Below are 60948 nucleotides of genomic sequence, written 5' to 3' on the forward strand. Positions count from 1 at the left end.
TGGCTTGCCTTCTTCCTAATCCTCTATTACTATAACTTAGACCTTAAATTAATACTAAAGACTGATGCTTTTAACGAACTTGTGGCGGGAATCCTACTATAGCTATACCCAAACGGCAAATAGTACCCTATTACCTTCTTCTTAAAAATAATAATCCTAGTTAAGTATAACTGCAAAGTATATAGTAAGAAAATGCTAGCTATTATCTAATTATTATCCTTGTAGCGCGTAGAGCTAAAATGCACGAATTTTTAAATTAAGGTATATATAAATTATAAAGCCCTAGAGTACTTTATAAAGTAAGTTACTAGTTAATAAGCATAGTAGGCTAAAATACTCTCCTAATTCTGCTTTATAATAATATATTATTCTAGTAAATAAAACTTTAAGGCTAATACTTTAACCTAAAGGGAGCAGGATATAAAACCCTAAGATGAACTAAAGGCTAAGTATTAGATATATACCCTCCTCTGTTCTAAATAGCTAGACCTATAGATCTATAAAGAGATAGACTTCTAGGAAAATAAGCTAGCATTAATAGATAAAGCCTTAGATAAACTAATAGAACCTATTAACTATATTTTAATAGTAAACTATATAGTTATACAGAGCTTTAAGGGTAGTAAATTTAATATTTATTAATAAAGTATATATAAAATATAAAGTATTTAAAATTATTAAAATTATAAAATTATACTTTATATAATAATAATTTATTACTTAACGTCCGATTTGGATCCCTATTAGGCCCATACGGACTACTCCTTATATATATATAGGGAGAAAACTCTATTTAAGAAAACCCCATAATCCATCTCCCCGCCTTTTAGGACTTGCCTATAAGGCGCTTATAGGGCGCCTATAAGTCACCTATAGTGCTCCTATTACCTTACTTTTTAACCTCCTTAGGAACCACTGCTGCCGTAATAAGCCTACGGACGCGCTAGTATCGCACACCTTACTCTACTACTGTAGAGTNATTAGGGGGCGCCNATTGCTCNCNCCCCCNNCCCTTTATTACTATTTCCCTTATAACCCAGAACTAGTTTAGTATATTTTAGCTAATAAGCCACTAGGTAACCGCCTTAAGGCCTTTTTATATTAAGAGCAGTATATTATAGTTCTCTGTACCAGCTACTAAGAGCATTACTTCTTAGTTGGTACGTAAGGGGCATAATAATATTACGTATTTTAGTGTCTGTCTTAACTAGCCATATTTGCATCTTAGGCTACCTACTAGGATACCTACCTAGTAGAGCCAGTCTTTTAGTCCTATTATTCCTGTTCTTAAGAGTGTTACTATTATATTTTCTACCTTCGTTAGGCCTTCTTAGAGCCCTAAAGTGTTTACTCCCTATAGTATTAACCATGCTATAGCTTAGGTTCCTCTTACCTTAGTCAGCCTCTATACCTTTAACTCCTATATACCTCTTTAGCGTTAGTCTAACCAGTATTATATTACGGTAGATAGTTTCTTAGCGTTCTTTTATACTCTACTTTGGCTCCTTTCTCTCTTTTGCTATTATCTTTACTAGCCTCTTATACGTCTCCCTTCCTTCTCTATATGGGCTTGGGCCCTAAAGTAGCACTATTCTTCTTCTGCTTTCTTTACTTGTTTCTCTAATATATCTTCCCTACTTTAGGGTTATTAGTTTATTCTCCTATAGGGCGCCCTAGGGTCCCTTTATAGTTTATTTAGGCGTGTCTTAATATACTTTATAATATTAGAGTTGCGTTTATTTTACGCCCTTTATATTGTAGCGGCTTTAATATATAGTTATAGGGGGGGGAATATTAGCTTCCTTCTTAAGCAGTGCTGTGGCCGTTTGCTTATATGCGCCTGTTATACTCCAAAGGCAGGCTATTTAGACCTTTTAGAGTAGTTTAAAAAGCGACTTAGGGGGGCCTTTCTTAGATTCTCTAATGGCCTAAATACTGGACCTATACGTTATGGTTGGCCGGACAACTGCTATATATAGTAGGCGTAACCTCTAGAAGTATAGACCCTATATAAAATTAACAATCCTGGATAATATAGTATACTATACTTGGCCCTTATGGGCCGCTTACGCCGTATATACGCTCTACTAAAGCTTACTGTCTACCTATACTCCTAATACCCTTAGGCCTTAAACTAGTTAACCCCTAAAGCCTTAAATGTAAATTATATGCTAGAGATCTACAGATTAGTTACGTTTTCTTATAAAATAGATTAGCTGGTATTTCTCTGGTAAAAATTGGACTCTATATTGTCTTGCCTATTCTATATAGGTATTATAAGCTTTCTCTAGTATTCTACAATTCTCTGTAGCTATTAGCCCGTATATAATTAGGTTTATATTATTAATAAAGCCTATCCCCTAGGTTGCCCCTTCCTTAAAGGAGTTAAGCAGGTTACTTATAAAGAAAAGGAAGAGTATAGGCGAGAGGGGTAATCTTTATGGTATTCCTGTTATAACTGCAATAGGGGGGCTCTAGTATCCGCTAAAGACTAGTAATGTTTCTTTCTAACCTATAAACCCTTAAATAAATTATATAATCTATTTTAGGAAGCCTTTTACCCTAAGGATATATAGGAGACGCTTATAAGGTATATTGTTATAGGCGCCACTAATATCTAGGCTAAGCATTAATACTACAAAGTCCCTTCGCATCGCCTATGCAGATTTGATGGTGGTAGCGAGTAGCGTAAGTGCTAATAGTGTTAAGCGGTTCTTTCTTGCCCCATTTAGCTCTGTGGTAGTAGGGCGTGTTCCTTAGCCGTATCTGCTATATGGTCCGCTATTACCTTTTCTAAGATCTTACTAAGGGTGTTTTTTAAGGCAATAGGGCGGTAGTTTCCTAGGATTAAGTAATCTGCTTTGCCTTCTTTTTATAGGATAACTATTGTTATAGATCTTCTAAGTCGCGGGTAGTAGCCTATAATAAAGTATGCTTTAGCTATATCTGCGAGCTAGGGTGCTATAAGTGGTCCATAGGTCTTTAGGGCCGTATTTAGAATCCTATCTAGTCCTAGTGCTATATTGTTTAAAAGGCGGCTAATAGTTCTGGCCATTTCCTCTGTTATTATATCGCTGTTAACCCGTAGGTAAGTTATTGGTGTTTTACCCGTAATGTTACTAAGGTCTACTAGAGCCGGTTAGGGGAAGAACCTTTTTATAAGGATCTTTACCTTCTTATCGTTATTATTAGTGGCCTATGATTCCCCTGCTCTTCGTAGGGGTAGTAGGTATAAGTCTTCTACTAGTCGCCCTGCTTTTTTCTTTACCTATTTTACTATAGCCTACAGGCCCTTGTTATAGGGGAGGCTTAGGTTAAAAGTATACTTATTTATAAATCGTCTCCAGTTATTCCTTGCTTCTTTTTTTAGGGTATTCTTTAACCGGTTTCTTATATCTTTATATTGTCTCTTATCTTTAGGGTTATAGCTACTTAAGTATTTCCTTCTTGCTTGTTGTTGGCTAGCTATAAAAACCGCGCATTATATAGACTATACGTGTCGCGTATAGGGGCCCGGTCTTAAGACCGGGCAGTGCTCTTCTAACCCGTTTTTAATTGCTACCTAGATCCTTTCTAGTCTTTAGTTAATTTCCTTAGGGGTAGCTAATAAGCCTTGCTCGTTTAGTATTGGGTGGATTTCTTCTAGGTCTTAGAGTTATTATTTAACTATATTAAGGAAGCTGTCTGCCTTAAGCATCCTTATTACGTATCTTTTGCTATTTAGTTACGCCTTAATATCTAAATCTAGCTGTATTTAGATGGGGATATGGTCTAAAGTAAGTACCTATTCTTCTTTAGGGTTGCACCTTTTAAGTCTCTAGTATAGGCCTTTATCTATAAATGTAAGGTTAATTATACTTCTAGCGGATCCTTATTGCTATATAATTGCTCTAGGGGGGTGGCCAGCTTAAGGCCCTAGGTGTTTATAGCTTTTAGTAGGTACTCTACCTATTATCTAGCAGTAATATAGATACCCCCCTACCGCGGGTAGTAGAGGTTTATGTCTTCTAATAGGATAGACTCTATACCTTTGGTTTTAAGTAAGCTTATTATTAATATAATATTCTCTGTTTATAGGACCCCTTTAACCCTAGGGTTATATATATTAATAATTTATACCGGTCCTCTATATGTCTAGATTGTTATAACTATAATATCTAGATTAACTGCCTACTATAACTATAAGGATAGGCTAATAGTCTTGCTAATTATAAAGCATACGCGTATAGCTGCTTTTAGTTTATATAGGAGCTAGAATCCTTAGGGGCAGTATATTAATTATATGTAGGTATTATAGTACGGCTCTTATATAGTAAGGATATAGTATTTCTCTAAGTCTAGGCTGTCTAGTAAGGGCCTTATAAGATGGTGGTTTATATTGCTATAGTTATACTATATAATAGATAGGTGACGGACCCCTAGCGAGGGTCCTTCGCCTCTCTGTTATTCCTCGCTTCTTTTATTTCTACTTTCTCTAGAATATTTAGAACTTCTATCTCTTATATCTATACCCTAGTTACTACTTATTTTATATAGAGCTTTCTATTCCTATATCTTATATTCCTACTAGCGCTTTTATATCTAAATCTATTATTATCTCCGGTTCTTCCCCTATTCTTACTAGTTAGCTATACGCCCTTTAGGAGTCGGCTATAAATGTTATATTTGCCGCGTTAAGTCTAATTCTTAATTATCCTGGTCTTAAGCTTACTGTAGCTGTCCATAAGGGTCTTCCTATAGGGCGTCCTCTCCCTTGTGTCCCCTATAACCCTTATATCCCTATACGGTCTAGTAATATCGCGCGGCATTACTTTTAGCCCGTTAAGGCTTGGGATAGCTGGCCTAGCCCCCTAGTATTAAAGGTAGGAAACGCTAGAAAGGTACCTGCGCCCCCCTAGCTTATTGCTTATTATTTCCATTTATATAACCTCGCGTGTAATTATTCCTATAGCTGTTAAGCCCTTACCTTCCGTCTCCTGTATTTAATGTAGTCTTCTCTCTCTTACGCCTTATATGTGCTTCGGTGGCAGTTTACATATTTTATTTAGTCTTAATTTAAGCAGTGTCTTATATTATAGGGGCCTATATAATAGCCACAGCACACCTATACTACGCATATAGATTAGGTATGTCCCTATTATATATAGCAATAGCATTGTTTTAGGCGTAGTCTATAGTTATAGAGCCTTATATTATATATAAGGCCGTTTATAATTATTCCTTTTTAGATAAAGAGTTTTTGCATTCCTAGTATATATATACTAATAATAAGGGAGCCATGCGTTCGTCCGGCGTCTCCCTAGCGAGTCTTTAGCAACCCTTTTATCCTCTTATTATTCTTATTATTTGCTTAGTTTATATTTTCCTATTAAAGCTATTAGATTTAGGTGATCTTAAATCCTAGTATAAGGCGTTCCGTTTATCTTACTATCTTCTATATAATTGCTATATTATCCGCCTAGCGTCCCTTTTCTACCCTAAGGCTTATAGGGACCGCTAGGACTTTAACTAGGTAATCCTTATAGAGTACTTTTATGCCAATACGTTCTCCTAGCCTATCCCCTACCCTTATGGCTTATTCCTTTACCTATTAGTTCTTTAGGGTAACTCTAATATCTCTACTCCTAAGGTATTAGACCATAATAGCGTTATAAACCTCTTTATAGATTTCTATAAGGACTTCTGTTTCTAATTATCCCCTAAGCCCCTCTACTTTTTCTATATTTGGTTATATTATAATTATATACCCAGTTATTATCTTAAGGGGGTTAAGTTCCCTATGCTATAGAAGCGCAGCTACGGTGGCCTAGGTGCGGTTCGCCGGTAAGGGGGGGTTTTATTTATTTTTAATTTTACTTAGCTGTTAAAGGATTTAATTAAGGGTTTACTAGAAGGGCGCCTAAGGTTTACTAAACTGGCGGAGCCATTCTACTAGCTACGTTAAATCGTTATAGCTAATAGTTACTTCCCTATAATTCTAGGTACTAAACGCGTCTAGTAGGCTTTATATTTTGTCAGATGCCTTCTTAATAAGGGTATTTCCGCTTTATGGTATGGCATTCGCCCATCTTTATTGTGGAGGGCCATTGCTAGGCGTAGTTCTGGCGGTCGCGCGCGAGTGCGAACCACCGTCGTTCGACGTGTGCCTCCCCTACGATGCATGCATCTTAGGGGGATTCTCTGGGTGTTTTACAGGGTTCTTTTGGTTGGTTTTAGTCTTTTTGGGCCGGGTGCAGCAAGAGCTCCTCCTAAGTTGTATGCCTTAATTTCTTAAAGGTTTATACTTTATATATGCTTACTAATATTAATAAAATATAAAAATTATAAAAATGATACTTTTATACTTTTATATATACTTACTAATATTAATAAAGTATATAACGTACTTTATAGGTAAGCGGCCCACACAGGTAAGCAGCCCACCTCAAAAATTAGAAAAATCACACCTTAATATCTCAACAACCACTTTATAATAAATTCTAATACTTTAGATTTAGATTTTTATATATACTTTACAGCTTTTATTAAAGTTGCATCGTAAATAGGTAAGTAGTTTTTAAGATATTATAACTTAGGGGCCAAAATAGGGCTAAATTACTATATCTTAAAAACTACTAACCTATTTACGATGCAACTTTAATAACAGCTGTAGAGTATATATAAAAGTCTAAACCCAAATTTTTAGAATTTATTATTAAGTGGTTGTTGAGATATTAAGGTGTGGTTTTTCCAATTTTTAGTGAGGTTTTAAGGTGGGCCGCTTACCCATATGGGCCGCTTACCTATGGAGTACGTTATAAAATATTAAATTTATAAAAATTATACTTTTATATATGCTTAGTAATTATATAGTTAGTACTTAGTAGCTAAATGCTAGTAAATTTTTTCCAGACGTAAGGGGTCGACGTATTTCTATACATCTTCTATTCGGGCTTAGAGCCTAATAAGGTCAATCTATTTATTCTAATTAGCTTGGCTTAATAATATCACCGTTATAGTAACAGCTTAGGTAGGTGGTTAAAAAGTTATATTAAAAGGTGCTTATAGAAAGGTTGAAAGATTTAGTAATAGGTAGTAATTTAATAAGGGGTATAATTAATTAAATTAATTAGTTAAATAGGGGTAATACGACAAGTAACCTAGGCTTATAACTATTAATTAGTAGTCTATATACCAATTATAAGAAAAGAATAATAACTCTATATATTAAATATGGCTCTAAAAGCCTCTATATATATAGAAAAGGTATAGAAAATAAGAATAAGATAGAGGTAGGGGGGTGGCAATAGAAATAAGAGGTAGGTAACTAAGTTAAGATAGGGTAGTATTACGGAAGTGGGCACGAGCTGGAATACAATGTACTAAACGGGGTAGTAATTAAAGAAGGCTATGTACGCGTAACTATACGTGGTTAATATAAAGATATTTAAATGCAAAATAAAATAGAATAGGTTAGGTATGGGTATAAATAGGGGTTATAGGGGAACGTGTGTAGGTGTCTCGGGACGAACGTCAAAACGCGCAGAGACGTAAGAACGTGTAAGTCCCGTAATAGGTAGGTAACCAAGTCAATGACCAAGTTAATAACTAAGTCAATAGAGATAGCTAAGTCGATAACAAGATAACCTGATTTAGGTCAATAGATTTTCTATACGAGGCATAGAAAATCCTAATTAGTTAGTAGAAGTTAGGGTCGGCAGAATATAGCAGAAGTATAGCAGAATTTAGCAGGTAACGCGCCCTAGCACCATTATAAAATCTTTATAAATTTTAGACCTAAACTTAACCAACTTCTTATATCTAACCTTTTATATAATAGAGCTATAATATCGCTATAATGTAAAGGCGAGAGAGAAGATAAAGAGCTTATACCTTATAGTATCTTAGAGATAATTAGACTTAGAGAAGTATGTAAGTTTTAGCAGTTTGGCCAAATTATAACAGAACTAGACTAAAACCGACTAACTATCTATGTCCAACTTCTTATAAAATAAAGCTATAATATTACTATAACGTAAAGGCAATAGAGAAGATAAAGAGCTTTTAGCTTATAGTATTTTAGAGATATTTAGACATAGAGAAATATATAAGGTATAGTAGTAAGGCAAGATTGCGACCAATAAAATGCGACTAATAAAATATAACAAAATATAACCGACCGCCTATTTCTAATATTTTATATAATATAGCTACGACGTTATTGTTTAATATAATGTATAGAGAAGCTAAAGAGCTTATACCTTGTAGTATTTTTATAATAACTAGACGTTATAAAAGAGTTAAGATACGGCAGTAAAAAATGTGATTTTTAGTGTATTTTGACGCTCTGTTACTACTAAAACTGCAACTATAAGCTCTTAGACCCTCGGGGAGAAATTCCTCTTAGTGCGATCTAATTGGTCTAGAGTTTGCAGGACTCTATAGGACTAGGGTAAGGTAATCTAATTGGCTTAGGAGTTTACAAGCATAGCGCTAAAGGGCTAGCGCGTAATTTCTCCCCGGGTTGTTAGGGTTACGTTCGGCTCACCGACTTAGCGACTTAGCGAGCGCTTAGCCGAGCAGTTAATACCAACGATTTCTTGCACTTTTTGTATATATAAGCCTCTTAAGCCTATCTAGAGGCTCTATACCGTATATAACTTAGTATTAAAGCCTCTAGTTAATGCGATTACTCGGCGGCAGGGGTGCTGGCGCCTTATTAACACTTAAATATTGCGGTAAACAGTAGCGACGTGGCTAGGAAGTCTGTATATAGAATATCTAGTGGTATAGTTAATTAAAAAGCTTTAATATTATCGCCCTCTATTTAACCATTAAATCCTCTATAAAATATCGTCTTTATACCGCCTAAAAAACATTATACGTCTTTGGCTCCGAAGCCTTTAAAGCCTTAAAAAGCACCTAAAGCCTAAGAGTCTTATTCGCAATCCTTTTAAGCGACGCAGTATATATATATTAGCTTAGCGGCAGTAGTTATACAGCCTCTAGAGGCTTTAGTGGCTCCAGTAGCTATATAGCAGGTAGTGCTAAGTAAGGAGGCCTAACTAAGTAGCCGGATAGAGAATATCAAGGAGAAAGAATTAGGAGCCGTTTTTAAGGCCCGTGGTAAGACTGCTAGGGTAAGGTAGATAAGGTAGATAAAACTAAACTACTAGAGCTATTAGCTAAAGAAGTTATAAAAATAGGCCTTCCTACTATTCCTACTACTTAGGAGCCTATAGCCGCCGTTTCTAAATTAGATTTTAAAGTTATTAGCCTTCTAAATAAGTTAATATTTGCCGCTTAGCGCGCTAGTAAGCCTATTAACGGCTTTAGTACGGACATTAAATCTAATAATTTTCCTAATTAAAATGAGGACACTAAGCGCTCTACTTACTATATAGTGGTAGATTAGGTTAGTATAGTATCTAGTAAATATAAATCTAGATAGAACCTACTAATTTAAGTATTTCTATTATTCTTTAGTGTTAGTATATTTAAGAAGCTCGTAATTAATATAAACTTCTATATAGCTTCTTAAAACGCTAGCGGATATTACTAGTTAGGACAACACGCTAGTAAACAATTATAGGCGTAAAAGAAGACCTCTGCTAGCGAGTTAATAATTTAGGTAGAACTTATTATATATATAGGCGTCTTTAAAGCTCCTTAAGTACGAGATCTTTAGGCCATAGATCCTAAATATCCTAAATACTTAATTAGCTTATTTATGGGTTAGAAAAGATGGAAGCAACTTAAACGCTTTTTCTATATCTTACTACCTCCACTAAAAGGCATTAAATATTAGGTTTTTAAGAAGATTAAGCCGTTAATAACTCCTTTAGGCGAGGCGTTTAGGAAGTACATTATACCTAGATCTATAGTTAGCTTTAATAAAATAATAGTAAGGTTTACTAGACAATCTATAGCTATAATTAAATTGCCTAGTAAACTAATACCTAAGGGCTTTAAGATAATAAGCCTTTGTTAATATAGATATTACTATAGCTTTATATTTACCTTACCTAGCTACTTTTTTAGACTTCCTTCTTAAATAAATCATTAAGATATTGCCCTCTTAAAGACCTTTAAGTGCGTCCTCTACCTTACCTAACAACTTCCTCTTTAGGCTCATCAGTTTTACCTATTTTTAGATAACTACTTTATAAATATTCCGTTGCTCTAGGTGCTTTAACAGCTCGGAATTACTATAGCTAGCATAGCTTAATTAAACTTAAAGGCCTATCTAAAGGTGCATAAAAGGGCTAATAAAAGGAAGGCAAGGCTACCATTTAACTTTATTATAGAAATAGTCATTAATTCGGTGCTTTTAATTATATAGCAGAACAAGAATTTAGTCCGATTTTTAACGATAGCTCACTTATATAGCAATAAGGATATTAATAAAGTTAATTAGCGTCGGCCGCGAGTATATAATTCCTTCCTTAAGAAGCTGGTGACTAACGTTTAGGGCAATAATTTAATTAAGAAGTTAACGCTTTCTAGGCTCTCTATTAACTATAATAACTAAATAGGCGGCGTTAATATTTACAATCAGCTTCGGAGCTACTATTCTACCTAGATTACTACTATATGCACCTAGATACCCTTATTCTTCTAGGCGCTTAATACGGCTATAATTAACGCCTATATTATTAGTAAGAAGATCTTTTAGACGTTAAGTAAACCCTTCCTTTAAACCTATTACCGCTTCTATATACAACTAGCCTAAAACCTTATTATTATAGGCAGTTAGTAAATAGGTTTAAATAAGCAAGATATTAAGTATCTTCTTTATTTAAGCTTACTAAAGTATAGGTAATATTAACCTAGTATTAAACCTAGTCATAGAAATATTAGAACGAATTAAAGCACTACCTATATTACTACTAAAACCTCACTACCTATAATCTGGCGGTGTAAAACGCGAACTTATCGCTATATTAAAGGCTATATAAAGATAAAGGGCTATAAGGGTTTACTAATGTGCTAGATATATAGATGGAAGCAGGCAAAGAAGCTTATATTAAAGGTAAGACGGACAGTATATAAGTGCAAGGGTTATAGGCTTCCTCTATACTTACAGTACTTTGCTAACTTTTACTTAGTAGATAACAATTAGGTAGCTACTTTTAATCCTCTACTTCCTTACGCCTTTAATATTAAGACTCTAAAGCTAATTAAGCCTTTACCGCAGCGTGTATCTTAGCCTCCTTTAAGCCTTCCTCTACTACCTTTAACCGGGCCTCCATACTAAATAATTGCTAATTAAACCGTTTAATCACCTGCAGTACTTAGTTTACCTTATTTAACGTATATAACACGTCCTCCCTTATAACCTTAAGCTAGTCCTCTACTAGCTTATCCTTATTAATGTTAAAAACGCGTATAAAGTATACAGGTAGTAAGAATTTGGGGGGGGGGGGTTTAGAGGATTTTCCTATATAATTAGCGGGTAGCTAATAGAAAAGGGCTAGGAACATATAGCCATAACATTATATATTACGACTTTCTACCCAGCTTCCTCAAAAATATTTTTTTAATGGCCTTTTTATGGTGGCCTTTCAAGGCATCCCTCCGTTAGATCAATTTTCGTGATTTTGGTGGTAGGGTCCACCAAAACGCCACTAGCTAGCCTAAACGAGGTGTGCTAGCTAAAGCAGGACGGCTAAATACGCCCCAATCAAAAATCGCATTTTGCCACACGAAAGGATACCAAAGCAAGCTAGCACGCAGGGGTTAAACGAGGCAGATGGATTTGAAGAGCAGCAGTCGGAGGTTGAAGGGGTTTTAGTAACTTATAGCCTCTATACGCTCCATGCAGCCTCAAGAAACCAGACCAGCTCTATAGATGACAGAGCAGAATGCGATTCTCTTGCAGGATTTGACATCCTTTGGTGTGTGATAGGAAGGGCTAAGATGATGAATTCCTTTCTTCGTCCGCTTTTCGTTCTTCGACACCTGACCCGCATTTGTAGACGGTCTTGGATATACCATTTCTCTCATGCACGCACTGTGACTACAAAAAGCCGTGGATACCGCAACATGACCCTTCCATCATCCAACCTAGGATACGCTCGAGTGATACGTTCCAAATAAGCTTTCAGATACCCGTCTCTCAGTTTTCTAGACAGCGGATTGATAAAGGGTCGCAATCCCGTTCCCTTGACCCACTCCACAATCGCTTCAGGGTCTTCCAGCACATGATGATAATGCGAATGCCAGATGTTTACACTGGCACAAATTGGCTTAAGTTCGTTGTAAATCCTGTGTGGAGACGCCATGGGATCTAGTGCAGAATTCAAGCCCTTCAGAGTACTGGCCCACGGCCCTTCAGCAGCCGTCTCGCGCATCAAGATGTGCGCAGGCTCGAGAAAGTTGTCAGGGACTTGGAACGCGAAGACGCCGCCTGATGGCTGTGATTGAATCAGACGCGTCATAACTGAAAAGCGCTCAGCGTCCCTCAGCCAGTGAAAAACAGCGTTTGAGAACAAGAGATCAGTTGGCTCATCTGGAATATAGGAGCTCAGATCTCCTTGAATGAACTCAACGTTTGGTAGGGCTACCTTGGCCTTTTCGAGCATATTTGGCGACGAGTCCATGCCTGTAAGGTGGGCCTGTGGATAGTGCTTGACGAGAGCCTCTGTTGAGTTCCCAGGGCCACAACCAAGGTCAATGATACGTTTTGGCGACTGTAGAGGAATTTGGGCTAAGAGATCGCGAACTGCACGTGTTCGCTCGTCGCCAAATTCAAGGTATTGGGTCGCACTCCAGTCTGATGATTGAGAATTCGCCATTTGTGGGTTCGTTGTGTGGAAGGGCACTTTACTGCTACACACTGTAGATACTCGGCTGGGGGCTTGGATTAGATTTCTTAACCTACTTCCGTATACAGAGGTGGGGATGCGTGATACTCGGAGGGGTATCATTGTCTGATTTCTAGCTCTGGTAGACTTGTGGAAGTCTTAGAAACAAGAATGTAAAGTAGAGTTTAGGTCTGTTAGAGCAACCAATGAATTAATGATTGATGTGGACTTTGCTGACGCTGCTGACGCCACTGGTGTTGGTGTTCGCGGCTCGGCTGAACGCCCGCTGAGTATAGATTTTAGCTTAACTAAGTCGCTTAAGAGTTTCGCGTATAAGCAGTATCCGTGGCCTACGTAGCTGCGCCTTGACCACCCACCCGAAGGGTGGGTGGTGGACACCCAAATCGCCAGGACACCTCAATAGCCATAATTGATCAACTTTCTTAATTATTTAATTACTACACAACCACCAATATGAGCGATTATCTATCAAGTAAAAATTAGGTCGCTTGCCTTGCTTAAGCTATCCATAATAGCGAATATTCCTCAATTGCAGAGGCAACGCGTAAGAATCCTTACCTGTACGGTCGCGTTAAGAATCGCGTTACTGGACGAACATCTCGATCAGATCGACTTGCAACGTGTAGGCTACTTAGCGATACCAAAGAAGAAGGCATTATGCTATGGATTACACGACTAAACGATATTAGGCAGCGCCCTAGCATTTCTCTGCTTAAACGATTCGTTAATTGTATTCTTGTCAACCATTATATAGATCCTACTAAACCACCACGTACCTGCGGTACTAAATGGGCTACACGATTCTGCAAGCGCCGAAAGGTTATACTTAGGACTGAGGTACCTAAAGAGGTAAAGAGACAGGCCGCTGAAGATCCTGTTCTTATAGAAGAGTGGTTTAGCGCGTTAGGGAGAGACATTAAGAAGTATGCAGTAGAGTATAAGGATATATATAATATGGACGAATTAGGTGTATAAATAGGATAAGGCAAGAAAGAGAAGGTACTTATTATTTATAATAAGGCCATACAGTGTGAGGCAGGTAAGGCGTTTAGCCGTAAATCTATTACGATTATAGAGATAATTTACGCAGACGGCCACGTTATCCCGCCTCTTATTATCTTTAAAGGCAAGACCTACTAGATACGCTAGTACTCGGAGATAACGATTCCTAATAGCTACACTATTGGTATTAGTAATACAGCGTATATAAACAATAAGATTGCGCTTAAATAGATTAAATACTTTAATCTTTATACGTAAAACCGGATAAAGGGTGTATATAGACTCCTAATTCTTGACGGCCACGGCTCTTATAAGACGCTAGAATTTACGCAATACTGTATTAATTAGAAGATCTTACTAGCCTACTTTCCCTCGCATCTTACGCATAAGATGCAGCCGCTTAATGTGGTCGTGTTTTGGCCATTTAAATACTGGTATAGTAAGGCCGTAAACCAAGCTTACCGTACTAGCGCGTTTAAAATTAATAAAATGGAATTTCTTTACCTTATTCCTGATGTACGAAAGCGTATATTTAAGGAGACAATAATTAAAGCGGTATTTGTAGAGACTGGCCTTTACCTATTTAACCTAAAGAAGGTACTTAATAAACTGCCTCTACTACCTAGGGCTACACTAGAGAAGGACCTATAGTTAATAACTATTAATATTACAACACCAAAAACACTTCGGTAGATAAGCGACCTAGCTTAGTATATTAGACAGAATTTGGAGGAGTAGGAGAATAAGGACCTAAATAAGGCTATACAGAAATATATGTGTGGGGCAGAGATTTAGCTTTAGGCATTTAGATCTCTTAAATGGCAGTTAAAAGAGACTAAGGCTAAGAATGAGCGACGCTAAAAGCAGAAGGCTAATGCTAGAAAGGTTATATAGAAGTTTAGGGTGATTATAGTTGCAGAGGGTCGTTTACTAGCTAAAAAGAGAAAAATAGCTGATGAAAAGAAGGTTATAAAAAAGCGCAAAAAGTATACTAAAATACTAATACCAGAGCCTAAGACTCCTAATGACTCTATAGATAAATGCAGTAAATAGGATAAAGCGCGTAAGCAGCAGGAAGACTTATAATTATTACTATAGTGGTGCTATATAATTAATTTTTTTTAGACCCTAGCGATTGAGGTGTCCACTACCTACCCTTCGGGTGGGTGGTCAAGGCGCAGCTACGTAGGCCACGGATACGGGGCATTAGTTCTTAATTACAATAGCGTTAAGTTCTCTATAGTTAATATAGAATTAGATACCTTCTCCTAGCTTCTTAGTAAGAAGGATAGGAGCGGTTACTAGGGATATGCTAAGACGAATAAACCCTTTATTAAGGTGTTTATTAATATACTTTTTTATAACTAAAAGTTCGTTTTTAGATATTGGATAGGGTCTCTTATAAAGTAACATTTTTCCTTATTTAATGTTAATAGCGTAGTTATTAGGTTAATATAGGAGGAGTGTATCTACGCCCTTTTATAAGTATATGGTAATAAAGTTATAGTACCTCTTAGGGAGGAGCTTACGGAGTTTCTTATTAGTAAGTCCTTTTTTAAGCTTTATAAACTTCTTAAAGTCTAAAGGTAAAAGTCTATAGAGTTCTATAGGGGAGTTATCTTCTAAAAGGTTAACTATGTCTATCCTATTACTATAGAGGACATAGTTTTATTCTTTATTAAGCTTATATAGTTATAATTAAAAAGCTGCAGTAACGGTCTAGCCTTTTCTACCTACTATATAGTAGAAGGCTATAGTACTTATATAGTAGTAGTTGGTTATAGGTGGGATAATAAGGGATTTCTTAGGTTAATGTCCTAGGGAGTAAATAGAGGCGGCTAGGCTATGCCCTAGGTAAGTCTCTCTATAGTATTTAGAGTTAAAGGTTACTTTTTTCTTTTCCTAGTTAATAGCGGAGTTATATTATTTAAGCTAGCTTATTTTAAGGATAATTGGGTAGTTAGTAAGTAATATAATATAGGCCTAGAGCTCTTTTTAGTGCCTATTTATATCTAGGTAGAGTTATACTATATAGGTAATCTTCTATGCGGTATAACTACTATTAGTAAGTTATAGGGCGCGGGCTTTAGTAAGGGGTAAGATAGGTAGGTTATAAGTACACACAAATTAGGTATTTATAAATTTATTAATAGCTCCGTAATTAATTATGGAATAGCTTTTATATTATTTTTTGGTAGTAGTTCCTATTATAGGTAAAACTATCTATTTCCGTTTATTTATTTTTACTAAATTATCTATTAAGCAGGCTAATATATAGATCCCTTTATTATTAGGGCGTCTTAACCTATAACTTAGGGTTAGGACTTAGCGTTTTCCGCTTCCGTATCTAACCCTACTACTATTACTATATCTTTATTTTATATAGTAGCGGTATATAGTAATATGTTTAGTATTTGGGGTATTAAGTTAGACTAAGGTAGTTATAAAAAGAGACCGTAGCTAGGCGCTAATAGCGAATACAAATGCTTTCTGTAGGTAGTTAACCCACTTACTATTATTATTAAGGAGCCCTAAAGCTACATAAGCGGCTTAAAAGGTTAGGTAAATAGTGCTAGCGACAGTACGGAGGTGGTTAAAAGAGGTAGTGCTAGAAATAACAGTAAGTAGCAGCTATAAATAATACCATTTGCTAGTAACGAGGCTGCAGTAATATATACGGCCGATAATAGTATCCTTTAGGTGGACGCGGCGCTACTACTAGCGTGTTTTTGCTATAAAGGTATATCTATAAGGGAAGTCCTAGTAAAGCGTAGCACGACCATCTATATTTTTGGAGTTATACTAAAACTAAGCAGTTAAAGTTAAATGGGCTATTTTAAGGCGCTATTATAGGTCCTCTATAGACTTATCTAGCTAAAAATAAACGGGCTGCTAGCTAGGAAGGTGTACGGCAAGCTGTATTATAGGGGGGTATTCTTTATAAACTAGGAACTTAAATAGCCGCTAGACAGCTTTTATAGGGCCAATATATCTGCCGTAAAGGTACCTATTAATTTTGTTGTTATTGTCTAAGAGCTATACGGTTGTTTAGTCGGTCTTCTTATAAATATACTTATAGATATACTTTACGGCCTATATAGAGGCGCAGACCTTAACGTTAATATAGGCCCTATACTTTATATTAAAATAGGGATTGTACGGTATAATATAGCGGTTGTTAAGGTTTATAGTAGTACTATTACCGCCTAATATACGGACAGGCTATAACTGTAAATTATTGCGGCGGCGATATTAAGGGTAACTATTATTATATATAGCCGTTACGGGGCAAAACGGCTTTGGAAATTGCTTTAAGTAGGTTAGCAGACGGCCTAGAGCACTGGCGACTATATAGGGGGCGTTTAGGTTAACAGTATTATAGGGCCTATAGACTATTATAGTCCGCATAATATTAGTAAGCCGTTTAATAGGGTTATCCTAAGGCTATAGAAGCTCTACGGATACGTAATAGTTAATAACTACAGGATCTATTAACGCATTACGGTCCTCCAGATGTAAAAAGAGAAGAAGGTTAAAATATAATAGGCACTATTTTTAATATTTAATAGTTTAAACGCAGCTAAGGAATCTACTAAAAATCTACTTTTTCTTAAGGTTGTTTAAAAGGTAGATAACCTTTATATAGAAGACACGGGCAACTAAATTAGGGCGGTTAATAGCGGTTTGGTAAGGTAAAAGCTTATAAATAATTTTATCCCACCGTAGATTGGCCATAAAAGTAATAAATAGGCTTAGACGGCTGTAATGGCAGACTATTACTATAGAATCTTGGTAGCACTAGCTAATAAAGTAGGCGCTACTAAGGTAGTTTAAAGGAAGAATAATGCGGCGGCTAATAGAATTAGGGTTAATATCTCTATAGGAGATAATATCTATAATACCGTTATATAGGTCCGTATAGAGATTAGGCTAGTAAAAACGGATTTAGTTAAGCTTATTTTGGTTATATAGGCCCTAGGTATTAATAATATACTACTAAAATAGGCGCTAAAAGGCGAACGGCACCAATTTGGAGCCGTTATAGATGTGAAGATAAAACCAAAAGTAAGCTTATTAGGGAAGGTATTTATACTAGCGGGTACGGGAATCGCTATGGAGCTGTATACCCTAATACTAGCTAGGGTCGCTATAAGAAAAGAGTAATATATAATATAGCGGTATATAGGCGGCGTAAGTTAAGCTAATATAGTAGTAATGCGGGGGCTTACTAGGTAGCCTATAGTTCGCAGGAATAATATTATAGAAGCAAGAATTTTTATACTTATTAGAAATAACAACTGCAACCTTATTAGTTATAGGTAGATTTTTACAGCGCTAATTAGCCCCTACTTTAAAAATCAGCTTTATCTATAGGTTAAGGATAATTTACGATAGAGTAGATATAGTTTACGCCTAGAGCTGTTTAGTAGCGGTTTAGTATAAAGTAATAAAAGGATTGCTAATTTTATATAATATATTAGTAAGACGCTATAAAACGTCCGTATTAAGCTAAGGATTAGTTTATAAATAGATATTAGTAGTATAGGCAGGATTATAAAAGTAAAGCTAATTATATTAAGATATAGCTCTAGCGGGAGCTTTTATGGCCTAGTAAGGTAGTATAGTTTGCTATAAATTTAAAAACAATTAATACTGGCTAAAGTAGCGCTATAGTTAGTAACGGTATAGTTAATAAAGGTAAAAGCTAAAGCTGCGTTATATAAATGGAGCTAGTCCTAAAACGTATAGGTAAAGCATTTTTAGGACTATAGTAGGGTCCGTAAATACTGCGGTAGGGGTGTAAATAAAGGTAGGATAACATCGCCTTACTTATTATTAGCGACTTAGTTAATCGAGATATAAGCACGGCAAAAGGGTCGCGCAAGCCTATATGATTGGATTGTTTATAAACGAGAATCTAAAGCTAGGGAAAGGAAAGGAGAAGAAGAGTAGCGCCGTTTAATGTTTTATAAGATCTTTACGTCACGTAATCGCAATATACGGCAATCTGTGGCAATCTATAGCAACTTACCGGTGCAAAGTTCTGCCAGTGCCGTAATATTACCCCCCCCCCTCTAAAAAAGCCTACCCTTAGGCTTTGTTGCTAAAAGTCTTAGTAAGAGAATCTAACTAATTAGATAACTTCGACCGCCGGTTAAAGTTCCTTAATATTTTAATACCTTACGTAACTAAGAAATTTCTAGGGCGTTTTTGTCCTTATATTCTTCTAGTAGCTTATTATCTTTATTATACTAGCATTCTATCCACTTATCTAGGTACTTTAGCGGTCCGGGTTTATTAGGGTAACGGCTATAGAACTCTTAAAGCTTATAGGGACTACCTATAAAGTTCTATATAGGGTACTAAGTGGGGTCCAGGTTATATCCTTTCCAACTAATATAATACTTTAACATTCCCTTTACAAGTTTATAGGCTAGTATTTCTTTAATTTCCCATTTATTATCGCCATTAACTTAAATTAGTAGGGGAGGTTTATTCTTTTATCTAGGTAGTAGGTTATTTATAACTTTCTATAGCTTATCTAGTAAGAAAATAGGGTGAACTTTAATTAAGTCTAGGAGCTTAACCTTATACAAGTTGCCTACTTTGTTAAGAATCTTATACAGTCCTACTATCTTATAGTTTAGCTTACGGCTAGGCCGTTCTATCTTCTAGTTCTTTATTATAATCTAGACTATATTACCTATAGTAAAGTTAGGCTTGCGCCTATACTTATTTGCCTACTATTTTATTAATTTTTAGGCCTTTTCTAGGTTTATACGGGCCACTTTCCAGGCTTCTTCTAAGCGCTTAGCGTACTACTAGGCTTCCTTATAAAATAGTTTTTCGCGTATAGTCTGGGGCCCCTTTAGTCTTTCCCAGTTAAAGCTTATATAGGGTAGGTAACCCATTTCTAGTTAAATAGGGGCAAATCCAGTAGAGTTATGGGGTAGGGTTGCTTGGGCGTAGTTTATTAAGGGCAATAGTTCGGCCTAGTTATCCTAGAAGTAGTTAATGAAAGGCCAGAACAGGATGGTTTTAGATAAATCTTATCGCGATAAGATGTAATGGATATCCTTATCGCGATAAGTCTTGGCATACCCCAAATAAATTTTCGTCGCCTTTTTCTTCTTTATTATTATATAAAATATAGCTTTAGAAGTGGAATCAGAAGCTCTTAACTCTATTAATACCTCTAAATCAAAAAATATAAGAGGTCGCTCAGCTCTTTTAATATAGGAGCATACCCGTCCACTAGGCAGTAATGAGCTCATATAAAATAAAAAAGCCCGTCTTTTATTCTATTGTAAACACTGTATAGAGTTATACGCTATATAGTTAACTTCCAACTTCCAAAATTACTTGGCGTTAAAGTATAGCATTATAGTTAAGCCTAAAACTAGTTATACGAAAGAAGCAATACGGGATTAATTAAAAGACCTTTACCTTAAAGCGTCATCTTAAAACGAGACAGAAGAGCTAGATTCAGAAGTACTCCGAGCGGTTTTAAATAAGGAAGTTATTAATAAGGCCCTTATTATATTAATTATTATACAAAACTTACTATTTCGGATAGTCGAGTGGCTAGAGTTCTATATTCTTCTATAGTCGATTAATCTTAAAGTAAACGGCCATGTAACTATAGCCTATTTAGCAGTTAGTAAAAAGATCTATAACTTATGGCTATCGCAAAAGAATATCATATGAAAGAGGCTGCAGTCTACACTAATAAGTATTTATCTCTCCGTTGATATCTAGACCTCTCCAAATAATCACCTTTTCCTTACAATTTGCGGCCATTTTATTAATAGCCAGGAAAATCTTATAAACGCTCTTCTTGGCCTTCGTACGGTAGCCTCTTATAGTAGGGACGAGCAATAAAATACTCTTCTTCTAGTGCTTAAGGACTACGGGATTACGTAAAAGCTAGGTGCCGTTATATCCAATAACCATACTATAAATAATAAGCTCTGTTATATAATAAGTAACTAGCTTTTTTAAAAAGAAGGAATTAAATAGAATCCCGTCTACCAACAGATCCGCTATTAGGGTTATATTCTTAACCTTACTATATAGACTTTCCTCTTTAAAAACTTAATTAGTTTTAATAATATTAAGTTGTATAAAGAAGGAAAAGAGCTAGATCCAAAAGAGGAGAAAGAGAAGAGTGATTTATTTTAGAAACTTGGCGCACTTAGAAAGCTTTATAATATTACCATACACACCTACAGCTTAGCTAGTCATATAAGGGAGTTTAAAAGTCTTATAGGGAGAAGAATTCCGCTTAATAATTGTACAAGATGGAATAGCTGGTATTTTATACTCAGCGTAGCAATTTAGAAAAAGTCTGCCCTTAATACGTATACTAAGCGTAACCTTAATACGCTTAAAAAGGACTATCTTAGTCTAAAGGACTAGGAGGCGCTTCGTATAATAAAAATCTTTCTTTAGATATTCCACCAGGCAACCCTAAAATGCCAGGGACACAAAGCAACACTTAAGAATATACTTTTTACAATAGACGTTATAATTAAGCACCTTAATAAATCCTAGGTTAGTTTATCTCCCCTCTTTATTTCCTAGCTAATATATAATAGAAGGAGTATATATCTAATAAGGAGTTCTCTAAACGCATTAAAAATGCTTAGAATACCTTTAATAGGTATTACCATAAAACAGATAACTCGCCCCTTTACGCCGCTGCACTTATTCTTCATTTAGCCCGTTATATAAGATATATTAAGCAGGTTTAGAAGAAGAAGTAGCGTAAGCCTACACTTAATAGCGTTAAAGAGCTTTAGAAAAGATATCGGAATAGAAGTTCTACGCTTAGAAGTATGTTATTATACAAAAAGCTAGCTCTAGCTTAAGACCTTAATGAGTTTAATAAGATTGCCGAGGATCTTAATAGTATAATATTTCGACTAAAAAGTTAGGATAAGTATAAGGACTTTATCTCTAAGACGCTATATAAGATTTTAACAACTACACTTTAGTGGTGGTCTTAAGAACAGCAACGAAAACGCTGGCCACGGCTCTCGCTTATAGCAATTAAAATTCTCTCAATTCTAGCAATAAGTAATAAGCCAAAAAGAGTCTTTTTAGGAGGACGTTATACAGTATTATGGGAGAGAATGCAAATAGATCCTAAAACTCTTAAGAAAACAAAGTGTTTAAAGAATTGGCATTAGAGAAGAACTATAAGAGAAATAGGTAATTTTTCTCTAAGAATATAGCTATTATATAGTTAGGGGGGAAAGGTAGATAGGGACCCTATAATACCTTACGCCTATCTATAATATCCGCAATATCCGCAGTATCCGCAATATCTACGATATCCGTAATATCTGCAATATCTGCGATATCCGCAATATCTATAATATCTGCAATATCCGTAATATCTGTAATATCCGCAATATCTACAGTATCTACTAAATTCTGCTAGAATTGAGTCCTATTCTACCTAGTTAGGGTAAAAAAGCTCCGCATAGGGCACTTTTATCCTTATTAATTGCGATATTTATACATATTCTATTAGATAAAGGATATTTTATACTTGCTTATTTGCATTATCTAAAACTACCCTAGGCCGGAGTCTCTAGTCTAAGTATTAATTTATAATCTCCGTTTAACTATCTATCTAGAGGTAATATACCATAGAAAGCTTTAGCTTAATGCCTAAGATCCGGGTAAACTTATTCTAAAAGGCTAATATAAACTGCGGCCTGTGGTCAGATATAATAGTGTCTAGTAGTTTATAAATTTAGTAAACATAGTGGATATACAGTTGGGCTGCCTCTTTAGTATTAATATTCTTATAATAGGGAATTAAGAATAGGCGCTTACTAAAGCGGTTAACCAGGATTATAACCATATTATATCCGTTACGGTCTGGAGGTAGCTTATAAAAGTTTATAGAGATATATTACTAGGGGCGGTCGGGTATTAGGAGGGGTTTTAATAGTCCTAGGGTCTTATCTCGTGGAATTATAAACTTATAGTAGTTATTGCAGTTTCGTATATAGCGGTTAATATCTATAATTATTCCGGGCTAGTAGTAGCGGTTGCTAATAATCCTATAGGTCTTATTTTTTCTGGGGTAGGCTGTAGAGATCTGGGTATATACTTTGGTAATAAGCTAAGTCTATAAGTTCTGTTCCTTTACTACCACTAGCTATTTACAGTGCTTAAGTAGTCCACTTTTAAGGGACTATAGGCTAGAAATATTCTTTGCCTTTTTGCAGTACTCCTATAGAGAAGGGGCCGTACAGTTTGCCTATAGTAGTTTATTAATAAGGTCCAGTTCTATAGAGTTAATAGGGCATATCTCGGCATCTAAAGAGTCTATATTTAGTTCTGCCCGTATTTAAGAGTTAAGGTGCTCTAGTTATAGTAGCGCTTAAGTCTATAATAAGATCTTTATAGCTGTCTAGTTATTTATATCCTATTTACGCCTTATAAAAGCGTCTGCACAGTTAGTAGCGCCTAGCCTATATATAATTAGGAAGTTAAACTAAGATAAGGTGTCCGCCTAGCGCCCCTATCGGGCTATAAGGGCCTTTATTATTATAAAATATTCTAAGGCCTTATAATCGGAAACTACTTAGATAGACTTGGGGGTGCCTTCTAGTTAGGCTTATTAGTGCTAAAAGCTGGAGATAATAGCTAGTATTTCTTTGTCGTAAATCGGGTAGTTTAGCTTAGCATCTACTATAGTCTTTAAATAGTAAGCAATAGGGTGCTATTCTCCGTTTGTCTGCTTTTAGGAGTAAATGCCAGCTATAATACTATCTAAGGCATCGGTTTTTAGCATTAAGGGCCGTTCTAGGTTAAAGTAGGCGAGTAAGGGAGTAGAGACTAGTTATTTCTTTAGCTCGTTAAAGGCCTACCTATATATAGTGTTAAAGTAAAAGGGCTGGTCCTTATAGGTAAGTAGGCTTAGTGGTTGGGTAATTCTACTATAGTTCTTAATAAAGCGTTAGTAAAAGTTACAGAACCCTAAAAATAACTGCACCCCCTTTACGGTCCTTAGGGGTACCTATTAGTTAATTATAGCCGTCTTTTCTAGGTTTGCCTTAATCCCGTTTATACTAATAATAAACCCTAAGTACTTTATACGCTTAACACTAAATTCTAACTTCTTAATATTGGCTTAGAGGCTAGCTTCCTAAAGCCGTTATAGGACTTTATAGACATACTTTTTATATTCTAGTTCGTTTTTAGAGTAGATTATAATATTATCTAGGTATATTGTATAGAAGTTATTAAGGTAGTTAAATAGTACGTTATTTATATATCGTTAGTATATAGCTAGTCCGTTAGTTAGTCTAAAAGGCAGTACTTTATATTTATACGTTCCGTAATAGGTCTAAAACATAGTAAGGTTTTCTAATTTAGGGTCCATCCTAATTTAGTAAAAAGCCTAGCGGATATTAAGCTTCGTAAAGATCTTAGCTCTACTTATTTAGGCCAAAGTCTTATTAAGTAAAGGCAGTAAGTAGCGGTCTTTAAGGGTTAAATTATTAAGCTTATGGTAGTTAATACAGAAATAAAGTTCTCTATTTGGCTTTTTAGTAAAGAGAATAGGTAAGTTAAAAGGGGCTTAACTAGGCTTAATAAAGCCCTTATCTAGGTTATTAATAAGATACTACTTTATAGCCTATAATTCGGCAGTAGATTACTATTAGAGGGGGCTATAGCTAAGGGTAACCACCTTATCCGGCTTAATTTTAATCTTATAGTTGTATAATTAGTGAGGCGGGAGTATATTAGACGCTGCTTTAGAGAAGGTATTTTTAAATTTCTAGTATTAACGGGGCAGTTTCTATTCTACTAGCTCCTTATCTATAAGCTTACCTTTCTCTTAGGCTAGGGCTTTTTTCTCTTTAATTATTTAATTAATTTCGTATAAGCTAGTTATAAAGGTAACGGTATTAGGCTAAACTAGGTTTTAGTAAAATCCTATAGCGCTAATATAGNAGATATTAACTNGNNGGAGGTNTATAGGTTTCTTTATAGATATTTATTAGGCCGTATTTTACGGTATAAGGTTTATAGTCTTCCTTAGCTTATATTCTATTTTCCATAAGTTATCCATTCGGTTTATTAGTTTGGTATATTATCTAATATCCCTAGCCTTTCTTTATGGCTACGTAGGGCCTAAGTTCTCTATTAGGGACTTAGCTAGGCCACTACCAACTTCCTAAGTCTTTAGTGCGGGTGGTGTAACATAGGTAGTCTGGGGGCGGTATAGTATACAGATCCGTTACAGATTAAGCTATATATCCTTCTTAAAAAGCCTAGTCCTTACGCGTTGCATTAGCCTAGTAAATAGTGTTTATCTACGGCCGTATAAGGTTTTCTATTATAATACTAATCTCTTTTATAAAGGAAGGCGTTAGGGGTATAGTTTTGGGCTAGATAAGCTGCCTATTCTATATATTAAGCTATAAGCCTAAATAGGCTAGCTATTTTCTCCCTAAGATTATATTATAGCTTTTAAGGTCCGTAATAAGGAAGGGGATATTATACTACCTTTGTCCGTTAACGCGGAGGTAGATCTATAAGATAGTTATAATAGGTAGTCCTATCCGCCCGTTATAACCGCAAATAGGAACTAGTTTAGGTAGTTTTTAAAGGGGTGCATTTAAAAAGTTAGCCAGTTTTATAGCGCACTTTATGTTAATTAAGGTAAAGGCATTTACTCCTAAGTTAGCTAAAGTAGAGGTTAAAACTTAATATCTATTACGAAATAAAGTATAAGGGATAGTGTAGCTTCTTCTACTAACTAGCCGACCTAGATTAATATATAATATATTAATCCCTTTTAACCCTAAAGAGGAGTCTTCCTCTAAAATTCCTCTTTTTCCGGCTCTATACTATCCTCCTAAATTAATAGGACCTTATTTGTCTTTACCTTTATTAAGTAGTTCCTTATAGGGTAGCCTATTTAACTATATAAGAAGTAAGCTCCTTAATCGCTAAGGGCCTATATATAGGGGTTACTATATATAGGCCGGGTATACACTAGGCCCATAGTAGGGGTAGCTATACGGCTAGCTGCTAGGTTAACTATAGGAGTTGCTAATTATGCTAGGGCACTACAGGCCGTACTTATAGTGCTTACGGCCTAGTTTATAAGGTTTCTAATTTTTAGCCAGTTAGCGCGTGCCTCAATTTAATAGAGGCCTTAGTTAATAGCTAGGTAATAGTTTATAAGTTCCTTTAACGTCTATACTGTAGTATAAGCTAATAATACGGCCCGCTATAGGTTTAGGGTAAGCTTATTAAAGAGGTTTAGTAGTAGGTCTTCCTAGGGGATCTAGGCCTATCCTACTAGGTATAAAAAGCGGGTTTAGAAGGCCGAAAAGGTCTCCGTTATTTTTATGTTTAGGCTTTTATAGCTAAGGCGGGCGTTCTATACTTTAAAAGGGTCTTTATAAATAAAAGATAAGTATTTAATTATTTCTCCTTTAGAGATAAAGGGGTTTATTAAGTCTTTAGTATATTACGGGCGTAAATACGTCTAAGCGTCTCCGCTAGTACGGCCAAAAACATAAGCCATTCTAGCTTGGGCGTTAAGGAAGTAATCTATATTAACTTTAAGCTTATCCCGTAATTAAAGCTTCTAATTATTAAAGGTAGGGTTAGTTCCGTCTATAAGTAGCGGGGGATCCACGATCTTTACCAACCGCTTCGGTGCTATATAGGCCTTAGTAGATCTACTAAGGCGCTAGAATAGGGCCTAAAGGACTATAGTTAGTCTTTAGTTATCTAATAATAACTTATTATTAGATATAGGGGTATCTCTAGCTTTAAGCAGCTTTCGCAGTTATTTAATTTTGGTATTAGTAGCCGTAAGCTCCGCCTAGGGGGTTAAAACGTTAATTATTTCTTCGTCTAAAGTATTTAAGGGTCCTATAGCTGCTTTACCTACTACTATAGTTCGTGGTATAGTAGTAGGGGTATTAGGTAATTATAAGTAATTTCTTTAGGGGTTCTAGTCTATATATGTCTTATAGGTTCTTTCTTTAGGGTTCTGTTCTTTTCTTTTAGGTCCTATCCTTATAGTCTTAATAATGTCCTTAGGGTCCTATTCTGTGTTCTTATAGATATATTTAAGTTCCTTCTTAGAAAAAAAGAGTAGAGTAAGCTTTAGATAATATTAGCGACTTAGTTAATCGAGATATAAGTACGGTAAAAGGGTCGCGCAAGCCTATACAATTGGATTGTCTATAAACGAGAATCTAAAGCTAGGGAAAGGAAAGGAGAAGAAGAGTAGCGCCGTTTAGTGTTTTGTAAGATCTTCGCGTCACGTAATCGCAATATGCGGCAATCTGTGGCAATCTATGGTAACTTACCGGTGCGAAGTTCTGCTAGTGCCGTAACACTTATAGCAGCTCTTAAAGTAAGGCTATTTAGCCTATATAGAACTAATCCGTTTATCTATCTAGTATAAAGCTTTATAGTAATTATAGACTATATTTATAGGCCTAATATCTAACTAGTCCATAATAGGGTGGACGGTAGTAATAGCGGCTATACTTATCCCTTTGTGTGGCAATTTTTTCATGGACTTTTCGTATATGCACGCCTCATAAGCCAATCTAGAAGCTCTATACCGTATAGAGCTTAGTGTTAAAGCCTCTGGTCAGTGCGGTTGCTCAGCAGCAAGGGCGCTAGCGCTTTATTAACGCTTAAATATCGAATAACCGCTAGTTAAACCGTTTAACCACTTATAGCACTTAATATACCTTATTTAACGTATACAGTACGTCCTCCCTTATAACCTTAAGCTGGTCCTTTACCGGCTTATCCTTATCGACGTTAAGAATGTGTATAAAGTGGATAGGTACGGGGGAGGAATCTAATGGAAGATTTTCCTATATAATCAGCAGCTGGTTTAATGGAGGAAGGGTAAAAACCTACAGTCATGACGTTATATATCGCGACCTTTTGCCTAACTCCCTCAAAAATATATACATAGGTGTTTTTAGTAGTGGCCTTCTGCAGCATCTCATCGGCATCGCAATATTGACGCGTTTTGGTGAGGCTTGCTAATAAAATCACGCTAGCTAGGGTGCCTGCAGCATGCTAACCCAGGCAGGAGCGCCCAAAGCGCCCAATACGAAAAGTCTCTTCTACCACATAAAGGGATAGGCCCAATATCCAACTAGTCCATAATAGGGCGGGCCGTAGTAGGTCGCGGCTGGATTAATATAAGCGGCATAAGGAGGCAGGAAGTAGAGGGAAAAGCAGTAGCAGTTACAGTAGTAGTTGCAGCGGCAGTCGCAGCGGCAGTCGCAGCGGCAGTCGCAGCGGCAGTTATAGCGGCAGTTATAGTTTGGTTTATAGCCTGCGGAAGGTCCGCTAAAGATCGTCAGTACTATAGATTTCTTCTCTCCTATATATAGAGTTAAAAAAGGTATTAACTTAAAAAAGAGTAATAAAAAAAAGATTAACCTTATAAGATTTATAGGTTTTATATAAAGCTCTAAGACGGTTTATTATAAACTTAGCGGAAGAGTAATAGTGCTTATAGGTAGTATAAAATATACAATTAAAAGATATATAATTGGAAGGCATTTACATAGTAGGTAGGGAGTAGTATATAGGGTAGTAAATATAGAAAATAGAGAGTGGTAAGGGGGTAGGGAAGAGTAGAATTTAATAGGGTAGCATGTAAGGAAATTAGGTAATCTAACAAATTTTTCATCTAATTAAAAACCGCTAAGGCCCTTTAAATAGTATAATATAGATAGAATAGAATTGGAATTATAGCGGACCTTTTTATAAAAATAAAAGGGTTAGAAAATGGATTGTTAAGGCAACGATAAGGTCGAAGGCGCGCGACGAGCTCTATACTAACCTAGGCCTTAAAAACGCGTCTAAAAAGTAGGGGCCACCCCCCAAGGGGGGGGGGGGGTGATATGTGGACGATATGTTAGGACCTTAGGGGCTCGTGTGTAACCCGAGGTTATGCCAAGCCTAACCCGGACCTCCGATACCTTTAGTTGCGTGCACTATTTACGAAAAATGGATTGCATAATTCAAAGTTCACTCTTATCACAGCACGTGACTGACGCGATGTATATTCATTTCCTCGCATTCATAAGCTGCATTTTACGGGTTTCACATCAACTTGGATTGCTGTTGATTGATTGATGCCGTCCAATGGCAAATATACGACCTGAGTCTCGAAAGAAGTTGAAGAGGTGAAACATCAGAGTGACGGAGTTATTTCGTCAAGTTATTGCGAGCACTGTAACATAGACTGACGCATGGCATGCCTCGGTAGGCGCAAATAATGAATTCTGATTGCAGGAAGAGCGGTAGGGAGGTGGATAAATGCTTGCTGATCATGTAACATGTGTTTCTCACGTAAGAATGATACGCGGCGGAAAAAAAGATTATAGGTCCAAGGAAACGGCTTAGAAAAACGCGGCAAAGAAGAATTGCAGATAAACCACTAGCTGAAGTGCAGAGGCACGTGAATATTATATAGAGAGCTGGAAAACTTGAGGAAACTTGACTCCATATATTATTGGTGGAATGCCCGATGGGATGGCAGACAACAGGAAAAGATGTCGAATTCAAAACAGAGGCAGTTTGTGTGCAATTATGCATATTTTGAGAACAGCGAAGGAATCGAGGTGCGTTCTGAGTGCTCGTCAAGTGTAGCGGTAGTCAAGTAAACTAACCTAGCAGTAGGTTCGCTCATGGAGCAGCCCAGAATGGCGCCATTAAGGAACAGAGATAGGGCTCCTAAAGACGGCGAGAAGGGAGAGCTGGGCTGCATTGCATCATGAGCGAGTCCCGGACGAGCAAGGATTTAAGGCCGTGTTGAGAAAGACAAAAACGCGCTGGGAAGCTGTTGCTAGTGGTTGTTTGTCGAGTGTTTGCCGAGAGGGTTTTGAGGGAGAGCGTGAACACGTAGTCAATGAAGAAATGCCAAGTTCTAGAATAATCCGCTCTGGAAAATTAAGGATCCACAAGCTAGTAGGCGTTATTTTTCGATTAGTGAGCTTATTGGCTTACTGCCACCATTTGAGTTTGAAATTACTTGCCATCTTCCAGGTCCATCGCTGTTCAATCGGATCTAGCCTGCAGTCTAGCGTAGTTTGCATCCTTCAACCTGGCTTTTTGCTTCAGCATTTCTGACCATGCCTCAACTGGAGGTAAATATGAAGCATGATCACTGCACTCTTCCCTGTAAAATCAATTTTATCATTGGCCTCGCTCAAAGCTGATGTCAACTCGGATCTGCCGATGGCTCAATGTTTCTGCCTTCTCCGTCAGTAAACGTTGGAGAGTTGGCCTAACCGGTGCTGCAATTACTGGCTGTATGTATTTCGAATTCCTAATTGGGGCCCTGGGATATCGAATCAGCCCGTTCCTCGTGGCTCTGAACACGAACAGAGAAAGGTTTAGCATGGAAATAGCCTTTACCCCACACCGTTTCAGCAAATTGTGGAAGCCGCCTTCTTGCACTAGCATTAGCGTTAGCGGCTTGGACCTCGGTCTGCTGCCCCAAGGGCAATATTTTTGGACCTAGGAGGTGGACAAACGATGATTCGTCGTGATAGAGGACGATATGCACAGTCAAGGAAATCCTGCATGAAAACGGGCCTTTACTCTGCAAGTTGGTCTTGTCAAAGAACGTCGACCTAGACTTCCGCCCATCGATCGAAGGACCCAATGCTGTGAAACGTCGAGCACGGTGTGGTGTTATGCACGTCAAGTTTTCCCATGGTGTGGATGGATAATGGTACGATCTTGGTGATACATCTCGAGCCACGCTTCGGCATTGCCCAACAGCACTCTTTCCGGTGCCTTCGGTTTCACACCGACGTTGCCGAGCCACACGACCACTGGGGGGGGGGATCCGGCGTTCACCTGGTGGACACGGTGGGGCGTGGCAAGGGTGGGCAAGGATGGCATAGATGGCAAGACGCCTAGAATACTGCAACGGGGATCTGACTTCCATCGTCAAGGGGCCGTTCCGGACAACAACAGACGCGCGGTGCCACTCAGGGGAACAAGTGCGCGGTTCGCAGACAATAACATTCAGGTCGAGATGGTGTTGTTGACAAAACTCGTTGATGGCCCTGGAAAGCGTTTTCGTCAGCTTGACTGACCAGGCCTCCCAGCTGGAACCAGGGCCAAGGCCAATCCAATGTGAGGTGGAGAAGGAGTCATGCGTGCGTTATTGATGTGTGGGGGATTATCAAGAAAAGTAACCTGCGGCTGGGAAGCACCAACGTGACTCCTGCAAGCGACGCGTATGAAGTACGGGAGAATGTAAAATTCGGTGCTATAGATCTGGTGGATACATTGGAGGGTAAAGCGGCCAGCGCGAAGAGTTAAGATGGACCCCGAAAGGCGCTTGGGAAGATGGCCATCAGGCCTCGCTAACACGAACATCAGTAATGGAGGCCACAGAAAAGTGACTCCTGAGCGCCCGCCCCACGCGTCAGCTGTTTGGCACCTCCCACCTGCGTGGACTGGGTCTTGGGATGCATCAGGGACCCCGTCGTTGCAGAGCGGCTTCCACGGCACGGCTTGGGAAAGCTGGTCGAGGTCATGTGAGGGCTGCTTCTCATCCTCCAGCTTTGTTATTCTCTCTCTAGCGCATCGTCTGCCCCGCCCTGCCTGGCCTCACTGGAAACACCCTCGCCGCCAAAATTTCTTCCAGCTAAGCACCCATTATCCACGACCAACGCCCCACGCTCATTTACCCTTCAATCGCTACGTTTCTCGCACAATGCTCCTCCATTAGTCGCGGCTCGGTTGGGACAATTTGTCCTCTGCCTGTCAGTGCACTCTCTCGGCGTCAGCACCGCCATTCACTCGCGCCCGACGCAAACATTTCGAATTCGAGCACGGCAAGACGCAATTCCATCAGAGCTCATCCTCATGATGGTCTCGAGACCCGCAGCTATATAACCTACGTTTTGTCAGTCCTCGGGCGGACTAATCTCACCTTGCCTGGAGGGCCCTCGTGACAATCTGGAGTCTTCGTTAAGATACATCTCGCAATGGGGGAAGAAGCCAAGCAAGCAACCCTGGCCCCGCCAGCTGTTGTGGCATTGAAAGAGGAGGCAACGTTATCAGGCCCTTCTCGAGTACAAATGGAGAGAACCGTCAGCATGGATATCCGAGAGCAGCGGGAGGACTTAAAGGAAGCTGCTGAGCAGAGTTTGAATGTTATTATGGATCTCGATTTGAACGGCAATATTCGGTGGGTCAGTCCTTCGTGGAAAGACATAATCGGGACGTCTCCAGATTCAGTACGAGGGAAGCCTATTGCCGACATTCTTGTTGATGACAATACAACATTCGCCGACTCCGTGGAGTCAATGAAGAAGGACAATTCTCGGAGCCAAATCATACGTTTCTCAGTGCGAATGGGTCCGTTATCTGTCTTTAGGCCGAAACGTTCATCTCCGCCGGAATCCGAGCAAGGCTCTCTGCCAAATCTACCTACAGAAGGCGAAGATGAGCATATACTCAATCTCGAAGCGCAAGGGATCATGGTGTACGACCGTACTTCTGGAGGCGAGAGTCATGTAAGTTGCTGGAGTTTGAAGGAATTTTCTTACCTAACACGAGGCAGACGATGTGGATGATTCGACCTTCTGTCATCCGCGAGGTAACGATTGATCTTCCGAAAGTTCTCGTTGAATCCCTGGGCGTTGGCGCTGAAATGCTGGCGCATTATCTTACCGCCTTAGCTGAAGTGGGAGCAAATGACCCTGCTAACCATCCGCCTCCTCTCCCCGTGCTCTGTCGAATCTGTGAGAGACAAATCACACCGTGGTGGTTTGAAAAACACACCGAACTTTGTTTGCAAGAACATAGGGCAGAGATGGAGGTCCAACTTGCTCAAGAAAGCCTTGCAGACCATCGTAACGCAATTGTCAAGGTCTTGGACGCTCTAGAAGCCCAAACAAGACAGCCAAGGGCCACTTCCGGCGAGATCGCTCCCCCTGCTCCTCCGCCACCAGAGTACAAAGGCATGTTAATTCAACCGTCTTCAACACCATCTTCTGGACCTTCATCCGGGAGAGCTTCGCCAGCGTCTCCACCTTCTCGCTCCCGCGATCGGTCGTCAGGTTTTGGTCACCATCGAGCACGCTCGTTTGCGGTCAGACGTCCGCTCTCCCGCATAGTTGAACTTGTTCTCGATCTTTGCGATACTGCACTAGAAATCAATACACCTGCCATCAAAGACACCAGGGTCCTTTCGGCATCTGAGATTCGGACACAGTCACCTCAATCGGAGAATCGCATTTCTCAAGTTTTACAATGGCAGTCACCAAGTACCGGTGCCATTGAGCACGAGCAGGGCCTTGCTGCTTTATGTGAAGATACTTCCAAACTTGCTCGAGCCAAAGTGGATACTGTTTTCCGTCACCGCCGTATTCTAGAATATTCAGAGCGAATTCGAGTGGAGTTTGATGTATTAGTACAAGAATGCGTTGAAGCGGCTATGGTCAAAGCAGCGCGGATAGCTGCAGGAGAAGATAGCTCATCTAGTGAAGATAATGATGAACAGGCAGAGGAAGAAGATGGACAGTCAGATCTGAACGAGATCCCCTCTGAAGAAGGCGTTTTTTCGAGTTCGTTTGATGGGCCGTCAGCAATGGCATCAGCTCTGCGGAACACGTCAGACTCTGCTCTACCTTCGCATATGGATCGTAGGGCTTCTTCGGCCGCTGGATCTACAAGGTCTAGCAGTCCCCGTGGATGCCAAACACCACGATCCCATGCAGGAGCTATCAGCATTGTATCTCAAAGCAAACGAGCTTCCATGCATTTCGAGAGTGATGCAGGGGCAGACAGTGACAGCAGTGTCAGATCTTCTGTCATGTCAGGCCCACGGCGCGCGGATTCTCCTGGATCAGAACTCGGCCTCAGTCGCGTCGCAAGCTCCCGCGAGCGCAAGCGGAAAAGTTTAATCCTCCCAAGTGTGATGTCGAGCCGACAGCACTCACCAGCAAGATCGATGGTGCCCCCCTCATCTCCTTTGAGAATGTCGAAACCTCGAATTCCTAGTGGGACTGAGAGTCTTCAATCTCCAATCACATCACCAGTTCTATCAACAAGCGAATTTTCTTCTCCTGCTATTACTGCACAGGTCCATCATCATCGCAGACAATCATCTGCAGCGGGCTCAGACATCGTTCGGCCCGTCTCTCCACGTTTGATTCCTGTCACTAATCCCCAACCTCGCGCCGTTCCACCATCCATCAAAGACTTCGAAATAATTAAGCCGATCAGTAAAGGTGCTTTTGGGAGCGTCTACTTATCCAAAAAGAAGTCGACTGGCGACTACTTCGCTATCAAAGTTCTTAAAAAAGCAGATATGGTGGCCAAGAATCAAGTTACGAATGTAAAGGCTGAGCGCGCGATCATGATGTGGCAGGGCGAAAGTGACTTCGTCGCCAAGCTGTACTGGACTTTCTCAAGCAAGGATTACCTCTATTTGGTGATGGAATATTTGAATGGGGGAGACTGCGCGTCTTTAATCAAAGTTCTTGGTGCACTGCCTGAGGATTGGGCGAAGAAGTACCTGGCGGAAGTTGTTCTAGGCGTTGAGCATCTTCATAGTCGAGGCATTGTCCATCGCGATCTGAAGCCTGACAATCTTCTCATAGACCAGAAAGGTCATTTGAAGCTTACTGACTTTGGTCTTTCACGTATGGGTCTGATTGGTCGCCAAAAACGAGCACTTAACAGTAAATCCGATGAACCTGTTCCAGATCTCTTGAAACAGGGGCCATTCCATCGCGCAACGTCGGTGGGCTCATCTAGATCAGCCTCGTTTGATCTAAACCCGTCGCCTTCCCATACTCCAAGTCTTACACCGGCCCTAGCGGGTGACCTTGGGCAACCTTCATACTTCAACTTGAATCGTGAGAGCTCGGCAAGTCGGGAGCCATCCAGGAGAACTTCCGGCAATAGAAGTGAAAGTGGAGAAAGCGATGCATTGCAGGCAATGTTCCGTCGATTTTCGATCCCAGATGATTCTATAATCCAACCACGGACGCGCTCTCCTATAGAAGAGGAAGGTTATAGCGACGAAGGCGGTTCGCCTGATCTCTATTCTCTCCAGCATACCATGAGTCACTCTAGCGCCGCATTAAATAGCACCCCACCCCAAACCTCTGCGATGCTTCCACCACCGATGGCGCTCTTCGACCCCGAGGATAACAAACGTAGGTTCGTGGGTACTCCTGATTACCTTGCACCTGAGACAATCAGTGGTGTTGGCCAGGATGAGGTCAGCGATTGGTGGTCTCTGGGTTGCATTTTGTTTGAATGCCTTTACGGGTATCCGCCTTTCCACGCTGATACTCCTGATGAAGTGTTCCAAAACATCCTCGCGCGCAAAATTGACTGGCCAGAGGATGATGTATGTCAAGTTTCCGAAGAGGCTAAGGACTTGATGAATCGACTTATGTGCACCGATCCAACCAAGCGGCTTGGCGCTAATATGGACGACAAATTCTCTAGTGGTGGCGAGGAGATCAGGAATCATCCCTGGTTTGCAGATATCAACTGGAGTTCTCTCCGCGATGATGAGGCATCCTTCATCCCTGCTCCAGAGAACCCGGAAGACACCGAGTATTTTGATTCCCGAGGAGCGACCCTACAGAGCTGCGCACCAGAGTTTGAGGACCAAGGAAATTCGTCCGCAGGCACACCCGGAGCAGATTATCCTGATCGTCCTCATGATGCTTTATCACGAGTCCGCTCTCAAATTAGTGTCACGACCATGAAAAGAGGCCTAATTCCTTTACACATCCCCGCACATGTTCGAGAAGGAAGAACTAGGAGACTCAGCGAGCCTGTTGCGACTGACGACTTCGGCAACTTCAGTTATAAGAATTTGCCTGTACTCGAAAAAGCTAATAAAGATGTTATTCAGAAACTTCGGGCTGAGGCCATGCAGGCGCAAAGCAAGCCAGGATCTTCGTTACAGTCCCCGACTGTCACAACCCCGTCTCCATCTTTGGACTCAAGCCCAATATTGCCTACGCCTCTGAAACGAAATCTTTCGACAACAAAAAGCAGCAACAGACCAGCTTCACCATCAGTCAGCCAACCAAATTCATCTCCTAATCGAGCTTCACAGCCTTCCTCTCCATTGCTAGTGTCGTTTAGTACCGGTCAGAATCATGATCGGAGAAAAACTTCCAGTAGTTCTTCAACTTTGTCGCATCAGAACAGCAGTTCGCTCCAGCCCGGAAATTTCTTCGATGCCCCGCGTCTTGTAACTAGTTTCAAGCCGCCGACGTCAGATGCTTCCTCGCCGATCAAAATTGCCAAAACTCCGGGGGCAATAACGCAGTCTTTCCAGGAGAAGGGCCTTCATTCTCATCGCCAGAGCTCAATTTCACACGCTACTCTGCCTTCTCCACGAGCACGATCCCAAACCATTGGCTCGCAAGAAGGAGATGTTGTTAGAGATCTCATGCCTAACCATCACAAGAGAAGAAGCCAAGTCTTTGACATATCGCCGTCTTCCTCCGACACCGAAGATTCCAGACAAAAAGCCCTTCTCCGTGTTCAAAGACGGCGGCAAAGCTCGCGTAGGCTATCCCAGATCAGTCTTGCAGATGGCCCGATGTTCAGACCTTTGGATGTTTTGGTCTGCGAAGATCATCCAGTTTCCCGACTAGTAATGGAGAAATTACTAGAGAAGTTACGCTGCAGAACTCTAACTGTACAGACTGGTTCGGAAGCCGTACGATATGCCATGGGAGAAGTTAAATTTGATATCATCATGATGGAGTTCAAGTTGCCCCAAATCAATGGCGCTGATGTAGCTCGCATGATCAGGGACACTAAAAACGCAAACTCTCACACACCAATTGTTGCCGTAACTGGCTATCTGAAGGAACTCCAAGCGCCTCATCACTTTGACGGTCTGATCGAAAAACCTCCAACGATTACCAAGTTGACAGACATAATGAGCAAGCTGTGCCAATGGAAACCGCCTCCGTCAAATTGGACTTCAAGCCAACATCCGTCAATAGTGCCATCAAACCTTCGCCAAGAGTCGACCCGCCAGGAAGATAGCCCGACGTCCAACTCTTCGGGATTCCCAGCAATGCCTTCAGGTAGTTACCGCGGTTCTAGCAGGGAAGACTCCATCAGCTCCAGCTTCTTTGGGGACACGGATAGTCGCAGCGATGATGTGCCAGTTACTATCAACAGAAACAACGTGGACGACTGGCGCGATCGGGATCTTGCACGCATGATTGGTGGTCTTGGAATATCCGAAGAACCCTTGGGCCATGTCGATCCCAAGAACATGGGGCAAGCGTTGCCTGTCCCACATGACCTCCAACTGCACCAGGCTTCTGCTCCTGCCGTCATGGAACATGCGTTGATCAGGAGACAACGGTCCGTCGAACCAGTCAGCGCGAAACGTCGGTCCTTGGAAACGAGAAGGCACGAATCTGCGGAGTCAGGTGACGATGAGGACGAAGAATTAGGAGACGTAAATGTGCGAGCAAAAAGCCCTAAGGTACGGCCTAAATCGTCCTCCAAACTCGGGATAGAAATGCTGCGCACGAATAGTCGTGGTAGTGTTATCTCAGTGGAGGATTTGACAGCATCAGATACACTAGCTTCTTCGCCTCCGCCATCAATTTCGGAGGAGAGGGTGGCTGAGGAACAGAGCCTCAGAACCCCGGAGGCTAAGCTAGTCTCTATTACGCCGCCTGAAATCTTCCCGCAAGTTCCTGGTGAAACGGTCGAAGAAATTGAAATGGATCTTACTCCAAAGTCACAACATACAGACGCAATGGATCCCGACCCGACTCCGAAGGCTTCCGCTACTCCAGCCATATCTTGTACGGATCCCTTTTAGATTGCGTACGAAATTGCATTGCCTTCTTTTGTATTGCTGCATTTATATAGGTCTCCTCTCTCTTTGCCCCACATTAATTTTATTTCCTTGTCATCAGTTTGAGCAAGGTGTTGGTGGTGTCCTGCCTGACAAACAAATGCGTATTGAAGGGCGTTCAGGCTACATGGAAGATTGGGAAGTGCACTACATGTTATTGTTTATGGTGCAATTGCACCTCCCCTGAGCCTGAGTGGCCCAGAAGTCTAAAGTTGACATTGTGAGCTCAATCACTACTTTTCATTTTGTTGGTTTGAGAGACTGGATTGTACATCTTGCAATCTGGCCATTATTGGCAGGAACCTTCACTCACTTACTTCTACACATCCGGAAATTACTCGGGCAGACTGATCACTGTTATCACTTTTCTTTTATCACTTCCTTTTTATTACCAACTTGCTATGTGTTAGCTTGCTTCCACCCCAGTCTGGATTCCTTCGTGGGCAGCAAATTATTATTTCCTATTGCTTTCTCCATTGTCTTGGGGAAACTTTCCTTGACGCCTCGAATTGGATGCAAATGGATCTTGGGTACTTTTTGTATCTTAATATCGCGGGGCGCACACTCGAAAGAACAAAGTGTAGGGGAAAAGTTTGGACTGAGTTATGAGAGGGCAGGCACTTGTATATAGTACGTATACTCGTGAATGAATGGAAGGAATTCGCGGATTACGAAAGCTCTGTTCCTGTACAGGTGATTGGATAGTGTGATGTAATATGATATGGTTGAATTTGCTATTCTCGTCTGGTTTTAGATGTAAAGCTATCGTTGCATCGTACCGCTCAACGCCTGACCTGAATCCCTTTTTAACGCCTACTCTACTCAACGTATTTGAGTAGTACGCCACGCTTTTGCCTTTTACAACGTATCCCAATTTTTCATATCCTACAATCTCATTCTCTCTCCCCGCCCCCCTGCTCTCAATCCAGACTGTTTTTCTCGGTTCCCAATCCTGAGACCTCAACTCAGTCGCTTTGCCGCCATAGTTTTACTAAAAGGCGTGAGGGATTTAGTCAACAAACTGGCGTAGTTTTTGCATCTCGTCAAGCATCTCTTGCAAATCGGCGTCTGAAATTTTATTCGCGATGGACGGGATTAGAGTCTTAGCTTCATCGGCAGTTTCGCAGCAGAGGGAGCCTGTAGAAACATGTATCAGCTTAAGAAAAGTGTGGAAATCCTAGGACGGTGATTGTTTGAGGCGGTGTCGGGCAGGGCTCACCCAGTTGCGCTCGCTCCACCGGCGCAAATTCCGGATGCGAATCCAGCACGTTGGACAGGGCGTGCAGATTCTCGGTCTGCTTGAAGCGCGCAAACATTTCCATGTATTCGATGAATTTGGTGATGGGCCTGCATTCCACGGCAAGCCGTTAGCGCTTTCTGCCAGGATAATGCGCTGTTCAGCGGTCCCTGCCTCCCATCGCGCGTTATTCCATCCAAGAGGCCAGAAGCCACGACTTACTCGGAGTCATTGTGTATCTTGTCTCCTCCGAGCGGATTCGATGAGGGATCTTTCTTGCGCCGCGCGCCATGCACGGCGGTGATGACGGCGCGGGCTTCGGAGACGGAGAGGGCGACTACATTCTGGAACTCGCCGAGCTTGAGCTCGGTGCCGATTTCTTCATCAGCGGCGATGACTTCCTTGGGACGCGAGACCTGCTTCGGCGCGCGAAAGACGGGCGGTTGCGGGGGTGCACGGGGGGCGCCCTCTTCGGTCGCCATGGATGTCGTGGATTTTGGAGATGGGAGGTGGGTGGTGAGGGCGAGGTAAAGGGTGGAGGATGGCGGAGGAGAAATACCGCACGGTGGTGCTGGACGGCTTTGTTTCTCAGCCGAGTCGAATGCGGCGAATTTTACTAGCGTCGCCTAGATAAGAGATACATTTGAATAGGCTATTGTGGTCATCGTAGAGAGGCTTCCATAGCGGTGGAGCGGAAGACGATGCCAAGACAATGGCGGCAGCAGCACAGGACTGCAGAGCATGAGGCTAGAGAACTGGCGGTATGGAAATAAAAATGCACCACGCCTTTCTCGGTTGATGTTTGTTCGGGCATTCGAGCTACTGCTAGTAATAGATTATTGTGAAGCACTCAATGGCTAGCCTCGAAAGTGAGTGTTGTAGGAGGCTGCTAATGAATAATTGGAACGCGGAGCACTGCAACGATGAAATTCGCCTGGAGGAGTTCCCAATGCATGCATGTCCCTTTTATTACATATGTGGCGCACTATTACCTGAGGTACCGTCAATATACTCCGGTGGCGAGCCAAGGACAAGGTCTTCATGCTCTATCTCACGGCATAGTTACTCGCTGAAGGAGCGGGCTGGCGGTGGTCAATCCTGTTGATAGTGCAGTTCCAGTTGTGCAGTCGATAATAATACGAAGCCGAATAAGGCTGTGCGCACGGATGTACCCAAGTGTTCTGCTCCCCCAAGCCTCACACAGCGTCTCCGCATTGAACACCTCACACCTCCAACTCTGCAAGAATTTCCTCCGTGCTGGTCGGCGGGTCGTCGCAACCCCCTGCCACCTTGTGCGCCGAGTTGAAAGTCGTCTTCTCCCTCCGTCCTCTCTCGGCTCCATCGCATTTCAGCCTCCGTCCAATTCAGGATTCGCATCGACTGCCGGACCCCCCAAAGCTCGACGAGGACCTCATTTAATCGAACCCTTCAGTCCGACTCCAAGACATCGCCTATGCCGCAGCCAGCCATATCTGCAGAATTATTTGGACCACAAGAGCGACCTTCTCCCACTGACTGCTCCGCTTCAATCCTCCGCCGCTCACTTTGCCGCCCGTGGTCCCCTGCACAGCACCCGTCTTAGCAAAATACCGCTGCGGCCAACCTCCGACCCTTTGCCCGCGTGTCCTCCCTCGATATCTTCCAACTCCACCCTAATAGTCTCCGTGCCTCGCCCAAACACACTCGGTCAAGACTAGCTGCGCGTGCGCCTTCGATCAGCCTGTTCCTGGATCCATCACGACCGGTACCTGCGTTCCCCACGTTTTCAAGCTTCCGCGCAACGCTCAACCTTAATCTATCGCGCAAAGAATAGCGCTGACCCACAGCCATTATGGCCAGTCCAGTGGAAAGCCACCCTTCACTGGAAGGACAAGGCACACCACACGACCTATCTGCAAGTTCTGCGCCGTTTCGTCAACAGCAGAATTACGATTCGCGACAGGAGCCATCTGCCAACCGACCTGCAAATCAACATATAGATACACAAGCACCCGGCCTGAACACACAGCGTAACTGGGCGGGGGGAGATACCCAAGGCCGCGACTTTACGCAGCAAAATGTATCACCAATTCAAGATCGAGACGGATCGGACAAGGACCAGTTGGCAGCGCCAAGGGACAAATCCAAATCCAGTGGCAGCAGGAGACCCAGCGGTTCAAGGATGTGCGGGAAATGCGGAGAAAGTCTAACTGGGCAATTCGTTAGAGCACTCGGTGATACATATCACCTGGAGTGCTTCACATGTCATGTATGGTCTCTATCTGACAACTCCTTCCTTGGCATTATCCTTATTGACTCTCGCTAGGACTGTGACAGAATCGTGGCCTCAAAATTTTTCCCAGTCCCCGACCAGCCTCCGAACCAGTACCCTCTCTGCGAAACAGATTACTTTCGACGTCTGGACCTGCTCTGCTTCGAATGCGGGGCTGCTCTTCGCGGCTCATACATAACTGCCCTCGACAGAAAATATCACATCGAACACTTTACATGTTCCATCTGCCCGACTGTCTTCGGGGCGCAAGATTCTTACTATGAGCATGAAGGAAGCGTGTACTGCCATTTCCACTATTCCACCAAGTTTGCGCAGCGGTGCAATGGCTGTCAGACTTCCATCCTGAAGCAGTTCGTCGAGATCTTCCGCAACGGACAGAACCAGCATTGGCATCCGGAGTGCTACATGATTCACAAGTACTGGAATGTCCGACTACACTCAACCGGGCAGCCGTTAATCGAGGACACAACGGTGGAGGGGGACGCCACTGATGAAATCAGGCATACCGTACGCAAGCAAGAGGAGGAAGTGGAAACGAAAGTAAACTGGATTTGGAAAACCCTGTCAGCGTTTGAAGAGAAGTCCGCGACGTGCATATCGGACATGCTGCTGCACGTGAGCAACGGAGTTTATTTTGATGGAGTCATGGCCGCCAAGAAATTCATCGTGCACGTCGACCTCCTGTTCACAGCCGCTGATGATCTCGACGGCCTATTATCTGCGAACACGCCAAAAGGTACTCTTATTTTTAGTCTCTGACGTTGTTCTTGTCGAGCCTTTTAGGGTCTAACTTCGTTCTATTTTCAGGTCTCACATACTCCCGCGAGGCGAAGCTTCTGTGTAAGAAAGTTGTAGCTTTCTTCCAGTTGCTAGCACAGTCCCAGGATACAGGCGTTCGACGGCTCGGCGTTACCCAGGAGCTGCTGTCATTGGTTACTGGACTTGCCCACTACCTAAAACTTCTCATTCGCATTTGTCTCCAGGGGTCCCTCAAACTTGAGAGGGAGACGGGCAACACCAAAGGCCTCGATGACTTCCTCGCACATATCAACTCTCTCGATGAAAGGCTGGAAGCGGAAGCGAATGTCGACTATGTGGCTGAATCAGCCATTTACGTTCCTCGTTGGGCAGACACCTGCCCTGTTTGCGACATCCAGGTTGAAGACAAGTGTCTAAGGAAAAGCAACAGGTCCTTTCAATACACATGCATGGTGTGTCAGAACTGCAGCCTTGACATGCGTGATAAATGGATAGACGCCCGCTGGAGCAACTCGATTCAGAAAGTCCTTTGCAAAAACTGCGCAACGAAGGTCGCGGACGCAGAAGGCGGCTTCATGCCCGTATCTAAGTTAAGGCAGTACGTGCATCTACTCAAGGTTGCTCACGCGAGGCTTTTAGCAACGTTGCGTAGCAGCGGCGCTCTGCCCCATACTTCTGGTAAGTTCGACCCTAAAGTTATCCTATATATTATTTCTCGTTCAACATTTCATCATTTTGCCCTCTGCCCCTCCCCATTTCCTTTCATTCACTCACCATCCATTTCTCAGACGATCCAAATCTGGCCGGTTATGACTCTTCTCAGGGCCACAGATTAACCCCAGCCGGCGCCGAGCTTGAGACTCCTCTGTTGCGCTCAGACACACGATCGAAGTCGTTTGCAGGCTCCAGTGGCGTCGATGGCCAAGCGGGATCATCCTACGAGCAAACCCTGGGTGATATGCGGCGATTGCGCTCGACACGTTTAGACAAGCACCTCTCGACTACGATGAAGCGTGCCCGCACATCAAGAATAATAGACGGACCTGAAGCTGTACGACCGGGCTCGCCAGACGACTCACAGTCACGCGGGGGGATGCAGATTGTTCAAGAACGTGATGCGAATGGAGATTTAGGAGGTCAACTCACATTAGGGGTTAACTCACTCGCCCTTGACGATATTTCAAGAATTGTTGCGGTAGAACAAGCAAGAGATCAGCGACCGAACGCCTTCAGGTCTGCAGGAGGACACATGATGGGACAAGGGCCAAAACCGAAGCTTCTGAACGGGCATCGACGGGAATTTTCGGGGGGACAAGAGTTGGAACAACCATCGTCTGGTGACCCTTCACGACCCAAAACCTACTTTTCAGAACTATCACCTCTAGAATATTTCAAACTCCGAAGCTATGCTGTCTTGCAACTAGGGCTACTCCTAGATGATAGCCAGTACAACCAGGGAGAGCTTCTAGATCTAATCGAAACCAAGAGGTCCACCTTCTGGGGTAAATTCGGGATTGGAAAGGCATTCAAGAATGATAAGAGCAAAGGCGGCAAGGGAAAGAAATCCGGTACTGATAAGCCCGTGTCTGAGAAGGCTGTATTCCGGCAAAGTCTTGAGTTCCTTGTTGAGAAATACGGTGCGGAGTCGGACGGAGTGGGTCCCGGAACTCTAAAGGTTCCTGCCTTGCTTCAAGACGCTGTCTCTGCCATGCGGACTATGGATATGTCGGTTGAAGGCGTGTTCCGAAAGAACGGCAATCTCAAGACCCTGAGAGAACTTCAGGAAGAAATCGATGCGAAGGGTGGAGATGCTGTTGATCTCAACAAAGAGACCCCAGTGATGCTTGCAAATTTGCTTAAACGGTTTTTACGGTACATGCCAGACCCGGTCCTGACATTAAAGCTATACCGATTATTCATGACTGCCAATAGTAAGTGCTAGGAAATGTCGTTTCGTCCCTGCAGATAGAATGAAGCTGAAATGTAGTACCCAGAAATTCCCGACGAGGACAAACGAAAACGAGTTCTTCATTTAACATGCTGCCTCTTACCAAAAGCCCACCGAGACACAATGGAGGTTCTCTTCCTGTTCCTCAACTGGGTATCCTCTTTCCACACGGTAGATGAAGAAAATGGCAACAAGATGGACATCTGGAATCTTGCTACCGTCATCACGCCAAATATTCTTCGGGAAAACAACGACCTGGTAGATGAAAAGCCAGACCAAGCAGCCATCCGGGTCGTCTACACTTTGATAGAATGCAACGATGACATGTGCTGCGTAGGTTTCTTGGCAACAGCAATCCGTTAACTCTAGCTAATCATTTTGACAGGTTCCCGACGAAATCGTAGCTTTGCTAAACGACGATGGCTCACAAGAACTTACAACGAAAGAGATAATGAGGCGGTGGGAAACAGCCGGCAAAGTCCCCCAGGCAAGCATTGTCTTACCCAACCAGCAAGCACCGCGATCGAGAGAAGGGAACTCCTCAAATCCCATCATCACTCAGGTTGACAACGACGTTCACACGTGGCAAACTGAGAGCTCAGTCCGCCATGTTGGTGGTCCTGGAAACCAGAACATGACATATAAGCCATCAAGCACACACAACACCCCACCACAAAACCACTACGACCTATCTACTCCTAACCTTCCATATGCGAATCCTGCGCCGGGGTCATCAGAGAGTCAGCGAAATGGGTCTCCAAACAGGCACAGCTATCGGTCACCAGCGTTCCAAAAACAGAGCCCTATGGGCACAGCAGGTGCCGGGTAGCGGAGTAGGCTGTCTGATTAACATTCACACATGTCTTGGAGTTTCCAGCGTTGGCCCTATTTCTCTTTATTCATTCACATTAGCACTGAACCCAATGCCTCTGATTCTTCACCTTCGAAAGGCGTAAACCCGCCCTATGCAAGCAAATGCAATTCTTTCGCAGTCACACGTGGCTCTCGTCTTACCCATGCAATGCGCTGAGTGGTGGCGCCCAGCAGGAATACGCAACGCCCCCCACTCTTCCGGCGTACATTTCCGCAGCTCAAAGTCTTGATTCTTCGCGATCCCCATTACGACTAGGATCCGGCACTTGGAAAATGGCGTTGAGGGCATTCCCCTTTTTTTTCAAACCTCTTTTCAAGCTCTCCATGCTTCCATGCGGTGTGGTATCCCGGTGTTTTTTTTCCTTATTTTGTTTTTATTTTGTTTTTTTCTAATGCAGGAACCGGACCGGAGAGACCGAGCTGCAAGCGGATCACGTCTGTGTCATCGCCAATTTTTTTCTTCTACTACTTTCTAGTTAGAAGCCTTTTTCCACGTTAAACTCATTGGTGCGGTTCGCAAGCGTTGGAATGCCGCCGAGCTGGCCCACGGGCTTTCTTTCCCCTCTAGCTCGCGAGAGATTGAGATGGATAAAGAAACCGCGAAGATGGCTGTTAGTCGGTGCGTCATGGATAGGATGGAAAGAGAAAAAGAGAGTAATGCCACTATGGGCTGCTTGGCGGGCTTGTTCTATGTATGGATTTTTTGTAGTGGGGCGGGCTGATGGGACAGACAGACCATCTTAGCAGATAGGGAGGGCGGGGAGATGCGTAACGTAGTTATGCGATAATCAGTCCCTTGTTTACAATTGCTGCTCGTGAGGCTCCTCTGAGCCTCTGGGGTGTGGTGAATGCCCCGAATATTTGTGAGAAGCCTTTATCTGTCTCAGGATTCTACGTCGTGAGATGGTCGCAGCTGAGATGGTTGCAGCTGACCGCAGCATCCAAAACTGTGCACCCCTGCCCTTATCCCGCTGTTATTGCTCTGCCGGTATAATGAAACTTAACGTGCGCCATTTACCTTGGGGTGGCTACGCCTGTCTTTTTGTTCGTCAAGGAATGCTTCGCGGTGTATGGCGAGTCGAAAGCGTAGAACTGAGTTGGGGGGCCAGCGGATTAAAGTATAGCAGAAGCAGATGGTGATATTATGTTAGGATATTAAACTAGCATTATCAAGTTGTTTCGAAACAGCGCAAACGCAGCAACAGCACCAGGATCAGAATTATAAAGGGAAAGAATAGGAAAGAAGGGCAGAAAAAAAAATCAATCCGAAAATCCATCATTTCTAATTTGAAGCAGCATTATCATCCAAAGTCAGCGAAGTTTCACCTATCAATCTCCATCGCTAACAACACAGTTTCTCTCACTGGACCTCATTCTTCCCCTCAGTGGTCCCCGGATACGTCGTATACTCATCACTAGCCGTCGCCTCCCTTTCGTCCTCCTCCGTCGTCGCTATGGCGCCGCAGGCTATACAGCCCTAAAGATACGTCACTGGACGCCCGATACCAGACACACCTACCACAACCTCTACCACAACCTCTACCACAACCTCTACCACAACCTCTACCACAACCAGTCTATAGTTATTGCGCTGCAGACAACCACCACACTGCAGGCGCACAGCAGGGGTTCCACGGACGCATCGCGGATGTACCGCAGACGCACCGTGGACGTACCGCAGACGCAGATGCAGACAATAATAACCTCAACAATAAGCAGACGCACCGCAGACGCAGACAACAACCACCACCACCACCACCACAATACATTACACCGCACTGTAGACAACTGGTCTACTATAGACAACAACTACTATAAATTCACCACAGACGTACCGCAAGCTGTCGCGCTACAGACCATCGCACTATAGGCATACCGCAGATGGCAGATAAGGGTGGCTATAGTATGGGGGAAAGGGGCCGGCCCGTGTTACTTTAGCACGTTAAATATAAGGTGTATAGGCGAATTGGTGTTCAGGCCCTATATACAATCTCATAAAAAATTTCCTATGGGGGTGGGTTTATGTAACGAGGTTCGCCCTTGTGAAATACCCGTTTTCTAGAACGTAAATCTGGGATTAGTAGCCTACTTTTGGGGAGAGTAGCTATTAATTACTAATTCCTTACCCATTTCTTTAATATCTGGGAACGAGATAAAGCGTGCAACGCCCGGCCACAGCGCGTAATTGTCCCGAAACCCGTTCAACCGCCAAAACGCACGTTGATGAAGAGTGCGTCGGGCATAGGCTGCGTGTTTTAAAGCCAGCAGCAGCTGTGGCTGGCGTGTTCAACCTCTGAAAGGTGCGTAGATCCCGAACAGAATAGGGTGGTAAGTCGCGATGTCAGAGGAGAGGCGACCAAGAAGAGGCTAACGCGAGTTAAAAAGATGTAGTATTGGAACTTGCCCTAGTAAGGGGTCGTTCGGTTGCGAACTGACGCCAGATCAGAATCTCTTGTATCAGTGCGCCTTTTAGTGTTGACCGTTTTGTAATTAGTGGCAGCTACTACCACGGCTCAGTTGAAGCCGTAATCAAGCCGATCATTCGGTAAGCCTCCAGATTAAAGCCCAGAATCTGACGTCGCACAATACGCGATTGATCTTGATGAGCGATTTGAGTGAGCACTCTACTGCAGCCTCTATCGCGACTTTTTACTATGGCTCCTCCTTCTCAATCGACGCCCTCGACGCCCTCGACGCCCTCCCCCAGCTTTCGTAGAGGCCGAATTAGAGCTACGGCGACGCCTGCGACGCGCGGAAGCAATATCATCGCGATCGCGAGAGCTAAGATGAGGACGTCATAAAATACATACAGGCGCGACTAAATCAGCGTCGCAACTGGGGTGGGTGGAGCCGCCATATTATGTTCCTTTTAAGCTCCTTATTGAACTGACGCCAAGAGCCTCAGTTCAACTACTGCATACGGTATAGCTTTCAGATTTGACGCGCTTACCGATCTGGAGGCTTCAGATCAGAAAGTCGTTAGATCAACCGAACGATCGCGTCAGAGTCAGATTTGAGCTTCAGATCGTTTCTGTTCTGAAGCCTTTAGATTCAATATGAAGCTGCAACCGAACGACCCCTAAGTCAATATCCAGGGATGTTAACCTCCATTTCCTCAACGAGGCTAAGCGCTTGCCACGCGTCACCTGCACATTTACCTCTCAATGAACAAGTAACGAGGGGAACAGCTGTCTAGATTTAGGCGAGACCGTATACAGCCCTAGCTTTGCGCTAATTCTCTCAGTAAATGCGGGCGCAACGATTAGCAAATCCTAGTTTATGGTTTATTTTATGTCATCACACTACAAATCTATAAGTAGATTTCCCTCTTCATACTATTCCCCAACTTGAGGCATAGGGGCAGAACTAGCAAGTATTGTATGTTGGTGGTTGGTGGGACACTTCAGCCACGATCGAGGCACAGCCTCCCCAGCTGGTGCTACAAACAGGACCCCGTCGCCTCCCCTCCCCATCTTGCTGTACCTTCTTGCCCTTTAGCTAACACCGAAGTTCAATAGCACTCGTTTCTCTGCCCTAATCGCCAACATTGATCAAGGAGTCTCTCAATGGCGACTGCTCCAGCTCAATCAGTGACGAGCAGCGATTCAAGGAGAATTCTTTCGTGTTTGCTGTCGAAGCTCGAATCGCCGGATTGCCGGTATCATCTGAAATATTCCAAGTTACTCCACAACACTCCGCAAATTGAGGAGCTCTTGTATCGATGCGTTCGGATAGATGTACTTACTTCGATTGATGCGCAAAATCTCGGTTCTCTTGAGAAGTAAGTCAGCTCTGCTAACTTTTTATCTAAAAAAAACAAGATTACGTGGTGGGTAGTGTCGCACCGCTTCACTAGTTAGCCTCTTATACTATTTTTTTCGATACGTGAAATTTAGTACGGCTAGAGCCGTTCTTCGGTTTCTAGAAATTATTCCTCTTCTTATATATAGAGATATACCGTTTGAGGAGTGCTTGTACTGCTGTTGAGGGGTTTGCGCCCTTTATCCGAAGCCATCCTAAATAATAGCTCTCAGGCAACGAAATACGGATTTACGATATCCTAGTGCAGCCATTTACCTCCATATTATTATCGACCACTATTCCACCAAAAGATTTTACGTGGGACAGGCAAATAACCTCGCGGAGCGTTTAAAAGAGCACATGAATTTTCGATATCGAAGAACGAATCAGTCACTCCATTACCATGCTCTGGAACAGAGCCGTGACGATTATTTCATAACTCTTGCATACACACCGAGTGCAGAAAGCAATAAGCCCCCTGGGGTAAGCCCCCAACTTCTGTTCCGAAACTTACTAGAGATGTGGTGCTGTCTTATGCTTCGTACCCTCTCTAAAAACCATCTGATCGAGTTCCTCCCGCCGGATATTGAAATTGACGATCGAGAAACGGAGCATCTGAATGTCCGATTACCGTTAGAGCAAGGTAATCTGTTCAGTTGGCCAGAATTGCGAGACGTGTTGCGCGATTCGCCAGACCCTCTCCGTAGGGGGTATTACTTATATCGTATAACAAGATACCGTCAAACCGATCCCAAGGTGCTTGAATACAATCATCTCATCGAAGAGCGCTGCAGGAAGCTTGATGCACCCTCGACCCCTGGCCGCACCCCCTTACAACCGACAACTCCGAGTCCGCCGCCCAGCACAATCGATCAGGCCCACCAGAAATCTGGCTTAGGAGACGTCAAGGAAGTCTACCCTATAACGCCATCATCAATTAGATCCCAAACTGTAGTTAATTCAGCAACGCACAGTGTGGGTGAAAATGCTGTGGCCGATCAATCATCAATCGGGTGCGAGACCAAGATTGCAAACGAGGAAAAGCGGAAATGGCAAAGTTTTGAAGATACGCCTAGCAAACCGCCAAGGGGGAAGGATGCGAAGCGAATGTGTTATGAAGGTAGCGATTCGGAGAATTTGGTAGATGTCGATAGTATTCAACAGCCGAGCATTTCAAAGTTAGACTATAATAAGGATCTTGACAATCTCGACATTGAGAGATATTATAAGGATTTTGACTATACAGGGTTGAGCCAGGAATGAGGCTAAGTGCGATAGGTAATTCCAAGGCGGTCATAGCTTGTTTAGCGGACAGGATCCGGATAGTAACTCTTGGCAGTAACTTTACTGTCCGAATCTTTTGATCGACGGCGGCTCAGCAGGTGGTAAAGGAAGCCAAGACACTACTCAGGGCCTATTTTAGCCTTCCCGTCATCTATTTTTACTCTTTCTTGTGCTGTACATATCTCCCCTTACGCGTCTCCTTCTACGCGTCTCTCTACGCGTCTCCTTCCACGTGTCTCTCTACGCGTCTCTTTCTATGCGTCCCTCTACGCGCCCCCCTTTGTAAGAGAGGCACGGGCAAGGCACGGGCAGAGACGCGAGCAGAGGTACGAGTAGAGCCACAAGCAGAGCCACAAGCAGAGTCACAAGCAGAGCCACAAGTAGAGCCACGAGTAGAGCCACGAGTAGAGCCACGAGTAGAGCCACGAGTAGAGCCACGAGTAGAGCCATGAGTAGAGCCACGAGTACAGCCACGAGCAGGGCCACGAGCAGGGCCACAAGCAGAGGGAGCAGAGGGGGCAAAGGGAGAAGTAAAGGGAGCAGTCTAGATAGGAAGGTGGGTCGGTGGGGATGGGAAGTGGGTCCAGATAAATAGTGCTTAGTTGATCTACAGGGGTAAATTAAGGCTAAGCTTTGATATTCCCTTTCCAGACACCCCTTTCTACCTCCACGCCTTATACCTCTATACCTCTACACCTCTCTACGTCTCTACTTGTGGCTCTGCTTATGGCCCACTCATGTCTCTGCTCGTGGCTCTGCTTGTAGCTCTGCTTGTAGCTCTGATTATAGCTCTGCTTGTGGCTCTGCTCGTGCGTCTACTCGTGTCCCTGTCCGTGTCTCTGCCCGTGTCTCCTTGCGTCTCTTTATGCATCTCTTTGCACGTCTTATGGGGTGTTAGGTAGAGAGACGTAGAGATATAAAGGTGCAGAGGCGCAGAGGCGTAGAGGCGTAGAGGCGCAGAGGCGTAGAGGCGCAGAGGCGTAGAGGCGCAGAGGCGTAGAGGCGTAGAGGCGTAGAGGCGTAGGGGGAGGCGCCTCTGGGGGTAAGCCGTGCTAAATTAAGCTACGACTCTAATAAATAAGCTCTAAGCCACTAATTTTGCACCGGCAGAATGAAACTTGGCAAAAGATTCGGACAGTAAAGTTACTGCCAAGAGTTACTGTGCGGATCCTGTCCGCTTGTTTAGTACTATACAATCTACTTAGTTTTTGAAAACCAATCGCTTAATTTGTAGTAGATACCAAGCTCCCCTTCGTTAGCTAAAAGGCAAACCATCCACGCGCTATTATACCGATAGTTACAGCATTGGTTATTTATTCTGAATGTAAGAGCATCCCTATCCCTTAACACGTCAATTCGGGTCCTCCGGTTATTGATAAGGAGTAGCCAATCAGATCACCTGAATTCGGTGCCCGTACTCAGGAATATAAGGCTGATAATATTCGTAATATTTTATATAAAATTGATATATAAGCTTAATCTTGGGAGCTAAGTCGCTTAATATAAGGCCTCTAACAGTCGTCCTTCCTGCAGAACGGTATTTTGCGTATACTGCAGCCAAAATAAGTCCTTGGAGGACGGGCAAGCATTGAACTGAAAACGGTGTTCCCGCACGGACCACTCACTCTGAGTGTTAACGTAGCTGACTGGGAAGCGAAGCGAGCCACACAAGGAAATACCTACCATTTTTTATTTCATAGCAAATTACACCAAAATTAAAAAGCCTCAGCATATTACACGATGCCAATTCAATCTTTACCCTCTTGTGAAGCCGAGACCACCACACAAAATATTATACAGGATCCCTCTTCTGGTGTTAAGCCGTCGATTTATAAGGCTTCCAGCGCCTACGGAGCACCTAGATCTACCGTTAGACACCATCTTACTAGCCGTCTCCCACAACACGAAGCTTACCCTAGTTTATTGCATCCTTTATAAGAACAGCAAGTTATTAAATAGACCCACGAATGTTAATCCTGGGGCCGTTAAAGGTTTATATGCTTATAGAAATGGCTTATTCCCTTTTAGGAGAAGGTTAAACCGTAGGCAAGTATTAGGGGTAGAGATTCGTTTAACGCTACGGTCTTAGTGTGAGGGGACTTTGTAGACAGGGGGCTATAAGGACACGATTGTGGAACAGGATAGATTGGTAAGAGAGACGAATCCTTAAGGAGGTAAGGCGAGATCGTGGAGACTATATACTACGGGTACGTACCTCCAGCACGTAACCGGCGACCATCCGAGGGGCGTCCGGGGGTTGTCCTGAGGGCAACCCGAGGTGTCCGCAATAATATCCCTTACACTTAGTACTTTACTAAGTCGTTAGCCTAACTACTAAAGAGCTTAGAATAACAATCTAGCAATTATATATAACTAGTTTAAGTTCTTCTATACTATTTATAAGCGATATTAAGTTAAGTATTTAAATTTATTAACAACTTTAACGAGAAGGGAGTAATACTAAGTCTTATAGTAGTGGCCTAAGTAATTATATCGGGTAAGATATAGGGAGAGGTTAAAAAATTGAATAGTTATATAGCCAGGCTCTTATAAGTTAGTATTAATAATTAAAACAGTTAGCGCTTGTCACGGGACTCCCGTTCTATGCGCTACGCTATATATATAGCTAGCGTTATAGGATTCCTTTCTTTTACCTCAGCAAGCTTAGACCATAAAATCAATAAGCGGACATACGTATATCCGCAAGCGGATATCGCTAACCTTTTTTGTCAAAAAGTTAATTCTATAGTATTAACTGCCCGGCTAATCGTCAGTTAGCCGAAAAATTACGTATTTAGCCAGCTACCTAGGGCAGATTTAAGGATCTCTACAGCGCCACTAGCGCCAAGCTAAGCAGGTACGCGTATTAAGGGCTACCCGCTAATTAAGCCGCTAATCGACGCCGACCGTAGGGTAATTAGGGCCATTAGGGCCCTAAGTATATATAAAAAAGTCCTCCCTACCTAATTCTTAATCGCGGTAGCACGTCTACTATTATACCTACTATATAAGATAGCGCTAACTAACCGCGTAGAGATTAATATCGCTAATAATGCCAAATTACGCGCTAACGTGCAGTATGTCCTTGCCCTTACGCGTACTATAAAGCCTAAAAATATGTCTTTAACGTATAATCTAAAGCAGAAGGAGTTTAAGGTAATACCCCCCCTCCTAAAAGTATTACGGCCTATAGCTAACGCGTTATCCGGCTCTAGGCCTTCTATAAATAGAAGCAGTACTATAATAGCGATACCGTTATGGAGGATAAGCTACTTCTCTTTCTTATTAAGAAGGTTGTAAGCCAGCCCTTAAAAGGGAAAAGCTATAAAGCTAATATTAATATACCCTAAGAGGAAACGCGGCTCTTATAGCAGTTAGTTTACGGCTATATTACTGCTTTAATAGACCTTTATTAGATGCAGAAAGCTATAGAAATAAATAGCCACCTATCTTCGCGGGAGGATAGCGTTAGGGAGTACCTAAAGATGCTATAGCGGAGGGACACGCAGTGTAAGAAAGAGCAGTTTGCCGATAAGGGCAGAGATACCCTCCTTAACGGCTATACTAAGGATGAGTTTTAAAGCATCTACCGCAAGCTCTAAGCTAGGGGCGCCGCCTTATCCCTAGAGTGCTACTTCTATACGCTTATTAATATTCTACTAGGCTACTATATACTTACCTATAGTGGCAATAAACGCTCTACTAAGATCTTAAATCTATTTACCTTTAAGTTTAAAGGTAAAGGCCCTACGCGCTATATACCCTTAATATTTACTACACGCGTAGGTAAGTAGAACTAGAACGGCCGCCTTAAGACTATTAGGGCCCTATAGAATAAAAAGCTGCTTATTTATATACTTAGTGGGCTAGCTTTTTATTTCCTATACTACTAGGATTTTAGTACGGAGCCGTTTCTGGACTTTAGTAGGCGCTTAGTATAGTATAATATACGCCTAATTAAAAGCGGTAGGAACCGTAAGGTAGCCCTCTTATATAACTTATAGCGAGATTAGGTTGTAAAGGCCTTTTAGTATATTAGTGTCTTTTTAAAGAAGAAGACGTATATTAGGCAGAGCGCTGGCGCTAAAACGGCGAAGCTAAAGGGAGTTAGTAAGGACTAGATTTAGTGCGCTAGGAGGTAAAACTAAGAGTAAATAGTAGGCTATTACTTAAACTCTCTCCTATAAGAGTTTATAAGGTTAATAGTAGAACACCCCTTATAGATAGGCTGCTTTAAAATCCGCTATATGGGTATTACGCTACCTAACGTACCGCTATTAATAATATAGCCTAAACTAGACAAATAATAATAATAATAATAATAATTCATTGCTTAACGTCCGATTCGGATCCCTATTGGGCCCACGCGGACTACTCCTTATTTACATATGGGGAGAAAACTCTATTTAAGAAAAATGAGAAAACCCCGTGATCCATCTCCCCGCCTTTTGGGACTCGCCTGCTTAGCGCCTGCGAGTCGCCTGTGGTGCTCTACTACCTTACTGTTTGACCTCCTTGGGAACCACTGCTGCCGTAACAAGCCTACGGACGCGCTAGTATCACAAACTTTTACTCTACTACTGTAGAGTTAAACTAGACAAATAAAAGGGCTGTTTTAGCCTATAGCTATACTAGATTAATAACCTTACCGTTATAGGGGTTATAAACCTTCTCTTTTACCTCTGCGAGGTTATTTTATAGGACTTAATAGCCCTTTATAAAATATTCCTAAGCTATCTAGTATAAAGCCACCCTATTTTTAATATAAGGCGTATAAGGCCTTTATATAAGATCTAAAGCCCTACCTATAGGAAGAGAAGGGGAGCCTAAATTAGCTATTAATCCTCTATTATGCTATACTACTCCTTACTAACTAACTAAAGGCTTTATACGCTAAATATAAGCAGACAGCCAGCGAGGTTAAAGGCTTATTAGACTATCTAGATAAGTCCTAATAGGCTAGTCTTTATAGCTTTAATTACTAACATCTAAAGGCCTTATATTTTAACTAAAAGCCCCTTTAGTTATAGCTATGGCTGCGGCTGCGGCATAGCCTTAGGGCCAGTCTACTAACCCCCCACGTCTACCTATAGAAGTAGCCCCTTTAGCTCTATCTATTACGAGATCTAGTAGATATACATCCGCCCAGGTAAGCGCTATAGGCTCTTCTTCCCGTATAGCTTCGCCGCCGCCACCACCGCCGCCGCCGCCGCCGCTATAGCCGCTGCCGTAGCCGTAGCTAGAGCCGCAGTCCTAGCTAGAGCCTAGGTCTGGGTCTCCACCTATATACTATATAGCCGCGCGGTAAACTCTATATAGGCCCTTTAGCGTAAGTAAACCGAAGGGCTAAGAGGTAATCCTTTTATAGTAGCGCTAAATTCTAAATAGGGTAGTAAATAGTGGGCTAGCCAGTAAAAGGAGGTTTAATAGTACTCCTTATAGCTTAAGGTTATTAAGGAGATTAAACGGGTCGCGTAGGTCTAAAAGGTTAGCAAGGAAGCGGCTGTATAGTAGGTTAATTTACAGTAGGAGTAGATATAGTACTTATTAGATTAGCTTTATAAACGGCTTTAAGTAGGTAAAAAAGCTTTAAAATAGTTATATATATGACTTCTAATAAGATACTAAGAGGTTCTCTATTAAAACCTTTGTCTATAGCCCCCTAGGGGCTTATTTTAGTGCCGTATAAGTTTAATAGGGTGCTTTAGGGTGCTTATACGATGGCGGCGCGCAACTTAAAACGCGAATATCTTCATCAACCCACGGCCGATTCTTACCATTTTAGTGCGAGTAAAAAGCACTCAGCAGGCTCTACGCATAGCGTTTAACAGGTATTAAGAGCGCGGCGTCGCTAGCGATTAAATATCGACTGTGGATACGGAGGACGGCCTAAAAAGAGATTTCTCCTTCCTTTTTAGGACGGGCGGTTAGTCCCCTAACTAAATAGGGGGTGACACGCTAAAGTTACGGGGGCTTTATCCCCTAAGTAACTAAGCCTAGGGCGCCCTAGGTCCCCAAAGGGCTGTGAAAAGCGGGGAGCTTACCGCCCGTCCTAAAAAGGAAGGAGAAATCTCTTCCTAGGCCGTCCTCTGTATATAAGGGGGTAACATAAACGGGTCAGACGCCCACCCTACTAGTATGGTATATAAAATAAGCGAGCCCCAAGTAACATATTAGGGCTAGGTTATTTTATATACTATACTAGCAGGGTAGGCGTCTGACCCGTTTATATTACCCCCTTATAGGGTAATATCCACAGTCGCTAAACGCACGGACCTCCTCGCTCGCGTAATCGTGACTTAGCCGCTAATTTAGCTATATAAATGTACCTATAGATATACTATTAATGTTGCTGTTTAAAGGAGGCGTGACTTCACTTTAAATAGACATTTTTATAGAATTAGAAGGGAAATCTAATATCCTACCTGGGTGGAAACTCCTACTTTTATAGATCTTTATAGGGCCCTAGCGTTTTATTATCCCATTATCTGATTTACTTAAATTTTATTAAACACTTTTTATTTAGCAAAGGATAATAATAGCACTTCTATTATACAATAGCGTCGGCTAAGGATAGCTGCTTAAGAAAGGGGGGGTAATTGTTAGGCTATAGAGACGCACCTACTGTAACCGGCTTAGCGCAGGCAAGGCGCTGGCAAGGCGCCTATAAAACGTAGTCACCCCACACCTAAGAATAGCAGAATTTAGTTCTATAGTTCTACCCTATTAAGAACCAGATACCTATTGCATTCCGCTACTATTATTACGTTACTATATACCCTTAGGGCCTTAGCGTCCCAATACCTTTATAATTAAGGCGGGCGTTTTATACCTTAAAGGGGTCCTTATAAATAAAAGATAAGTAGTTATTTTTTTAGAGGTAAAAGGGTTTATTAAGTCCTTAGTGTATTATAGGCATAGGTATATCTAAGCGTCCCTATTAGTACGGCTAAAAATATAGGCTATTTGGGCCTAAGGGGTAGGAAAGTAATTAGTATTAACTTTACGCTTATTCCGTAGTTAGAGCTTCTAGTTATTAAATATAGGGTCTATTCTATCTATAAGTAATAAAGGGTTTATAACTTTTATAGACTATAATAGGGCTATATAGGCTTAGTAGGTCCGCTAAGGCGCTAGAATAAGGCTTTAAGGACGATAGTAAGTCTCTAGGTATTTAATAATTCGTTACTAAATATAGAAGTAGGGGTATCTTCAGCTTTAAGCAGCTCTTATAGTTATTTAATCTTAGTATTAGCTACTACTAGCTCTACCTAGGGGTTTAAAATATTAACTGTTTTATTATCTAAGGGATTTAAAGGTCCTATAGCTGCTTTACTAGCTACTATTTTTTTAGCATAGTAGTAGGGGTATTAGGCAATTTTAGGTAAATTCTTTAAGGGTTTTAGTCTGTGCTTATTCTATTCCTAGGGTTTATATTCCTTTTATATTTTTTAGTTTTAGTTCTTAGTTCTTATTTTAGTTCTTATTTTTATTCTAGTTCTTATTCTTTAGATATATTTAAGTTTCTTCTTAAAAAGAAAGAGTAGATAAGCTTTAGATAATATTAACGACTTAGTTAATTAAGGTATAAGCATGGTAAGAAGGACGCGTAAGCCTATATAATTAAATTGTCTAAAAAATAAGGATTTAAAGCTAGGGAAAGAAAAGGAGAAAAAGAGTAGCGCCGCTTAATATTTTATAAGATCTTCGCGTTATATAACTGCAATATACGGCAATTTATAGCAACTTACTAGTATAGAGGACTATAAAGTTTTACTAAGTTCTGCTAACTAAGTTCTGCCATTTTCTGCCAGTTAAATTCTGCTATGTTCCACTAGTACTATAATATTCTCTTACCTCTATATAGGTTATATTCTAATAGTAGGTATCTAGGGGCTTATAGAGCACTCTATTCCCTAAAGTATTTACCTTTTTTACCCTTTCTATGCTTTTAGAGAAGTATTTAAAGTAACCTTTTCCTAGCTTTAGCTAAAAGAAAGTTAGTTATAGCCTTTTAGAGGCTTTAAAAGAAAAAGAATAGCTTTCTTTATAGATTCTAGGATAGTGTTTTTCTCTATTTTTATTATATTAATAATTGTTTTTCTATTATTCTAATATCTTTTCTTTTGCTGCTCTCTCTATATAAGCTAGAGAAGTATAAAAAGATTGTTTTTTCTTTCTAAAAAGGCCCTTTTTAGCTAGCTTATCTATTATTTTATTTTTATAGATTTCTAGGTAGCTAGGAACCTAATAAATATTAATAGAGATATTTTTACTAGCTAAATTGGAATAGCTTTACATAATTTTAATAACCAGTTCTTGCCCTCTATGAGAGAATTAAACTATAATCTTTTAATAGCTACTTGACTATCTATAAAGATATAGACTTATTTCTCTTCTAGTCTTTATTATTAAGGTATTTTAGGACCCTATAGACTATATAAAGCTCTATGTCTATAATTCCTATATAGGGTTCTAGATTCCAATTTTTTGAGTATTTAATTATATTTCCCTTTCCTATTATGCATATAGCCGCTATATTTAATTTACTATCTTTAAAGCTATCTATATAGTGTATATTAACTAGGTCCTATTTTAGAGATTCTTATAGATTTTCTACTAGTCTTAAATGTTCTTATATAGCTTCTTCTTAAGTTTAGGATTGAAAATTAGGGATCTATATACTAAGGATTCTAATCTATTTCGTAATAGAAATCTTTCCTAAAGCTTATCCTATAAATTAGACCTCTAGTAGACCGCTAGTATATATATTACGCGTATATATAAATATACTACTCTTATTAACTAACGAGTTTTCTATTAAGAGTCTAAGAGCTTATAAGAGTTATTTTAGTAGTAACGGAGCGTTAAAATACACTAAAAATCACTCTTTTTACTGCCGTATCTTAACCCCTTTATAACGTCCAAATATTATAAAAATACTATAAGTAAGAGCTCTTTAACTTCTCTATCTATTGCATAAAATAACGACGCTAGGGCTATATTATATAAAATATTAGATATAGGCAGTCGGTTATATTTTATCTAAAACTTACTAGTTAGTTTTTATTATAATCTTGCCTTACTACTATATCTTATATATACTAGAAACTCCGTATTTTATTAAAAAACGGTAAACCCTTAGTTTAGAGGTTTATAAACTATTAGGATATAGCTACTAGTATATATTAAGCTACTTATAAAGGATTTATATATAGAACTATAGCGCTATACCCTAGAGGCTGTATACATAGTATAATATAATATATTACGGTGCTGGTAGAAACTAGTAGATTATAGCTAATAAATATTAGTAGATTATAGCGGATAGTTATAGATAGTCGCAGATAGTTCTATATAGTTTTAGATAATTGCCGTTATATAACTAGAGGATTATATATAACGTTAAGCGGCGCTACCCTCCGTCTCCTTTCCTTTCTCTAGCTTTAGATCCTTATTTATAGACAATCTAATTATATAGGCTTGCATAACCCTTTTGCCGTACTTATACCTTAATTAACTAAGTTACTAATATTACCTAAAACTTATCTACTCTTCTTTCTAAGAAAGAACTTAAAAATATTTATAGACTATAAATAAGAATAGAATATAGAAATAGACCTAAAGACTATTACTAGAACTTAAAGAATAAAATAAAACTAAAAGAATAGAAAAGAATAATAAGACCTATAGAATACGTATAGACCAGAACCCCTGTAAAATCCTACTAAAAATTACCCTAACAACTATATTACTATGCTAAGAACTATAGCGGCTGGCAAAGCAGCCATAGGACCCTTAAATACCTTTAATAGTAAAATAGTAACTAACTCAAACTCCTAGGTAGAGCTTATAGTAGCTAATACTAAAATTAAATAACTTTAAGAGCTACTTAAAGCTAGAGAACCCCTTATACTTAGTAAAGAGTTATTAGACACCTAGAGACTTACTATAGTCCTTAAGGCTCTAGCCTAACGTATAGTATTAGTATTATCGCGGTCTATAAAGGTTGCGGACCCCCTATTACTTATAGACAGAACTAACCCTATATTTAATAATTGGAAGCTTTAATTATAGGATAAGCTTAAAGTTAATACAGACTACTTCCCTACTACTTAGGCTAAAATGGTCTATATTTTTAGCCATACTAGTAGGAACATATAGATGTACCTATATCCGCGATATATACAGGACTTAGTAAATCCCTTCCTCTCTAAAGAAGAGATAATTGTTTACCTATCTTCTATTTATAAGGACCCCTTTAAAGTATAAAACGCCTAACTTAATTATAAAAGCCTAAATATAAAAACAATAGATACCTTCCTAGCCTTTTAGACCCGCTTTCTACACCTAGCTAGCTAGGCTTAAAATTCCCTAAAAAGATTTAATACTAAACCTATTTAATAAGCTTACCCTAGACCTATAGTAAGCCGTATTACTAGTTTTTACTACTATATAGACGCTAAAGGAACTTATAGACTAGTGCTTAGCTATTAACTAAGGCCTCTACTAAATTAAGGTATGCGCTAAATAGTATAAAGCTAGAAACCCTTTAAATCAGACTATAAGTAATATAAGAACGGCCCGCAATGCCCTAGCACAATTAGCAACCCCTATAGCACCACCTATATAGCCCGCCGCTAATTTAGTAGCTAGCTATATGGCTAGTCCTACTATAGGTCTAGTAAATACTCGGCCTATATATAGCAACCCCAATATATAGGCCCTTAGTAATTAAGGAGCTTACTTTTCTTATAGTTGGGGAGGCTACTATATAAAGGATTACCTAACAAATATAAAAGTAGATAAGGTTTTATTAATCTAGGAGGATAGTATAGAGTTATAAAAAAAAGGAACCCTAAAGGAAGACTCCTCTTTAGGGTTAAAAGGGATTAATATATTAGATATTAATCTAGGTCGGCTAGTTAGTAAAAAAAGCTACACTATCCCTTATACTTTATTCCGCAATAAATACCAAGTTTTAACCTTTGCTTTAGCTAACTCTAAAGTAAATGCCTTTACCTTAATAGATACCTAGTATACCGT

At 41.2% G+C, this 60948-nt stretch overlaps 5 protein-coding genes across 5 annotated transcripts; 3 read left to right on the forward strand and 2 right to left on the reverse strand.

The window, feature by feature from the left end:
• Positions 1-11658: 11658 nt before the first annotated feature.
• On the reverse strand, positions 11659-13045 carry K441DRAFT_669065 (S-adenosyl-L-methionine-dependent methyltransferase). Its single transcript, XM_067650095.1, has one exon. The coding sequence runs from the start codon at positions 12906-12908 to the stop codon at positions 11982-11984; it is 927 nt and encodes a 308-aa protein (XP_067497981.1). The 5' UTR covers positions 12909-13045; the 3' UTR covers positions 11659-11981.
• Positions 13046-31846: 18801 nt separating this feature from the next.
• K441DRAFT_588382 (putative response regulator receiver RIM15p) lies at positions 31847-37692 on the forward strand (the record flags this gene model as incomplete). Its single annotated transcript, XM_067644711.1, has 2 exons — positions 31847-32377; positions 32425-37692. The coding sequence occupies 2 exons, from the start codon at positions 31847-31849 to the stop codon at positions 37690-37692; spliced, it is 5799 nt and encodes a 1932-aa protein (XP_067497982.1).
• A 1045-nt stretch (positions 37693-38737) lies between these two features.
• Positions 38738-39447, reverse strand: K441DRAFT_690580 (uncharacterized protein; the record flags this gene model as incomplete). Its single annotated transcript, XM_067652392.1, has 3 exons — positions 38738-38865; positions 38948-39075; positions 39188-39447. The coding sequence occupies 3 exons, from the start codon at positions 39445-39447 to the stop codon at positions 38738-38740; spliced, it is 516 nt and encodes a 171-aa protein (XP_067497983.1).
• A 1349-nt stretch (positions 39448-40796) lies between these two features.
• K441DRAFT_588555 (rho-type GTPase-activating protein-like protein) lies at positions 40797-44773 on the forward strand (the record flags this gene model as incomplete). The annotated part of the gene is made up of 6 exons (XM_067644717.1): positions 40797-41213; positions 41271-41973; positions 42045-42674; positions 42785-43927; positions 43991-44277; positions 44330-44773. 6 exons carry the CDS (start codon positions 40797-40799, stop codon positions 44771-44773), a joined length of 3624 nt encoding a protein of 1207 aa, XP_067497984.1.
• A 4017-nt stretch (positions 44774-48790) lies between these two features.
• K441DRAFT_311251 (uncharacterized protein) lies at positions 48791-50011 on the forward strand. The gene has a single exon (XM_067641100.1). The coding sequence runs from the start codon at positions 48979-48981 to the stop codon at positions 49879-49881; it is 903 nt and encodes a 300-aa protein (XP_067497985.1). The 5' UTR covers positions 48791-48978; the 3' UTR covers positions 49882-50011.
• The last annotated feature ends 10937 nt before the right edge of the window (positions 50012-60948 follow it).

This window comes from Cenococcum geophilum (assembly GCF_001692895.1).
Source record: "Cenococcum geophilum 1.58 unplaced genomic scaffold K441scaffold_67, whole genome shotgun sequence".
Lineage (NCBI taxonomy): Eukaryota > Fungi > Ascomycota > Dothideomycetes > Gloniales > Gloniaceae > Cenococcum > Cenococcum geophilum.

Excerpts from the sequence above, each read along its gene's own strand:
- K441DRAFT_669065 (XM_067650095.1), bottom strand. The coding sequence starts at position 12,908 with ATGATACCCCTCCGAGTATCACGCATCCCCACCTCTGTATACGGAAGT.
- K441DRAFT_311251 (XM_067641100.1), top strand. The coding sequence starts at position 48,979 with ATGAATTTTCGATATCGAAGAACGAATCAGTCACTCCATTACCATGCT.